This window comes from Akebia trifoliata, chromosome 10 (assembly GCF_017979445.1).
Source record: "Akebia trifoliata isolate Shusen 1 chromosome 10, ASM1797944v1, whole genome shotgun sequence".
Classification (NCBI taxonomy): Eukaryota; Viridiplantae; Streptophyta; class Magnoliopsida; order Ranunculales; family Lardizabalaceae; genus Akebia; species Akebia trifoliata.
In genome coordinates this window covers 21878067-21950155 of record NC_141384.1, presented here as the reverse complement: position 1 = coordinate 21950155, position 72089 = coordinate 21878067, and the positions used below count along the sequence as shown (strand labels likewise).

At 36.6% G+C, this 72089-nt stretch overlaps 2 protein-coding genes across 4 annotated transcripts; one reads left to right on the top strand and one right to left on the bottom strand.

Annotated features, from left to right (window-relative positions):
• Positions 1–28037: 28037 nt before the first annotated feature.
• Positions 28038–38931, bottom strand: LOC147393269 (uncharacterized protein At1g51745-like). 3 transcript variants are annotated; one of them, XR_015181988.1, is made up of 4 exons: positions 38430–38931; positions 32071–33089; positions 28421–29842; positions 28038–28318 (listed from the first exon to the last, which is right to left on the bottom strand). XR_015181988.1 is itself a non-coding variant. In XM_086455439.1 (3 exons), exons 1-3 carry the CDS (start codon positions 38624–38626, stop codon positions 28632–28634), a joined length of 2427 nt encoding a protein of 808 aa, XP_086311565.1. In that variant the 5' UTR covers positions 38627–38931; the 3' UTR covers positions 28038–28631. The 3 variants fall into 3 exon arrangements, 1 of the variants encoding a protein (XP_086311565.1); XR_015181989.1 differs by having other exon boundaries at positions 28421–29815; positions 38430–38930; XM_086455439.1 differs by having other exon boundaries at positions 28038–29842.
• Positions 38932–50333: 11402 nt separating this feature from the next.
• On the top strand, positions 50334–57637 carry LOC147393268 (uncharacterized). Its single transcript, XM_086455098.1, has 13 exons — positions 50334–50594; positions 51081–51110; positions 51259–51278; positions 53427–53540; positions 53651–53686; positions 53858–53898; positions 54403–54524; positions 54620–54679; positions 55893–55999; positions 56615–56678; positions 56768–56859; positions 56975–57078; positions 57251–57637. Coding segments are annotated over exons 1-12 (948 nt in total). The 3' UTR covers positions 56976–57078; positions 57251–57637.
• The last annotated feature ends 14452 nt before the right edge of the window (positions 57638–72089 follow it).

Sequence of the window (72089 nt, the reverse complement as noted above, 5' to 3'; positions counted from 1 at the left end):
ACCCGTCCAATCTACTATCTTGCCTAGTAACCAAGTTAACCCTAATCAACCTCGACCGCGAAGAAAATTCACCAATCTTGGGATGCCTTTGAGCATTGTCCTTCAAAAACTATTAAGTAAAGGGCTCATTGCACCTCTCCAACCTCGACCTTTACCAAATCCACTCCCTACTTCTCACAATCCTAACCTATTTTGTGAGTTTCACCAAAATCCCGGTCATCTTACTGATCGTTGTGTTGCTCTTCGTCATACAGTTCAAGACCTCATCGACGCCAAAAGAATTACTGTCCCTGCCCCTGAGCAACCGAATGTTACTACCAACCCTCTACCCAGTTACCAACCTCCTCAGACTTTGAACATGGTATCCAATACTCAACTCTTGTTTGACCCAATCCTTCTCATCTAATCAATCAATCATAAACCTCCTAGCCCTCCTTTTACCAAAGTGACAGTCCCTAATGAGGTTTTCACCACCAAATGCAGTCTTGGCCAAGAGAGAAGAAGTAAGTCTGAAGAATGCAAAGAATCTGAAGAAGAAAACTCAGTCTAACTGCTTGGAAATAGTTTCTCGAATTCTCAGTCTGTAATCCAGCCCGTTGTGGGTAATTGTCTTTAGTTGTTTATGAGTCTTGAGTCCGGTTCTTTTTATCAAGTTAGTAATCAAATCTGTCTTTTTATTTCTTATTTGGTTCTAGTCAAGTTAGTTTGTTGAGTCTGCAATGGTGTCAGTCGCCCCATCTAAATTTAATTGAATAAAGAAAATTTTTGAATACCTTGAGCGCATTAACGAGTTAACTAATAACTGGCTTCAAAGAGAAATTCCTCAAATAAGGAACCCCCTCTTGAATGAGAAGATAAATGTCTTGCTCGAGGAACTAAAGGGGGTCGACCTCGGAACAAAAATAATTCCCAAGAAATTCATATTGGAACTAACTTATCCCCAGAGGATCACAAAGAGATGATGAATTTATTCAGAAAATTCAAAAGACTTGGTCCTATGAGGATATGTCAGTTAAATTTGGAGTGTTGTTCAACATGAAATATATACCCATCCTATGAGAACACCACATATACAAATCAGAATTGACTAACATAGTCAGAGGAGGGATTATAAAATGTATTAGTGCTGGAATTTTAAAATCGATGGAATAGTTGAAGCAGTTAGTAAAAATCTCAAGAGAATCATTTGTGAAAATGTGTCAATCACACATCACACCGGGACTGGCCCGAGAAGTTACCATTCGCATTATGGACATATTACATTTCAATACAGTCTTCTACTAGAGTCACTCTAGTATGATATGGAAGCAATCTTACCGGTTAAAAGGAAAAATCCTGTATCTCAAGGTCTTGATGGAAGTTAATTTTTAGAAACAGATTGGATCTGTCAATGGAGAGGAGTCACTTGCGTGTTTGATAAGAAAGTCAAAGTTCATCACTTATGAGTCAAGGATCTAAAGCATCAAACTACCCAAGAAAAAAATTTGAATACTCTTCCTCGATTCTAGAAAGTTTGAACCCAATTGGAGAGATTCAATCATTAAAGAAATATTACCAGGAAAAGCTGTCAGACTTCAAGATCATGATGGAATATAATTACCAGAACCAACCAACCTTGACCAAATCAAAAGGTACTGCATTTAAGGAGGCCATCTTTGGCCGAATCAATTCTCCTGTTACTCAATTCAATATATCCTTTCTCAACCCCTTTGCAACCTTTTTCAAAAAGAAAAATTATGCCTTTTTCTTTCTTAGCCCGATCACCTAACCTAGGGGAGGGAAGTTTCGAACTACGTTTTGGTCTGATCCCAAAATTCTGGGGTACGTAGGCAACCTGAGAAGTTACTTCAGGCCCGACCACATCAAAAAATAAAAATAGATTTCCCGACAAAGAAAAAATCTAAAAAAAATTCAAAAGAAAAAAATTGTCAAAGTGGGAAAGAAAATTCAAGGAAAAAGAAAATAATTTAAAAGGAAATGTCACACAAGGGGCATTTGGGTTTTTGAGCCTCAAAATCCCTTTCTTTTTATACCTAGTCCTAAGCTTACCCATGAAAGTCCTCCTAAGTACCGTGCGAGAAGTCAAGGAAGATAGCAAAGCATGATCAGACAGCAACTCCAGAAGTTCAGAAGGGAAGAAGAAAAAAATTTGCTAAGTTGAAAACCCAAAAAGGGCGGCTTAGGCAAAAATTAAGGTAAGCTCGCAAGGTTGAAAATCTGAAAGGACGACCTTGGCAACAATTAGAGCAAAGAAAAAAGAAAAAATTGTAAGCTCGCTAGATCGAAAACCTAAAAAGGCGATCTAGGCAAAAGCTAGAGCATGCTCGCTAGATTGAAAACCTGAATAGGCAATCTAGGCAAAACTTAGAGCTATCAAAAAATTAAAGAAAATCTCCGTTGAGTTGAGAAGCTGAAAAGGTAGCCCGAGCCGAAATATCAGAAGTCCGAATGATCAAGTTTCAATACCCAGTTTGAACCAAATATAGACTCAATGGATACAAGTATCTCGTCTATGATTGATTTGAAGAGTTTCATGTCCCTAAGTGAACCGACGGGGAGAAAGAACAAATTCTATGATGAATTTAAGAAAGAAATATTTTGTTCCAATGTCTTTGAGCCTGACTCAAAATCTTCAATATAAAAAGTCAAAATTAAAAGTTAAACCTTTATTGCGCTTGCGGTAATTAAGGATTTCAAACTTTCATAACAAGGGCACTTCCTTTTTTCTAAAGAGTACAGTTTCCCCCCTTACACTAGGGGCATTTATTTTCAAATTATACTCAATTATCCCTAGTGCAATGTTCCTTGTCAAACTAGGGGCATTTTTGTTCTGATGCCTGGTCAATTTCAACCCCAAAGGATAAGGTTAACTTTGCATTAAAGGTTACCCTCTTGATAGTAATTTTGAAAACTCCTCAGATTCAAAGAGAGTTAAAATATTTACCAGACCTTCATAAAATCCAACTTTTTATTAAAAAAAAAAAAGTCAAATGCGAGGTTAATCCCCCGTTTGTTCCTTCAAAGCTTAGTTCATTATTCTTGCACCCTGGGTAGGTAGAATAGAACTTCCTAAAAAAGAAAAAAATTAGTTCATTACTCTTTCACTCCGAGTAGGTAAAGTAGAACTTCCCGAAAAAATTAGTTCATACTCTTTCACTTTGAGTAGGTAGAGTAGAACTTCCAAAAAAAAAAAAAAAAAATTGGTTCATTACTCTTTCACTCCGAGTAGGTAGAGTAGAACTTCCCAAAATAATTAGTTCATTACTCTTTCACCCTGAGCAGGTAGAGTAGGACTCTCAAAAAGCTTAGTTCATTACTCTTTCACTCCGAGTAGGTAGAGTAGAACTTCCCAAAATAATTACTTCATTACTTTTTCACCCTGGGCAGGTAGAGTAGGACTCTCAAAAAGCTTAGTTCATTACTCTTTCACTCCGAGTAGGTAGAGTAGAACTTCCAAAATAATTAGTTCATTACTCTTTCACCCTGGCAGGTAGAATAGGACTCTCAAAAAGCTTAGTTCATTACTCTTTCACTCCGAGTAGGTAGAGTAGAACTTCCCAAAATAATTAGTTCATTACTCTTTCACCCTGGGTAGGTAGAGTAGGACTCTCAAAAAGCTTAGTTCATTACTCTTTCACTCCGAGTAGGTAGAGTAGAACTTCCAAAAAAAAAAATTAGTTCATTACTCTTTCACCCTGGGCAGGGCAGGTAGAGTAGTACTGCTAAAAAATTAGTTCATTACTCTTTCACTCCGAGTAGGTAGAGTAGAACTTCCAAAAAAATTAGTTCATTACTCTTTCACCCTGGGCAGGTAGAGTAGGACTTCTAAAAAGCTTAGTTCATTACTCTTTCACTCCGAGTAGGTAGAGTAGAACTTCCAAAAAAAAAAAAAAAAAAATAGTTCATTACTCTTTCACTCCAGGTAGGTAGAGTAGAACTTCCCAAAAAAAAATTAGTGCATTAAGACTCTCAAAAAAAGATAAATTACTCTCTCACCTAGAGTAGGTGGAGTAGGACATTCAACTTTCTCCTAACTTTTGCTTAGATTTGTCTCAAATATCATTCAAATTTTCTCGAGTTTTGTTTTACTCAGATTTTACTCAGTTTCACACAGTGCACACACTTGCACATTTGCACTTTTTAGTCAAGGAGAATTCTCTAAAATTCAAGGATCTGACACCGTCAGTGAGAGTTTGCGCTCAAGGACCTGACAACCTTTTAATTCGGGGAGAGCTTTACCCTCAAGGATCCGAACACCTTGACGAATTGCTAAATCAGGCTGCAAAATGAACTGTCACTAGCTTTGACATTCGGATATCGCACTATCTACCAAAATAGATTTGCTATCTAGTTTGCTTCAACCCTCTGCCAAAGAGGGGCATCTGTAGACACCCCATTTTTGCACTCGCCTGATTAATCAACTCGTCAACCCGATCGCAATGATTCCCAATGATGGATGTGTATTCCATTGCTTTATTTTGTTACCAGATGTGTTTCAGAAATCCAGATGAGGTATCTCAAACTGACACAACCTTAGAAACCACGCTACGCTAGGAAAATACGACCCCAGAAACATAGAAACCATCATCTTGCAACTCAAAAAGAAGCTTAACGATAAAAATCACTAAAAATTGATCAAATTACCAAAATACCCCTAACCTCAAAACAACCCTAGAGCCTACGTTACGCTTAGGAAAATCCATTCGAACACATAAAACAACAAATCGAAACCAAATAAATTATTTCGCCAATTTTAATAGAATTTGACAAAATTACGAAAATACCCCTCATAAAGTTCACAATCATTTCACATAAAAATTTTCATAAATGACACAAACCAACATTCTCATTGAATTCCTTACGAAAAATCGATTCTAAAACATCCTAGAACATTAAAAATCGACTTAAAACGTGAAAAGTCCTCTCTGGGGGCAAAACGGTAATTTCATAATTTTCATAATTAAAAAATTCGAAATTAATAAATAAAATATTAAATAATTAAAGTGAAACATTAATGAAATTAATTTAAAATTTTGAACCTAAAAAATCGATTAATCGGACTCTCAGGCAAAATTGTTAAGGGTTCGTGGGATATTTCTTTAAGGACCCCTCCATTTGGGGGTCCAAAGAATTAAAGAAATAATAGAGGAGGGGTTCTCCAAAAATTTAAAGTAAATCAAGCAAGACTAAGGTCAAGGTATTAAAGTCAATCAAGTAAGATTGAAGTCAAAATTAAAGTCAATTAAGCAAGACTAAAGTCAAGATATTGAAAGTCAATCAATTAAGACTAAAGTCAATCAAATAAGACCAAAAGTCATAATAGAATTATAATTGATTAATAACTCTATCTAATAGAGTTCTAATTAAATATTAACTCTATCTAATAGAGTTCTAACTTAAAAATAATTCTACCTAAAACAATTTGAATTAAAACACAATTCTACCTAAAACAATTCTAATTAAAACACAATTCTCCCTAAAACAATTCTAACTAAAACGCAACTCTAATTAAAAGATCTCTAATTAACAATAACTCTATCCAAATCAACCCTAAAAAACATCTATAAATAGAGGTGCTCACACCCTATTTTCGTATCAAATCATAAACCTTTAGAGAAGTAGGTCTAGAAGCTCTCCTAACCCCCCATAAACCCTGGTTTTGGAGCCCCAACTCCTTACCTAACATCCCCCCTTCAATTTTAGTCTAGAAAACACCTAAAATCTCTCCAAAAACACCCCTAAATCCGCAACAAACTTGAAGAGTTCAGATTCAGAAATAAGGAGATACCTTGATCTAGGAGATCCGAAGTCAAATCCGGAGACAGAACGAAGCAAGGGAGCACGGTACAAGGAGCTCTTTTTGTCAGATCTGAGGGAACAAAGTCCTTGCTATCGGAAAGGTAATTTTTTATTTTTATTTATTTTTATCTAGGTTTTAGCAATGTAATTTAGTTAGGAAGTTAGTAGAGACCGGCTTTGGCCGGGCGGGGTTGGTGCCTAACACCTTCCAACCTCGTAACGTGATCCCCGGACCTTTTTTCTCTTTCGTAGATTAGTTTGCTTTTCTTTTAGAGTCAGTTTGGTTCCTAGACCTTAACAACTAGGTGGCGACTCCCAAACCTCAAGGGTCAAAAGCGGATCCGCGCACCCCGCGGATCGAGGGCGCTTTCAGCCACCACCCCTCATTCTCAATGTAAAACCCGAGCCGCCTCCCATGACCATACACTCCCCTAAACCATTCCCCTATAGCTCCGATATGGCAGTGCCCTGGAGCTATGAAACCACCATCACCACAACCTCAGGGGCTGAAACCATGAAGAAAGCGATGATGGCTGATATCGATCATATGACAAGAGCAGAGAGATGCAAAAAAATATCAGCAAAGGAGGTAAGCATCAAAGAAAAGACTAAAGAAACGACAAAAGGGATGACAGATGAAGAAAAGAGAAAGGTAAAAGGAAAGGGGAAGATGAGTGAGAGTGACAAAAAAAAAGATGAGGTAAAAGCGACAGATAAAGAAGTTGAGGTTAAAATAACGGACAAGGAAGCTGCAGACTTCATTAAGCTTATTCGCAAGAGCGAGCATAATATTGTAGATCAGCTAAACAAACAGCCAGCTCAAATCAGTATCTTGGGACTGATGCAAAACTCGGAAGAGCACCAAGAGGCATTGCTGAGAGTTCTAGGGAAATCACATGTACCTGCAACTACCTCACCGGCACAATTAGAGCAAACGGTTGGTCAGATCATGGCCCCCAATCCTATTATTTTCACAGAGACTGAATTTATGCCGGAAGGAACAGGGCACATCGAACCACTAAACATTATGGTCATATACAAGGGTATGATGGTTGCCAGAGTACTGATTGACAATGGCTCAACACTTAATGTCTGTCCACTTGAAACCTTCAAGAAACTCAATGCTGATTAGTCACACGTCTAACCTAATAACAAGGTCGTTCGAGGTTTTGATAGCTCGAGAAGAGATTCTCTAGGAAAGGTGGATCTACCTATCACGATAGGCCCATGTACATTCGAAATAACGTTTGAAGTCATGGAAATACCGACGACCTTCAACTTACTACTGAGTAGACCATGGACCCATATTGTCGGGGTTGTACCTTCTTCTCTACACCAAAGAGTCAAATTCATTATGGGACAGAAGATGATATCCGTTTTGGCAGAGAACTTAATCCCAGCTGGCAGAGCTCCGGACGTACCATTTATCGATATAGAGATGACGAAGGACAAAGCACTCTATCACTCTTATCAATTCGCCACTGTCAATCATATTGAAAAGGGACAGGAGAAGGTAAAAGTAAAGCTATCAAGAACAAATCTGATGATTGGTCGAGTTATGAAAAGGGCAGGTTATCGACCCAAGCAAGGGTTGGGGCCGGGAGGAAGAGGAAGAGCTACACCGATCGAAGTCAAAAAGCATACTCCTTATTTTGGTCTCGGGTTCAGGCCCACAAAAAGGGATATTGCATAAATGAATGAAAAGAAAAAAAAGCTTCAACTAGCGAGAAGGCAAAACCGTGAACCGAATGTCTGGAACCTGGGCAGAGTTCCGTATATCAGCATTAGCTTCCCGAAATCTCATACTAGACCTGATAGCCTATCAGAGCCACTACCAGCAAAAAGGTCAAAAATGGTAAATTTTAAGCCCATACATATACAAGAAGATCTAGTCATTGAGTCTCAGCCATCCTTCGTAGAAGGCATTGATGTTCTATTCAATGGGGATTCCGACGAAGGTCTATCAATGACTACCCAAGAGCCCACAAAAGAGGAAGCAATTGAGAGTAAGGGAAAAAAATCACCTTTCCCTACTGGTATTGACTGGGCATCAGTCGTCATCCCACCAAGTTTGGGAGGGACTATGCCCCCATCTGACAACAACAACAATCAATCGGAGATCATGGTTATCTCCGAACCACCAATCAAATCACCCAACAAATCACTTTCACATCTCACCCGCCCCCTCAGAGCAGGGGAGATTCTGAACAATTGGGAAGAATTCCCTCTAACCCTTGAGGCTACCATAGCCTAAAAAAAATGCCATTAGGCAACATCAGTTTGCCCAAGGATCATAACGAGCCCTCGTCCTCGGGTAAAGACTGTTTTGAGGGCTCCTTATCTTTACTAATGCATGATTGCTCTTCTTATTTCAGATGTCCGGAAAATAACATTCAAAAATTCTTCAAAAAGCAAAAAAATCAAAAAGTCTTCAAAAATAAAAATAACTTTCAAAATCTCAAAAAAATAGATATATTTCAAAAGTCAAAAAAAGAGTTTTATCAGGATTTAAGGGATTTGTCTCAATCGAATAGACGTTTGGACAAAATAGAATATGAAAAGGATGAGTATGACTTCGATCTCGAACTCGACTTCGATCTCATGGGAATTGAGGAAGAGTCTAAGGACGAAGTGGATACCCTCCTAAAGAGATCAAAGACCTTTTAGAACGACATGAAAAAGGTGTTCAGCCAAACATTGAGAATACAGACTTAGTTAATCTCGGCACTAAAGATGACCCACGTGTTGTAAAAATCAGAGCCTTGTTAACCCCTCAGTAAAAAGAAGAAATGATTGAACTACTGCATAACTATCAAGACGTATTCGCCTGGTCCTACAAAGATATGCCCGGTTTGGACACAGATCTTGTTGTTCATAAGCTACCGATCGCTCTTGGGAGCAAGCCGATCAAGCAAAAGTTAAGAAGACTCAAGTCAGAATGCACACTCAAAGTCAAAGATGAAGTGATGAAACAGTTTCAAACAGGATTTCTCGCAGTCTCCACGTACCTCGAATGGTTAGCCAATGTCGTTCCGATACCAAAGAAGGACGGGAAAATACGAATGTGTGTCGACTATCGGGATTTGAACAAAGCCAGTCCTAAAGATGATTTTTCACTGCCTCACATCGACACTCTAGTCTATAGCACAGCGGGGCATGGTATGTTCTCATTCATGGATGGTTTCTCTGGATACAATCAGATAAAAATGGCATAAGAAGACCAAGAGAAGACCGCATTCATTATACCCTGGGGTACTTTTCATTACAAAGTCATGCCATTCGGGCTTAAAAATGCAGGGGCAACCTATCAATGTGTAATGACGACTTTATTCCACGACATGATCCATAAGAAAATGGAAGTCTACGTAGATGACATGATCACTAAATCAGACATTGAAGAAGATCACCTCGTAAATCTCAAGAAATACAGCTTAAGGCTCAATCCAGCAAAGTTTGTATTCGGGGCAACATCGGGCAAGCTATTGGGCTTTATCGTCAGTAGAAGAGGCATTGAGATAGATTCAGCAAAGACCAAATACATTCTTGAAATGAAAACACCGGTATCAGAAAAGGATGTCCGAGCATTTCTGGGTAGAATACAGTATATCAGCAGATTCATCGCACAACTCACGCCTATTTGCGAACCAGTATTTAAGCTACTAAAAAAGAATGCACCAAAAGCATGGAACCAGGATTGTCAAGAAGCCTTCGATAAGATAAAGAAATATTTGCTCAATCCACCAGTTTTGGTTTGTCCTACGCCAGGACGACCCTTACTAATGTACATCTCGGTGCAAGAAACATCTATGGGTTGTGTACTGGGGCAACACGATGAGTCAGGGAGAAAAGAGCAAGTCATTTACTATCTCAGCAAGAAATTCACTGATTATGAGGCAAAGTATTCGGCACTCGAGAAAACTTGTTGTGCATTGGTCTGGCCATCTCAACTACTACGACACTACCTCCTCAACTACTTGACTATGCTTATCGCTCGAATGGACCCTCTCAAGTACCTCTTAGAGAAGCGAGCGTTAACGGGTCATACTGTAAAATGACAATTACTATTATCTGAATTCGACATCACCTATGTCACTCAAAAGGCTATAAAGGGACAAGCCATTGCCGACCATTTAGCTGAGCATCCATTGCCTGATTATGAACCATTGAAAACAAACTTTCCTGACGAAGCCATATTACTCACGGAGATTGAGGACGATAACGAAGAACCAGGCTGGAAAATGTATTTTGACGGAGCAGCAAATCAAAAGGAAAACGGAATAGGGGCAGTCTTGATCAAATCAGATGGGTCCCACGTACCAATTGCAATCAGATTGAAGTTCCAATGTTCTAACAACGAGGCTGAATACGAAACGTGCATAGCAGGGTTAAAAGCAGCACTGGATCTTGAGGTAAATGAGATCAATGTCTTCGGAGACTCAAGCCTAGTAGTCTATCAGACAACTGGAGAATGGAAGACCCGAGAACAGAGATTGATCCCTTACCATGAGTATCTAGAGGATCTAAGCTCGCATTTTGATAGGATTTCATTCACGTACATGCCGAGAGCTAAGAATCAATTTGTTGATGCATTGACAACACTCGCTTCCATGATCAGTATTTCAGAGGACTTAGTCATTGACCCCTATTGAGATTGGACTTCAAGATGAGCCAGCTTACTGCCTACCCGTCGAAGTTGAAGAATCTGAAGAAAAGCCTTGGTACTCAGACATCAAAGCCTATCTCGAAGATCGAATTCTCCCATCAGACATCACGTCTAATGATCGAAGGACTATTCAGAAGCTCGCAGGCCAATTCTTCTTGAGCAATGGCATTTCATACAAGAAATCACATCATGAAGTCCTACTCCGATGTGTGACAGAAATAAAAACAAAACGATTGATCGAAACCGTACATGGTGGAGTCTGCGGACCTCACATGGTGGAGTCTGCGGACCTCACATGAATGGTCACATGCTTGCTAAGAAGATCATGAGAATGAGATATTACTGGACTACCATGGAAAGTGATTGTTATCAACACGTCCGTAAATGCCATCTCTGCCAGATCTATGCCAATAAGATCAACACGTCACCATCAGAATTGCACAACATGACTACTCATTGGCCCTTCTCACTCTGGGACATGGACGTTATTGGACAGATTTCGCCAAAAACTCCAAATGGGCACCGTTTCATCCTAGTCGCTATCGATTACTTTACAAAATGGGTAGAAGCAGCATCTTATGCTAATGTCACCAAGAGCAGCGTTCTGAAATTCGTCAAGAACAACATTATCTGTAGATATGGGCTTCCTAGCAGATTAGTGACAGAAAACGCGAAGAACTTCAAAAATAAGGATATGATCAAGATGTGCGAAGACTTCCAGATTACTCATCACAACTCTGTACCTTATAGGCCCAAAATGAACGGAGCAATTGAAGCCACCAACAAGAATATCAAAAGAATCATCGAGAAGATGGCAGTCACCTACAAGGATTGGCACGACATGTTGCCTTTCGCCCTTCACGCCTATCGGACTTCCTTTCGAACTTCAACTGGGACAACGCCGTATTCACTGGTATATGGTATGGAAGCAGTCTTACCCGTTAAGGTTGAGATTCCCTCCCTCCGGATCTTAAAAGAAGCAGAGTTGGATGAAACAGAATGGGTTCAAGCTCAATTTGATCAACTAAATCTAATAGAAGAGAAACGTCTCGCAGCTATCTGTCATGGCCAAATTTACCAACGACGAATCGCACGGGCCTACAACAAGAAAGTCAAACCCCAGAATTTCTCACCAGGAGACCTTGTCTTGAAAAAGATTTTACCAATACAAGAAGATGCTAGGGGAAAATTCAAACCAAACTACGAGGGACCATTCATTGTGCAGAAGGTGATGACGGAAGGAGTTTTGATCCTTACAGAGATGAACGGACAAGTCTTTCCTCAACCGATCAATGCTAACACTGTAAAAAAATACTACGCTTGAGATCTGACCCTAAAATGACGAAAGGCCATCTTTGCTAGCTTAAAAACAAACTATCTAACCCTAGTAAACCCTTTTGAGCCATCACGTTTATTTCCTAACCTAAGACTGGGGCAAGTCAACAACTACAAAATGATGTGAAAAAAAAAACAAAAACAAAAAAAACAGACAAAAGAAAATCAGAAAGTCAAAGCATCAAGTTACTCCTAGCCCTCATGAGGATAAACTATGAACGGCTAAAATACAAAAAAATCAAAAAATTTAAAAACTCGGACACTTGATCTGAGCTCGACTCAAATCTCCAGCCTAAACAAGTTCAAGAGACGCTAGGAGGAGACATAGATCACCTTTTCGAAACAAAAATAGACGAACCCCAAGTCTAACCCACTCTAGACGAACCTACCTTAACCTTTTTGTATCTTTCCACTACACACAGCTTTAGCCAACACTTCGTCCTATTAAAAAGTCATTTCGGATCAGGGAATGTTCTGAGGCATCATAATGACGGTGGCAGCACCAATGATCTGACAGCTTGATCCGGACCTCAAGTCTTATTAGTCGTTGGAATACGCGAGAAGGGAGTCCAGGTCAGATATTCGAAGAAAAAAAAAAGTACTCGAAGTGTAAAGTAGTCAATCTCGCGGCTCAACTTGAGTTGTCAAACCACGAATAGTCGTCAATAAACTCGAGAGGGGAATCTAGATTTGTTACTCAAGAAAGAGTGCCACTACAAGAGTAGAGTCGTCGATCTAGCAACTCAACTTGAGTCACCAAACCACAAAGACATAGAGGTTCCAAACAAGATTCGTAATGTAAAAATCTAAAAAAAATACAAGCATAGTCTGAAAGGGAATAGTGAAAACTTGAAAGGGTGCTATGAGTAAAAGAATCAGACTATGGCAAGATCAAAGCCACCAGCACGATGAAAATCCAAAAAGGCATCGATGCGCAAAAATGTGGAAATCGGATCTGGTGAAAATCGTAATTGGCACCATGGACAATAAGGGGACAAAAAAAATAACAAAACAAAATGAAGAACTCCTGGCCCGCATGAGTATAAACTGTGAACAGCAAAAATTGCTCAATCGATATTCACCCAATACTGGGGCACTGGGGATGACTCTAAAAAGAACCTGAGAACTGTTGACATCTATGTCCTCAGTAGTTGGCAAAAACACAAATATCATCGAGATAACAAAGGTTTTTAAAAAATCTTCATATTTTGGATCTACAGTATCTATTCGACAAAGACAAATCACCAAAAATTCAAATGTTTTCAAAACTACTATTTTGGCCGATGATGAAAAATCTAAGACTTATTCAAATATCATGTTCTCAAAGCAATAGATACACCTGAGGCCAAGTAAGTAAAAAAACCTATTTTCCTTTCATTTCAAAGAAGTTTCACATTACATTTTGTAAACGAAAAGAAAATACAAAAAAAAATGGCGCCAATCACACATCCCGACGAGAGATGAAGAAGGAATCGAGTATATCTTCCAAGGCACGAATGCGGGCAGCTTGCCCCATCATTACCACCTCAACATCCGAAGCATCACGGCTCACCAAGTAGGAAGCAAAGGCATCAAAACAGGGACCCTGAGCAAGCCTTTCCCGGAGATCATCAATCTCGGCCCTCAGAATAGAAGACTCTTCATTCCTCAAAGACTCGAGTCGAGCTATTTGGTTCTTCAAATCATTCTCAGAACGCAACCAAATCTTCTCAATCCGCTTATGAGACATCTTCATCTCTGTCAGTCGATCACGGTGGTCAAAGGAATGAGAAACAGAAAACGTCCCTTGAACCGAAGACGTGGCACAAGCTCTTTCAGCGATTTGTTGTTGCATCCAAAGTTGGTAGTTCGGAAAAAAAATAACCGAGAAACACATGGCGATCAAGAGTCACCACGTTCTTCCAAGCTTTCTCTAATCGATCACGCAATCGCCATGAGGGTGAAGAAGGAAAAAAAAGACCCAACCAACTCTCTGAAATCTCCATGAGTCACTATGCCCTGTTCTTTATCAAATTGTCGCAACACACGAAGAGGAATGTAGTGAGTAGCCCCAGTCAATCCAATCAATATGGCAAAGCAACTCTGGGAAAAGGAAAGAACAGGTGAAGTCGACGGCTGGAAGGTGCCTAACCAACGTATCTCTTCATCTGTCATACCTTGCAAACCTTCAAACCAACCCAACTTGCCACCAGAATGGACAAGGAGTTTTCTCTTGTTCATCAAAACCACTAAATCAGCATAGACGTTGAAAGGGCGACTAATGGGTGTAGTCAAAGCCAAATGATCGAAGAACCAAAGCTGCACAAAAAGGGAAGTCAACTCTAATCACAACGCTTCAAAATTTAAAGGCTTCAATCGTGATGTTTACAAACTTAAAAATAAAAATAAAAATAAACATTACCTGCAACAATGGAGCACACCCATGATACACTCGCTCTCTCCTGCTCGAACAAGCCGTGAGAGACAAATAGGTTTCCCCTAGAAGCGTAGGAGCCAATCTAAAACCTTGTCGAACTTGGTCGGGTACGCTTATCAAAGCTAGATTCACATACTCATCGTTCCGAGGGAACAAAAGTTGGTTCATTACCACCAAGGTCAAAATATCAAATCGAGATTGGGAATTCATGTCCCCAAGCCATCGAAGCAAAAATTCTTTAAAAACCTTGAGAAGATTTGAGTTTCCATCAATCCGTTCTAGTTGTTGCTTTGTGACCCCAAAGAATCCCGACACTTCTTTCCTATAACTTTCACGCAAGGGTGGTACGACCACCCGAGACGATTGGCAAAAGCCATGTATGCACTCAAACTCTTCAATCGTAAGAGTCATTTCTTCGTCTCCAAAACTAAATAAATTGAGCTCCGGGACCCAAAATCCCATAAAAGCCTCTATCAAGTCCCACATGATAGTGGCCTTTGACAAAGAGAGAGTGAACCCAAGCTTGTTAGAATCCCACCTAATTCTCTCTTCATCGGCCATAGAACTAAGCCATTGATGTAAGAATGGGTCTACAACGGCGTACCTTTTTAGATTTGGAAGCTTGAAGTTACCTTCAAGAGTGGGAGATGAGTTTCCAACCGCAATATCAAAGTTGGTTGAATCCTCCAAAGCATGAGTGGGCTCCATTGATGCCCTAGTGGGGGTGAAATTTCTAAAATCGAGAAAGAGAATGACCAAATAAGGTTTTGTGAGTTAAAAAGCAAATAGAAGGTTCTGGTCCGTACATAGAGTACGGACTGAGCAATTCTATTTGAGTCCGTGTTTCATGCACGGACCGAAAATGTTTAAAATAGAGTCCGTGTTTGAAGCACAGACCAAATAAAGTTTAAACAGTTCGTGCTTCAAGAACGGACCGTCAAAAAATAAAAAAAAAATCATCAAAAGTAAAAATGGTATTGTTGCAAAAATCAAATTGCTTAAATACTCGTTTGAAAATACCCATGTTAAAGTTTTCACCAAACCATCACAAATCCGAGACCTCACAGGAGCTCCGCGCCACGAGGTCAAGGAAATCAAAAGGCTCACCCTGTCAGACCTCATGCTTGGGTAGTCATCTCTTATCCATCAAATCAAATTGGTATTTTCAAAAATTTTCTGAGAAAAATCCTCAGACCCGCACAAATTAGGGTTTCGTCTACTCTTTGCAGCTCTTTGCACGTAATTCCTGCAAAGAGGGGCAGCTGTAGACACTCGAATTTGAGCGGGCCCTCGAAGCAAAATACCCCAAAATCAAAAAATTGGAATGGGCCCCAAAGCCCAGACCTACAAAAACCCAATGCATTTTCAATTAATAAATGTCCGAGGCCACTCACATGGCCCATGGACCCGCACACCTCACCACCCTCCTATATCCTTAAATTCAACCCAATACTATTCTACCCAAGCCTAATCACTCTTATTAAACCCAAGTCCATTACAATTACTATGCAATTCCCTATCCAAGCCCACACACAAACCCAACCTAAGCTAAGCCCATCACATAAAATCCAAACTACTTTCCTAAACTCAATCCAACATAAACCCAACCCAACCTAAGCCCAATTCACTACCCAAACCCAATCTAACCCATCATCCACATCAAACCAATCACCAAGTCAACACCTAAAGATAACACATGTCATCATCCTCTTCCACCTCCCTCATCTAATCAACCAACTCCATCACTTCCCTCCAAAAATCAACTCAACCCTAACCTAACCTATTCGCTATCCTCTAACATCATCAACCACCAACATCACAACCCATACCTTACATACCCTAATCTATTCCCCATTCCCTAACACCATCAACCACCCACATCACAACCCATATCTCCCACACCTCAATCCATCACTTTCCCTTAAAACACTCCCACAAAATCACCTCAACCCATACCTCCCACCATCACCTCCATACCCTTCTCTCTAATCAACCAACCACCATCACCAATCAACCAATCTCTTCATGTCTCAATTTGCCACATGTCATCATCCCTTCAATTCTCCCAAAATCCAACCAATCAACCTCTTACACCACCCATCCCCCAAATCAAACACCTTACCTCTTCAATCATCTCAACACTCATTCTCCAAACAACTCCCTTACACCCCCCATTCCTCCCATCAACCATCACTCATCTCACCCTATCAAACACTCTACCCAAATGGATTTGGTAAGATCCAAACCATTTGGGTTAAAACATAACCCATTTCCCTCATTACAAAATTACCCTCATTTCCATATCAAATTTAACACTCTTCTTCTCTAAAGCCCATGCCATTATCCACTATTCTCATCTTTCACCCCATTATACCCTTAAAATACCCCACAACCTCTATAAAAATCCTTCCATTCTCCCCTCACAACAACTAATGAGAATTTGACAAAAAAAACCTCTAAAAAAATCACAGCTCACATCAACTCTCTACTCCTACTCTACTCCCTAACCACTATCAACTCTTAACTCATCTCAACCTTCAATCCTCAACTTTTATCTTCTACAACCTCAAGCAAGTCAAGATCAACTCAAAGGGGTACATCCTTGAAGATCAAGATTGGGACAATGTGGGTTTGAACAAAGAATGCCCCTCAACCCCCCTCTTCTACTCTTCCTTTCCCTATACATTTACACACACCACTATGGTCTAAATCACCAAAGGTCCCCTTCTTCATAAGGGTGCCCTCAATGATTTGGACCGATATCGAAAGTCCCTCACACTTGAGGGCACACATCGAATTATTTTTCGATTTCATTTTTTCTTTTTATTTTAAAAGACCGAATCTGAGGTTACCACATCACGTGGATGGAGTAAGTTGCCTAACACCTTCCCTACTCCATAAGTGGACCCCCTTACCTTGAATCAAAGGTTGGACCACGTGCATTATCCTACGAGAGTCATCACATCAAAAAATGACATGATTTTCAAAAATGAGACATCGGGTGACCATTCACACCCTTTTACCAATTTGAATGGTGGCGACTCCAAAACACCCCAAAGTGGAGGGATGTTTCAAAAATACGAAAATCTCGTGTCCACACAAACAATTTCTACCAATAACATCTCCTAACATGATCAAATAAACACACTGAATCATTTAAACATATGTAAAGTTTTACAGAAGAAACTACGTTTAACTGGTACATATAACTAGGAATGAGCAACTAAACATTTTAAAACTCACATTACATCTATCAACAGTATTTACTGTAACATTTTCTTTTCATACAAATCTAATTGACCAAATAGAATCATTAAACATGCATTTCATTTTATATATATTAAAATAGGCAATAAATACATAATACATAATGGTGGAGTAGTGAAATTAGAGAATTGGGATTCATGACTGGATCACTCACGGTCAAGACATGGTTTTACAATTATTTACTGGCATTTAGTTCCTGATTTTGTAGTTAGTCGTTGCACTTACAATGCTTGGTTGACCTTTTATCTGGGTCAGGCTGACCGTTTTACATAACCGTAAGCAATTGGTCTTTTTTCGATGTGTAAGAACGTTCGACTATTATAGATTGTTAGTGATCACTGACTAATCATATTTGTCTATGCCTATCAGGCATGCATGTGATTTCCAAATATACAAACTATTCGTATAAAACAACATTTACATTACAAGTTCACTGGTAAAGATAGAGAGGAATAAACTCGGATTCCAGTTGTAACTCCATTCTTGTATGCATCTCATACCACGTATGAGTTTGGTTGTTCCTACCATATATCTCAGGATAGTATATAACTCCGGATGATATGATAGATTATCCTTTAAAGTATTTGTAAACTCTTTAACAGTTCACAAAATAACTATATAGGGAAATGATATTTTAAAACAAATAATAAATTTTCTTTGAAAACAAATAAGAAATTAATATTACAGAGTTGAAAATGGATATCTAGTTTCCTACCATGCAACTGTGACCACACGACTTAAAATAAATAATAGAATTTAGAGCCTCTACGCTAACAGAATTTAAATAAACATGCAACCAATCATTATCCTTGGATATCCCTTCACCAACCTACACATAGCATTACAATATAAAATGCAGACATCACCCCTCGGATGTAATTCTTGCATTTTATCGTTTCATCCTCCTTTTTTTTTAAGATTATTACACTTTTTTACGTTTTCAAACACATCATTTATTTTTCGATATCAACTTATTTTTCACACTTTGAAATTTATTTTTATCATTTAAATTGAAATTTTACACAACTTATATCAAAACAAGGTCCAAGCAATATACAGAGGAATCTAATTGGCTTAAATAACCCGGTGAAATATCTTACCCACGTATATTTTATTATAAAATACAATTAAAATATCAAATATGCAAGTTCTGGCATGAATTTGAAATAACAAAAAGAATTCTACAATTTTTAAACCCAATACAAATTTTTGATAAAATCCTATATGCAGTTTTCACAATCTACGGTTATCAATAAAAATTTAGAGTCATTACTAATCTCTAGGCGACAGAATTGAAGTACATGCGCGAAAATTGAGACGATTGACACGGAAATTGAGGTAGATCGAACTTCGAGGTAGATGATTTTTTAATCTAATCCGGTGGTTTCGAAGATCTCGATGCCATCGTCCTTTCTCTCTTCTACGATAGAGGATAGTTTGGTCTTAAAACAGATGAAATCTAGAGTCGAAGTTTTGAAACCCTCATATCATATATGATTGATTTTTGACATTACGGGGTGAAAAATGAGAGAAAACGAAAGGAAATTGGGTGAGTTTTGTAAAGGACGAGGTTGCGAATGATTTTTCCTTCTATGTTGGAGGTCAAAGACAGACCATTCGTGACGAATCAGAGTTTGAAGACTGAAACAAAAACTAATTTTTTTAAAAAAATATCTCGGCTGGTTTTGGACGATTTAACATGACAATGAATAGTATTTTTTATTAAAAAAAATATTTATATCAGTGCGGGACGAAATCGGTATTTTACCTATTATTTCGTTCAACGATAATTTGACTGTCTGGACTCCAAAAGTGATAAATGAATACTCTATTTTGTCTAATTTTTCGTTTTGGATCTAATGGTGTGGTTAAATTATACAAATTATGTCTCTAAAAAAATTATATTTTCGACCTAATGGAACTCTAAAATTAACGTTGTTTTCATTTATGACGATAATTCGACTTTTTGGACTCCAAAAATAACAAGTAAATAGTCCATTTTTTATAATTTTTAGTTAAGAATCCAATGATATGATCAAATTTTAAAAATTCTTACTCTATAAAAAAGTCATTTATTTTAATCTAATCCGACTTGAAAATCGAGGATTTTACAACTTTTCTGTTCGAAGTCGCATTTGAGCGTGTTTATACGCTAAAGTATGTTTTTCGACCATTTTGAATCCAATGATGTGGTTAGATTTTATAAAAATGATCAAAACAAAATCCTAAAGTTTTATCCTAAATCCCACTTTCAGGATTTTCTCAAACTTTCACTATTTTTTCTCGAGATACGAATAAAAAACTCGGGGTTTTAGATTTACCACTCAACTAGGAAGCCTTGAACCTAGATCTAAAATTTTAAAATTTCTTTTTGATTTGAATGAAACTGAAAATAAAACTGTAAAAGAAACTACGAAAGACAATAGAAAATTACAGAGAATTATTGGTATGTAAAATCAAGGGAATAAATCATGAGGCTTCGACAAATTATCTTATAGACAACCGATAAAAGTCAACTTTGATCTAACGGTGATGGAGCCTTGTGTTATCTACCTTTGATTTTACAATAAGTATGTTATGTTAACATAAATAAGTGTAATAACAGAAGATATACCTTTGACTATTAAACTTTAACCAGAATAATACAATATATTTCTGGAGTCTTTTGAAAACTTGGCTCTGATACCAGTTTACAGGATCATGTTTAAATCATTTGAAGACGGATTAAACAAAATGATGAAATATCATATGAAAACATAGAACAATCTATAAAAAAAACTAGACTATTCCGAAAGTGCTGAGAAAAAAAAAATTATAAGGACAAATTAAAATTAAAAATTGATTATATTATAAATACAATAGAGCAATCTATGCCTATTTCTACAAAATTAGAAAATACATCTTTACTTCCTTATGGTCTAAAAGAAAATTTTTAAAATAAAAAGTATAATTATATTCATTTTGACCTAATTCAGGTAACAATCATCCCTTTAACCAGAATAGGCCTAAACACATCTACTCTGGCTCATGTCAGAGATAAAAGGCATCTTAAATTTTCTGATCAGTTAATAGGTATGATACAGGCATCACTAAATGATGGTCCTATACTCTTTAACTTATATAAGTGTTTTATTATATAAGTTATATAAAGTATATAATTTAAATGTTTGATTTATATAATTTATTTTATTATTTTTTATATAAATAATATAATCTATATAACTTATATAATTTATAGGCAGTTATATAAGTTGGGGACAAATCATGGAAGATAAGTAAAAATATATGTAAAAATAATAATTTTTTAAAATATGGGTTAGAAATTTTGGATTGAGCTGATTTTTTTAGGGGATGATCGTTATGATGAGAAGATAGTCCTCATTAAAAAGCAGCTGAATCTGAAACTTCTAAATCCATCAAAAGTGATTTATAAAGTATTGATAAAAAATCGACGATCCACATTCTAAATCACTTTTGAAGGGGTTAGAAGTTTATATTGGGCGGATTTTTTTTTTAAGTTGATCTTTTCATCATGTAGATTATCCTCACAAAAAAAAATTAGCTCAATCCGAAACTTTTAACCCATATTTTGAAAAATGGTTATTATTACATTATTTTTTACATAAGTTTTTTTACTTACGGCCCATGATCCGTCCTCATATAAGTTAATATAAGTTTTAAATACTTATTAAACCAAGAAAATTTTGAAATTCAAATTTGAAATTTTCACATTACTCGAATCCAAAATTGAAATTAAACCCAAAATTTCCGATTCGATTAGGTTTTGGGTATTGAGTTTTGATGAAAACCCAACCAAATCTGAAATTCCCAGTTCGGTTTTGATTTTAGAAATACCCAAACCCGAAAATTCGATTCGGCTCTATCCGAAAGTACATTCCTATCTAATTCTAAAACTTCAAATTTCTCTACCATGCCAAGTTCTTAAAGTAAAACCTCAACTCATCTTAGTCAATGATAGAAGATGCCGATAGAAGACTTGCCCACATTGTAGTACTCTTGGTTCCGTTCAGGTACGTCAACAACCACCTAAACCGTGCACACAATGATCGTGTCAGAAAATGAGTATTTCTACTACCTCATTCCCCACGGTAAAAGGTGATTTAGACATGACTACTGTAGATGCAAGAATTCGCTCTACACTTTTCCTCTCTCCAAGCTCGGACGGACCTACAAACCTGGCACATCTGTCAAATCCGTCTTACCGACCTATACTGCCATTGTCCAGACTACTTAATTGGTCAGTAACCCAAGTCTGAGCTGGTCATCCGTGCACCTGAAGAGTCTAATAAATTGGTCTTATATAGCAGTCTATCCGAGCTTAAAATTATTACTTCCGGGCTTTGCTCGAGCCACGTGTATATGTTTAAGAATTTTCCCCACAATACCCCCTCTCGAGGGCTCGAGCAAACTGCTCGGGTGCTCGAGAATATTAATAAGAAATTGGAAAATTGACACGTGACAGCCTCTCATTGGGTCTCAGCTAGGATTAATGATTTTTTTATGGCGAATCGTTACCTAGCCTTTTCGTTTTTCGAGGGCGGCGGTCGGTAGAGCTGTTCTCGTAAGGTGCGTCTTGTCTGTTGGTTTATACGGTGCAATTATGTGCAGAATACACGTGGCGCTCTGTGAATAACTTGATTCGCGCGTGAGGGGTGAACGGTCATATCGGATCTCTCAGCATTTAATGCCTCATCATTATTAGCTGACGAGATCCTAGCCCTAGCCCACATGCCGGTGTCCTAGAAGGAACCACCGAGGCTCGTCGCGAGGCCGCCGAGCAAGAAGAAGAACACCAGCCCCTCCTCAAGAGGTTGAGGATGGTGTCGGGGCCTCGTTCCCCCGCGCCTATGCTTCCTCCCCTACCCCTTCTAGCCCCTAATGGCGGCCAACCAACCGACCTCTCACAAGCGTCCTCGGCTGGTTCAAAACAGATGGGGGATGACAGCGATCTCGTCCTCCGAGTCATACCCCAAAATGGACGGCGGGCGTTTCGATTGCAGAGCCATGTCTGAAGGATGGCTGGAAGAAGGTAGCGAGTCTGAGACGAAACAAAAAATCTCGGGGTTCGAGGTAAGGTGAGCTATCACCACTGAATCCCCGGGGAACTTGTCTTTGGTCGGATCTGCCAAAATAAAGACAAGAGTCAGCAAAACATAAATGACAGAAAGGATAACGAAGGGAATAGGGAATGAGCAGAGTAAAATTCACCGGTAGGGTTGAAGGAAGGATAAGCAAGAGGGGGAAGGCTGTCCCCCGAAGCATGCTCCCACGAACCGGACAACAAGATCGGGAACAGAAACCACTCCTTGTCCGAGTCGGGTAACTCGATCAAGGGCGTCTTCCCCCTCCTCTTGGACAAATAAAAGAAGCCCGACCTGTTCGGACACTTCTTTAAGACGAATTGGGCTCTGATGTCCCAGAAACCGAGCTGGAGACTATCTTTTAGCTTATCGTTCATAAACTCGAAAGCACGGATGAGCCGGAAGAAATTCCCGCTCATCTGACCAGGAGCTCTCCTATAAAAATTTAGTACCTCCCGAGTCAACCTACTTAAAGGACTCTGAGGCCTGCTCGGAATTGCCCCCAGTGTACCACTGTTGTACCTGAGGGGCTTTCCCTGAAAAGCGTGGCCTCGTCCACATAGGATAGGCCCACGCTGGCAGGGACACCAAATGTGTCCCTAACCACCTATAGTGGAGGGCGGACAGGGGAATGAGATTTCCCCTTGGCCATTTGAGTAGAAGAATGGGAGGAGAAACCAGAGGAGAGGGGTAGCCTTGACTCTGTTACCTTTTTTTTTTCTTCGCCTTCTCCCTCGAAAGAACCAGAAACTGGCCGTTGGGTAGCAGATGACCAAAGGGCACTATGAAAGCACAACAAGGGCGCGAGCGGAGCAAAAGGGGCAGAGTAACAGTAGAAGGAAAACAGAAGTGAAAGTTAACATTAAAAATGAATGAGGTATATATAGACATGAGGGACCTCGAGATGCGCGCTCGCAATCAACAACTAGGATCTCGTCAGCTAATAATGATGAGGCATTAAATGCTGAGAGATTCGATATGACCGTTCACCCCTCACGCGCGAATCAAGTTATTCACAAAGCGCCACGTGTATTCTACATATAATTGCGCCATATAAACCAACAGACAAGACGCACCTTACGAGAACAGCTCTACCGACCGTCGTCCTCAAAAAACGAAAAGGCTAGGTAACTATTCACCATAAAGAAATCATTAATCCTAGCTGCGACCCAATGAGAGGCTGCCACGTGTCAATTTTCCAATTTCTTATTAATATTCCCGAGCACCCGAGCAGTCTGCCGAGCCCTCGAGAAGGGGTATTGTGGGGGAAATTCTTAAACATAGACACGTGGCTCGAGCAATGCCCGGAAGTAATAATTTTAAGCTCGGATAGACTGCTATATAAGACCAGTTTATTAGAATCTTTAGGTGCACGGATGACCAGCTCAGACTTGGGTTACCGACCAATTAAGTAGTCCGGACAATGGCAGTATAGGTCGGTAAGATAGATCTGACAGATGTGCCATTGATTGACAGCTCTAACAACCCACATCATGTCAGATCAGCCCTGATCATCCCAGAAGTGGCAGGGCAGTTGCAACAGCTCCTGCAGCTGACATGTCAGGGAGTGAGTTAACTGCCCTTAGCAAACTAACTGCCCTGGGTCATTTCAAAGGGTGGCACAGAAAACGATCAAGTTTAATGCCTATAAAAGGAAGAGGACTATGGGTAAAAGAGGTTCGAATTCTCCTTCTCTCAAAAACTAAATTACATTGATCAACTTGTCTAACTTGATCGTCGAAGTGGGCTGGTTTGCAGGTCCGCCCGAGCTTGGAGAGAGGAAAAGTGTAGAGCGAATTCTTGCATCTACAACTACCCCCCACCCCCCTCTCCAGACAAAATTCTTGACTAATTCACTTAACCAATAGATCGGAACTCTCCCTACGCTATTGGATCAGTCGGTCCCCATAACCAGTTGCTACTCAGTGTTTTTTTCTCAATACCCCCACGGAGGGAAAATCAGTTCAATTATTTGATTTCATCCCGATCTAGGGCTCAGGAGGTGTAGCAATGTAGCGGGGGTAAGGTAAGGTAAGGAGGCTGCCAGAGAGAAAGTAAAACCGACCTACTAAGCCCAATTAAGTTAATGTGTCAGAGAAAGTCAGGTGCTAGAGGTAAGTTTTATTCGGCCCGGAGCATTGTTTCCCCATAATGAATAAAACTTACCTCTCAATTACCTATCCTGTGCTCGAGAAGGTTCCCCAGTGACCAAACAGCACCTCGATATTTTGTTGTCTTATATGAGACTCTATTATTGCTTCTTTGATTTAATAAAAAGCCCAGTTCAAGCCAGCCATCTCATAGTCTAGGTCAATTCAAATGCGAATATAGGCCTTATTTCAGCAGATCTGTGCAAATAGGTGAATATTAGAGATACCCGTACGTCTTTAAAATGATGACATGCCTCCCTTCACCAAAATCTTTTTAATAGACTAATAGAAAAATATTCAAATGCCCATCAGCTTCAATCTCTAACAAATGACCTTTCATTGTTATTTCCAAATCAGTCACTTTCAACACCTCTTTGATAAAATATAACCCCCATCTTTATCCCCTAAGATTCTATCTACTTCAACCATCAAACCCATAAGAACGATGATATATATATATATATATATGGTCCCGTTCAACAACAAACATTTTGGCAAAACATTTTTCAAAACATGGGTTAGAGGTCTTGGAATAGACTGATTTTTGGTGAGGATGATCTCTACGGTGAGGAGATCATCCTCACCAAAAATCAGCCCATTCCAAAACTTCTAGCCCCTGTTTACAAGTTGAAAAATCATGGACCATCCATTTTTTATAAACCATTTTTGATGGGATTAGAAATTTTGGAATGGGCTGATTTTTGGTGATGATGATCTCCTCACCGTAGAGATCATCCTCACCAAAAATCAGCCCATTCTAAAACCTCTAACTCATATTTTGAAAAATGCTTTGTCAAAATATTTGCCAAAATGTTTGTTGCTGAACATTTCCATATATATATATATGGGTCTCGTTCAATGGCTAACCGTAGAAATCATCCTCACCAAAAATCAGTCCAGTCCAAAACTTCTAACTCATATTTTGAAAAATGTTTTGCCAAAAAGTTAGTCATTGAACGCTACCCTATATATATATATATGGATGGCGTTATTACAACTCACCGTTTGTCTTATATGGGAAAAAATGTTTGGAATGGACTGATTTTTTGTGAGAATGATCTCTGTGATAAGGGGATCATCCTGGCAAAAAATCATCCCATTCCAAAACTTCTAACCCCATCAAAATTGATTTACAAAAATTGGACGGTCTAAAATTTTTCAACTTGTAAACATGGGACTAGAAGTTTCATAATGAGCTGATTTTTGGCAAGGATGATCTCCTTACCATAGAGATCATCCTCACAAAAAATCAGCCCATTCCACACATTTTTGCCCATATAAGACAAAATGGTATATCGCAATGTGAGTCGTAATAGGGGTATACGAAACCCGACCCTATATATATATATATATGGGAAATGTTCAACACCCTAAGCTTTACCCTACACTTTAACAAACGTGTTTTGTCCTACATGGGTTAGAAGTTTTGGAATGGGCTGATTTTTGGTGAGGATAATCTCTATGATTAAAAGATCATCCTCACCAAAAATCAGCCCATTCCGAAATTTTTAGCCTCATGTTTACAAGTTGAAAAATCATGGACCGTCCATTTTTTGTAAACCATTTTTGATGGGGTTAGAAGTTTTGGAATGAGCTGATTTTTGGTGAGGATGATCTTCTCACCATAGAGATCATCCTCACCAAAAATCAGCCCATTCCAAAACTTCTAGCCCATGTAAGACAAAACACGTTTGTTAAAGTGTAGGGTAAAGCTTAGGGTGGGGAACGGACCCTCTATATATATATATGAACAGCGTTCCTAAGACTCATATTGGGACTCACATTGCGACACACCGTTTTGTCTTATATGGGCAAAAATGTTTGGAATGAGCTGATTTTTTGTGAGAATGATCTCTATGGTGAGGAGATCATCATTGCCAAAAATCAGCTCATTATGAAACTTCTAGACCGTCCAATTTTGTTGAAAAATTATAGACCGTCCAATTTTTGTAAATCAATTTTGATGGGGTTAGAAGTTTTGGAATGGGATGATTTTTGCCAGGATGATCCCCTCATCACAGAGATCATCCTCACAAAAAATCAGCTCATTCCAAACATTTTACCCATATAAGACAAAATGGTGTGTCGCAATGTGAGTCTCAATAGAGTCTTAGGAACGTGACCCTATATATATATATATATATATAGAGAGAGAGAGAGAGAGAGAGAGAGAGAGAGGGTGGGGTTCCGTAGATACATAAAGCTACAACGTTTTTGTCTTATATTATTAAAAAAGTTCGGAATGAGCTGATTTTTTGTGAGGATGATCTCTGTGATGAGCAGATCATCCTTGCAAAAAATAATTCCATTCGAAAACTTCTAACCCCATCAAAAGTGATTTACAAAAATTGGACGGTCTAAAATTTTTCAACTTGTAAACATGGGGCTAGAAGTTTCATAATGGGCTGATTTTTGGCAATGATGATCTCCTCAACATAGAGATCATCCTCACAAAAAATCAGCCCATTCCAAACATTTTTGCCCATATAAGACAAAACACGTTGTAGCTTTATGTGTATACAGATCCTAATCCTATATATATAATATATATATAATATATATATATATATATATATATTTGGGAAGTATAAATAAAGCAATTTGGGGGCAAAAAATCTAGGGTTTTTGACACTGGGATAAGGCAAGGTAGAAAATGTGGATAGGAGATAAGGTTGAAGAGCTTGAAGATTACTATTTTTAGGCAAGTATGATTTTTGGGAAGAAGAAAACCATGAAATTATAACCCTGGATTAAGTCAAGGTAGAAAATAATGGATGAGAGGATTAGGAGATTAAAATTATTTTAAGAGAAGGATGAAGAACTTGAAGATTTCGGATTTTAGGAAGAAAAATAAAATAGAAATTTTAGGAAGAAAACATTGAAAGTTTTGCTTAAAAACTCAAGGATTTTGACAAAGGGTCAATGAATCCTATGTTGACAAGGATATATTGAAGATAAGATTGAGTAGATTTCGACAATATATCATAGAGATTGAAGAGCTCGAAGATGATGGTTTTAGGAAGGAAAATCATTGTCGTTTTAAGTCTTTTTCTATTAAGTTATTAAGAAAACCAAAGTCAAGGGAGGCATGTCATCAGTTTCAAAATATAGGTGGGTTATCTCTAATACTCATTAAAAAGTGGGATGGGGGCGTGGGGGCATGTCTAAATCACCTCAAAATTAATAAATCCATCCATTCTAACAGTTCCGACTCCAAGATAATTTGATGTTGAATAGTAGACTAGATTGCTCAGATGTGATCTCCAAAACTTTCACATTATTAGTAATATCTATCTTTACCGTGATTAACATAATGGATTGGTAAAGAAAACTCGATTTACAGTCGGATTGTCTAAAACTCACAGTATGTTGGATTGTCTTGTAAAAATAAAAAAAGGAAGGGATCAAAACTATATGTTTCACAAAGCAAAGAAAAATAAGTTACAAAATTATGTGCCTAGCGCAGAATGATTTCCAAGAAACTCTCTATTATGCACTTCAACAAATTGCTGTCCAAAATGGCACGCCGCGGAGTAATCCAGCATTGGTGTCGCATAAAAAGGTTGCTTGGAATTCTACTTCAAGACTGCAAACAAGGGAGAATAAAAACCCAAACCTCAGTATCCAGGAATCCATTTGAGTAGAACAGAAGACGTGCGTAAAATAAAATCGATTGCCAAATTTTCACCTGATTGACACACCCAAGTGGTAAAATTGGTGTACACCAAAATCACCCATACAGAGTGGGAGTTACCTTCTTAGCTCCAATTCTAAGTATATTCACCATAATGTGGGAATTATTGTGGAAATGCTGAGGTTTCATAGTGCACAAGTGGCATACAGACGGAGCTTTCATGGTAAAGGATTTTTTTGATCCCTTGTAACAACTTAAATTAAACCTACAATGGTTTCCTTTCTGTAATTCCATCGACTGGAACACCATGTTTTTCTGCCCCTGATGGAGACTTACCAACTGCTTCCAGTAATCTACTGAACACAAGTTTCACAGGGATGCAACTTACTGCAATCGGGCCAGTCTCATTCGGTTTAATTAAACCATCCAATCTACTCCCATTAGCACGTTTGGGATTGGAACCCTGTCTGAGTTTCTGTTCGGTTCCAATTGAAGATAGCGTTCTTGTTTTCTGGCTAGAAAAGCTTACTTTCTTCATTAGCTTCTTTGGAAACTTCTTTTCTGTCGGAGGCCGAGTAATGCTAGAGGAAATTTTCCCTGTAGACCTTGCCTTCTTGTCTGGGGGCTTCTTTTCAAGATCAGAATATTGAGGATAGGCAACTTCATCGCCATCCAATGCTGATGAGGTATGAGAACGAGGGACTCGATGCATGGCTGTCCTTCTAGCAGTTGTCCAAACTGGTGGAACTGGTTTACTTTCGTCAATATCAGTGGACTCCTCACTGAAATCATCGTTTGTAGAAAGAAGGATATCAGAGAAACCATCTTCTAATGTTTCGATTTGGATTGGATGACCTATTATTGCTTTCCCGTTCAATCTACTCATCAGAGACACCAATGGGACATGTTCTCCTTGATAACTTGATTGGACTTTCAAATCAACATCTACCAATACCGAGCTCAACCCATTACCAAGGCCATGACTAGCATAAATGGGGTCAAAGTACTCACCTGACTCATCCCAGTATCCTCTTAAGGCTACTTGAGATGCTTTTGGCATTGATGGGTATCTTCTATTACCAAATCCCAATTTTTGAGTTTTCACGGGATACTTCTCAAACATATCATCTTCGTCATAACCAAAGCCTAAACTCGCATTTCCGTTTAAGATGTTCCCTTTAAAAAATGACCCGTGAATAGATCCGTTGGAATGCTTGCCATTTATTAACTCTGTAGACTTCTTGGTTAAATTGCGAATATTTCGTTTTCCTTTTAGTTTCCATTTGGACACCCCAACATCAGCAGAACCAGACACAATCTGGTCATAGGGTAATTGAGAAATGTAACCAGTAATTGCCGACTCAACTAGCTCTTTACTTCTCATGCTTCCCAGTTTCCCGTGAAGTTGATAGTTACCAGAGCTAACATGTCTACTAGAATTCTTGGGTCCTGAAATTTTCAATGTCTGATTAGCATCTGAACAACCAAATAAACAGAATTTGATCAACATGAAAGTAATGTCCAGACCATAAAAAATATCCTGCTGATAACTCTCTTTTTTGGTAAGTGTAAATTTTCAATGGAGAAAAGAGGCAAAGCAATAGCATACAACGAGATTGAAAGACCTCCCTAGAAGCAGATAAAAACCAGAAGAATAAATATTTTAAGGTGAGACCTGAATCAAGAAGAATAAATTTCAAAAAGTACAGTGAAGAAAATAAACATTAATTTCAATAAGTTCAAATGTAAGGCAGCGTCAAGGAGTAAAACAAACAAAATTCAATTTCACAAGAACACTGGATAACAAATAATCCTACATCAGTGGAAAAAGGCATAAAAGAGACCATCAGGTTAAATATGTTTAAAAGGTCATAAAACCTTGAAAAGGATTTAGACTCACATGTGAATGAATTAATGGTAATATGGTATTGCATGCACTAATCTCTCGAGCAAGAAAGAGGAGAATCTTCTATTTAAATTGACCAGAACAAGAAAAATCAAGATTTATTGTTTCAAAAAATTTAGAAAATAAGGCCTATAGCCTCACCACTAAAAAAATACAATGCCAACTTTAGCCCCATCATGCCAAACTAGGGGCCCATGACCCAGCTCAAAGTGGAACCCACAACATACCTTAAAGACTAAGTAGTTGTACGTTTATTTCCGAGCAAGACTAGGATTAGCAGCAGCAGTAGTAGGATTACTGAAGTAGCAATTTTTCTATTGTTAATTTTTTAGGTGAAGTATGTTTTAGACGTTCAACTTGCACTAGGGTAACAAAGTAGTTGACATCCCCATCAAACTTGTATCAATCATACTATTCAAGTAGCACAATTTTGGCAATTGTTGCCAAATTTTCTCAATTTATGACAGGGTAAACTAAAGTAAACATATTTTCTGTTCTTTAGAACATACATGAAGTATGTTCAAACAATTCTATCCGATATTCATATTTTCTTGCTTTTGGAAGGTTATTAGGTGGGGGGGAAAAAGTGTGATTCTTGGTTTTCAAGTTAAAAGCAACTTGGGGGGGGAGAGGGGGGTCATAATCATAATCAAACACTCCTAGGGTTTGTGCATTTTAAAAATGTGAGTTGCAAATGTATAAATATGTCAGATCCACAAATCGATTATGCATTCATTTTTTATATATTAAATAAATTTTGAATTTTTCTGATAAAGAACAAAGGGTGGAAAATATCCAAATTCTCTTCTTCCCTTTTTTAAGTACTAAACAGACATATTTAGGATTGTAGGTCCATTTGGCTTCAAAAATTAAAGATTTAATTGAATTTATCTTACTCTACCAATGCGACATTACAACAAAATGACTAGTAAAGCAAATGTAAATGCACTACGGATTCTCTGCACAAACAATGTGAAAGCAAAGAAGTCCAAAAGACTGTTAATACAAATTACTTTACACAAGGAACCCCCAATATCCACAGAAAATGCAAGCTTCTAAGTTCTTAAAGGATACTCTTTTTTTTTTTTTGGATAACAGTTCTTGAGGCATACTTTAGGTACTTCATGCATCATTTTATATTATATCATTTTGGGGAGGTTGAGGAGGTCTCCAATACAGAAGGAAAAAAAATTTATAGCAATTTCCTTACAAACTGAGTCCCATATAAATAAGAAATTCTCAAAAGAAACACCTTTGAACTCCGAATTCAACTTAAAAAAATACACCAAAAGAACAACAAGCACATTATAACCATAGTCATGAAGTGTTCTACAGGGAAGATTGCCCATTTTCAGTACAGCTTAGAATTTCTAAGAATATATTGCCATGCATGTTGTTATACTACCAAATATCTAAAATGCATTACAGATATATTTGAGACGTGTCATCCAATCAAATCACTGGAGATGCACATAATTTATTTATGTACATAACAATCAAAAAGTGTGCCTCGCAACTTCACATATCCCTCTTTAATATATATATATATAGACAGAGAAAAATGGCATAACGTATATACTACGCTTATTAATATGACAAGGCACAAAAACATACAAATGATAACTATAAACTGAGCAAAGCTACAAAATCACAAATGTCAAGCAAACAGTTCCAAATTTCTGATCAGCTGAGAAGCACATAACTAGCCTTACAAACAAAACAATCAGTAAATTAGATAATGCCGTCCATCACTCCATCTGTATCAGAAGGAAAAGCTAAGCAACATTGAATATCTAACCTGAAAGTACAGCCACTTTTCCATCCATTTCCGAATCCAGATAATCCTCTTCAGAAGAATCAGATTCCTCCTCTTCTATTGATCCAGAAGAACTGCTCTCTTCTGTCAAAGAATCTGGGTGGAGACAGTAATCTGTTCCATAACGAGTTGGTGATATCTGCATTTGATCTGAAGGAAATTCTGTAAGACCCAAAGAATCATTTGAAAGATAGACACATTGGCTATCTTTTGCTGGGCGTATAACTCCTGTCTGCTCCCTCTCCCCTTGGATACCAATAGAAACAGCATCATCATCACACTGCAAAGAGTGAGATACCGGTAACTTGGCACTAGTTTGTAATACTTGAACAAGAGTACGACGTCTATCTCGTCTCTTGACAAGGGATTCCTCAACTAGGCCACCTCGTGGCCTATTCCTTTTCATGACCAGTGAATTTTTACTGCTATTAACATGGTTCGTATCTTCCATACTACGGCCACTACTCAACAAAAGAGGTCTTTGAGAACCCTCAGAAGTAACAAAAGCAGAAAACTTTCTTTTTGAGGGTGCAGTCCTAAGCCCAAAGTCCTCTAAACCTCTCATGCGAGGTATGGCTTCAGAAAAATCATCTCCCCTGCTGAGTCGTTTCCCATGTTTGGCAATTTGAGCATATGAAGGATCTCCCATGCTCTCTTCCTCGAGAGACAAATCTAGTCTTTCAGAATGCGGCTGTGATTTGAGATTTACAAATTCGCAATTATCATCGTCAATATTTTCTGGACTAATGAACTCTTTTCTCGAAGCACCGGGCAATCTACTGCTTTTACAGTTCGAAGTCTTACCTTGTTTTTTATCTTTCTTCTCCTGCTGCTCCCTCTCAAGCTCAAGAGCATGAAGAATAGCATCTTCTCGACGTGCATATTTCTCTCTTTTCTTAATAGAAACGCCTTGGGAAGATTCAGCTCTTTCAATACAATCATCAAACTCCCCACATCTAAATGCCTTTACACGCTTTGATTTCTCTAAATTGTACCAATCCCTGAATATCCAATTCCACAGACCAGGTTATCATTAATTAAAGAAATCAAAATAGTTTCTGAAAATTCAAATTTAGTAGCAAATAAGTTGAACGGGGAAACGTGATAGAACATGGGAACCTTGAGGTAAGAATCATGCAGTCGCAAGGAGCAGAAAATATTACATCCACTAATGCATATATTATCTTCATCGTGGATGTCGTATCCCAAATGTGTTCCACAATGTGGCATGTGATTATTGCATTGATGTTGGATTTTCATATGCATATTTACCATGAAGATATATCTTTCTTATTTTAGCAAAATATGTTAAAACTGCCTAAAAAGAGATTTTTTTTTTTTTTTTTTTTGGGGGGGGGGGACCCCACACGTCATTTTTGACATGTCCAATGCCGCCACCCCAAAGGAACAGTGTCCTGGCACATGCCATGAAGTGCTGTGTTGCGCCACACGAGAAAAGTTGAAAATTGGAAGAGCCAGGGTAATATTAAGTTTGAGAGTAAGTTAGCTTCCTACGAAAATGGTACTTTCTCTATGGGAAGAAAATTAGAATGATCTTAAGTACTACATCCATTGTCCTCTATTGTATTCTATCCAAAATATCCAACCACCGACCAAACATGCGGTCTCAAGTTAGCCCAAGCTTTGCGGTTGTTCACTCTGACATACGCAAACACGGCTTGTCTCCAGGGAAGAGATTGAAGGCTCGCAACATGATAATAGTTTCTCAAAGGGTGATTTTGATATCATGCTCAAAGAAGAGTTTCACAGCAATTTTGGGATCAAACATCAATCAAGGAAAAAGCAAGCTGTTGGGTTTGGGGGACAGCATGAAAATACCTGTCCTTAGTCTCTCAGTTGTGTTTCCTTTCCCTCATCCTACTTTGAACTCCATCAAGGACCAAAGTATCTCCCAAAAAATAATTGGGACCCAGTCATACAGAGGTTTGAGAACAAACTGACTCTTAGGAAAACTAGTTCTTTTTATAGGTAAAAGGTTAGTGATTAGCAGGATGAAGTTGGGTTCAGGGGGTTTGAGCTAGGACATGGGAAAACTAATTACCTCCAAATGGATGGTAAAATAGAGTTAATTAAGAAGCACTATCAAACCTTCCGATTTATTTTACGTCACTAATCAACATATTGTAAAAACTCATTTAAGGACTTTCTATGAAATAATGAGGATAATGTTTTCAAATCACACCTAGTAGACTGGAAAACAATGTGTAGTTCAAAGAAAATGGGAGGCATCGGGATCAAGATTCTTAGGAGCACAACCACCATGGCAAGGGAAAACTACAAACAAACAAAAAAAAAAAAGGAGAGAAACGCGAACGAAGGGGGGGAAATGATGAATATTAAAATTTACAATAAATGTAATACATACATAATGCATTAAACACTTATTCTAAATTTCCACTATATTTTTTAGCAAAAAAAATACTCTTCAATATCTATGCATAATAACATGTTTCCACACAAAATTATACATTTTATAATGATGAAAAAATAATAATCAACAATTCAACATGTATCTTTTGAGCAAAATAACTCACTGTTAAAAAAAATAAAAAATAAATCATAATATCAAAAATATTCAATACATTTTCATCAAATCCCACAGTAAACAACATTTATGAACCAAATCACAAACAATGATCACAAAAATTAGGCCTAAAATATGGGTTATTATCAATTTTGTTTATTTTGAAAAAAAAAAACATGTTTATAAAGTAAAAAAATATGTTCAAAAAATCATGTTTTTTATTTTTATTTGCTTAATCGTTAGATGAACAAAATGCATTTTTAACGAGACTTTTTCCAAAAAAGAAAGAAAATGGAGTTTTTTGTGACTATGCTCCTTTTTGGGAGGGTTTCATAGTCAAAATATTGGTTGGGGATTATGGAGGTTTTCCCAATCTTTATGATTGCAATGTTTACAGACATTCTCAAGAATCGTAGTGATTTTCCAACAGAAACCACTTTTCGGTGTGCAAAAGAAACATGGATAGAATTTGGGCTTGGGAGGACAAATGATGCAGTGAAGGGACTCTTTGATAAAGGATTTCCCAATTCTTCAGAAAGTATGACCGGAAAAGCATGATTTGGACTGGAAAATTTTCATCTTGGAGTTCATGAAAAAAAAATTATGGTTCAAACGCGAAGCGGGATTTTAATACCAAGTATGTGGTATTACTACACAAAGTTTGCCACCTTACCATCCTGTTGTAAATATCATGGAAAAAAGATGAAGCATACGAAGGAGTTTAAGATTTAGGAGAAATCTAAATTACATTGGAAAAAAATCATTTTCTAAGATATGGTAGTTCCAATCTTAGTTGAGGTATTGTAAATTTTTCCAATGCTTAATTGCAATATTTATAAACTTATTCTTAAGATTCATAATGTTTTTTCTAAAGGAATTTTCTTTCCAGTATGAAGAGGAAACAAAGTCAAATTTTAGGAGGATAAATGGATTAGTGAGCGCAATCTAAAGAAGGATTTCCAATCCTTGCTCTCCTTATTAGAAAAAAATTTCAACAAAGGACTTCATCATTAGAATGGGGAAAATTGTCTTGGAATTTTGGATCTAGGAAAAACCTAAATGCTGGAAGATATAATTGATCATGTCATTACTTACTTGATTGGAGTTCCTTCTCAAATCATCCTTGAATAAAATAGGACAAAAAGAAGTTCATGGTGAGTTCTTTCTATCTTCATATGCATCAAATCCAATGCCTTACTTTTTGGTCTCTTTAGTTTGGGGCTTCCTATGAAAATCTCCATTTTTGTCTGGATAACTGTCAGATAAATCTTACTAGCCATCTTATATCTCACCAGTTAGACTTTGCTGAATTTTTGTTCTTGATGTAAAGTAAATGGTAAACTTGTAAATGATGGAGACATCAAAGCTTGAAGAGTAGAATCTTTTTTCAGGTTTATTTCCAGCTAAGGTCCTTATAGTTAGAATATTACAACCTAGGATTATTCATAGTTATAAGAATTATTAGAGCATAGGATTAATTCCTATTAGTTGTGGGGTTATAATAATTTAAAAGTTATATTTCTGTATTTTTAGAATCCCACAACCAAACAGAGTTAGTGTTTTGATTTTTATAAATTCTTTTGTTGGTATGTGGAGATCAAACCCTTTTTTTAATTGGTTTCTATTTAGTAGTTTATTCTTGTTAGGACTCTAGGATTAGGTTCTTTAGTTTATTAGGATTCTTAGATAGGTTTTCTTTACATGTAGATTGTATTAGGATTTTTACAGAGAGTCTGATGAATAAATAAATAATTTATTTCAACGGAGTTTTTTTATATGATTTCTCCATCACTCTTGGTGTGATTCCAAGGAACCCATGGTGTGATTCCAAGGTCCTATCATTCTATCCCTTTTCTTTTTCTTCTAATCTTATTTCTCTATTCTTGATTTTATTTTATCTTTTATTTAACTAAGACTTTGACTTTCGTGCTTGAAATCAACGTCTTAGAAGGATCGCAATGATTAGGAGATGGATGATTTGAGTAGGTTTTTGGGAATTTTTTAGAACAATTGTGTCAAAAGGGGGGGATCAGAGGATTGAAGATTGAGCTCTAGTGGCATTTTCTGATAAAATCATGTTCTTTAAAAAGTATCTAAATTGAAGCACAGATCTTTCCCAGACAAAATAACATATAAAACTCATGTTCCATCTGAAATGTCATTTTTCATGTGGACTGGACAACAATTCTAAATAAGATTCTCATGGTAGAGCATATAATTAGTAAAAGAAGGATAATTCCTAATATGTGCTTCTTGCGAATAGCAAGTAGGAGATTGTTGGTCACTTATTTCCACATTGTAGTTTTATCAACACATTTGGGGGGGAGTTTTCATCCTTCGACATGCCATAGATCTTCCCAAGAAATCTACATGAACTATTGTTAGAGTGGGTACAATTGGTCACATATTTCCACATTGTAGTTTTATCAACACATTTGGGGGGGAGTTTTCATCCTTCGACATGCCATAGATCTTCCCAAGAAATCTACATGAACTATTGTTAAGAGTGGAGTACAATTGCATTCAACAAGGAGTGAACTCCTTGAAGGCCTGTTCCTTTTGAAGCTAAAGTGAGTGTATCGAACAAGGAAGAAGTGCTTATAGCAACAAAAGTTCCAGTCTTACATTGGTCATCCATTACAACACAATGTATGGGAATTTATGTTTGGGTGTTTTTTTTTTTCCCCCTCTTTGTGGCTTGGTGTTGTTTTAATTTTTTTCTTTGATTTGGGGGGAGTGATTATATAGTATTAGTAATTGCTTTTTGTGTTTTTTAGGAGCAAGCATTTTGCTCACTTCTAATCTCCTTTTGCACATAATTAAGGTTCACCCTTTCTGTAATCGCAAATTTATTACTTTAAAAAAATTTGAACATTTCATATATAAAACTAAAGGGAAGATTGTATATTTTTCCAAAAATATTAAATTAAAAAAAAAAAAAAAAAGAGAGAGAACAAAATATAACTGACGCAGCCCTGAAGGCTAAAGGGGAGAATAGTTTTAATAAATTGTCTATTTCTTCAAAAAGAGAGAACAAGATATAACCGATGCAACCCCGAAGGGTTGGCAAGATGGCCAGGACCATGCCTCAGGAAGCAAAGGTCTCGAGTTCAAATCCCACCTTAGGAGCCACTCTCAGGGAATTATCGCATAAATTACCTATTGGGTGTGGGGAGAGAGGACTGTGCATGCCCCAAGGACTAGTAGGGTGCTCTAAGAGGCCCAGATACCTTGGTTCCAAGAAAGAAATATAACCGACACCGGGCATAGAAAAATAACAATACAAAGAAAAACTCCCACATTGGTAAAAAGCCTCCTCAATGCTTTTGTTAAATTTTAGATATATCCATCAAGTCAACAGTGAACTAGACAGTCCAGAGCTTTTCAACTCTGTAACCCATTTTCCATAAGGCTATAAATATTGAAACTGGCCGATATTTAGTAAGAATAAACTTCAATAACGAAATCATCCTCAAAAAAAAAAAAAAAAAATTAACCTTCAACTCATCTCCATGTGGATCTCATCATGCCTTGCCATTTAATGTGAAAAGAAAGTGTCTTACTAATCATAATTCCTGACCCATGCATCTAAATAGAAGCATAAATTGGCTTAAGTTTTTCTAAAATCTAAAATCCGAAGAGACCCAGCACCAAAATAAAAACTACATAAATAAGTTATTGAAATCCAACAACAAAAACTAAGCACTGAGTGATCTATCACAGCTATACAGTGTGCAATTAGCATTAAAATGGCGAAAAGATCTGAAAAAAAGAAAAAAAAAAAAAAGGAACTTACACGCTGGCATCTTCGCGTCCCAGAAGCTTGACTGGAGTTCCAGATCTTGGGGACATGAGATGAGAAGCTGAAAGCTCACTCGTCCCAACTACTCTCCCAGGCCACCATGACCCATTTCTACGCCGAACCCAAACGATTGTACCCACACTACAATCAACTTCACCACTCGATCCAGGCAAATTATCCGATATCCCCATCTCTCCCAAAACCTAAATTACAGTTTTCGATAACTTGGATATAAATCGCAAACTCGTATCAAACACGAACTGCTCAATTTCCTTCGAAGGAAAGGGCGAACCCGTAATGTCGGTGGAGGATTGTATAATCTCCTGGTTTGGGATTTGTTCTGATTTTTCTAAGATTAGGATTAGGATTAGGATTAGGGTTTCCATTCAAATCTGAGAGTAGAATTACAATTTTAGGGTTTTGTATTTGTTGTCTCATTGATAATTTTGCGATCTGTTGAAACACATGGATCTGTACGTGATTTAGAATGAACAGTTGTTCTCGCTCTCCTGGTTTGGTAACCATGGTTAGGTTTGAGATAAAACAAAAAACAAAAACAAATATGGGTGATTTAGACAAGCCCCTCTATATTTTGGTTAATATTTGAGATACCCCCCTCTCTTTTCTCAATTTTAAAGAGATGAAATCTTTTTTACCTAAGTTTAATACGAGAAACTGACGTAAAATGTCCGAAATGCCCTTATCTAGAATCTATAATCAAACACTTTTTCTTTTTTTCTTTTTTTTAAATCCAAGAAAGTCACAATGGTCTTCAAAGTTGTTAACCAAAAATCCATCATCTTCAGGTTTTTCAACATCTATGAAAAATCATTTTTAACTTATACATCATCGTCTTCAATCCATTACTCTCAACCTCGTCTTAATCATTTAAAATCATCAATCATCATTTTTTTATTTTTCCAAAAAAAAATCATATCTTATTCTTGAGATTTGTAAGTTGAAGCAAGTAGAATTTTACAAAAAATTATCACCTTTTAATTCAAAAATCCTATCTTGTTATTGAGATTTGAAGATCGCAAGTAAGAAAAAATTATTAAAGAAATCTGAGTGTTTTGGGGAGAAAAAATAAAGTAGTTTTTTAGTAGAGGTTGAAGATGAGGGTATTTAAGTAATTTACTTTATCTTCTTATTACAAACTCAAGTCAAAGAGTGTGACATCAGTTTGAAAATACAGGTTTTATCTCTAATAGTAAGTAATGTACTCCCATCTATTTTGTGGACCGTTTGGAATATTCCTTCCGGCCCACTTGACTTGAAACTTATAGATGAGTATTTAGGGTCCTTAGCTGTTGCTAGATAGCTTGGAAAACGATACCTCAACAATTATTTAAAAAATAAAAAAATAGGGATAAAAATAAAATATGCCTTAACAAGGACACATCATTTAATGAATGAATATGGCTAACGTGCACGATTGTGCCATTACGACAAAGGTCGTCAATAATGGGCCGAGTTTTATCAAAGCCCAGCCCACCTGTATTCGAGCCATTTTATGGGTGAAACCCATTTTTAAAAGATGTAAGATATACTAGGGTACTTGAAGCCACCTTGAAGATTTTGTATCAAATTGTTACTTGCCATAACCAACCTTTAATAGAAATTCACTTAAACTCAATCCTTCAAACATAATAATAATAATAATAATAATAATAATAATAAAGAAACAAAATTAGGTTTCTATGTTTTTTTTCTTTTTTAATAGTGTAGGGTAATGCAATTCGTAACACCCTTTGGGATGGGACAAATCCTTATGGTTGCACGCTTTGATCCTACGAAAGTTTCTCAAAAATTTAGATTTATTATAACAAAGTATAGCGGCAGAGTTGGGATTTTCTTGTAGGGTGGCAAATTATAATATATCTATATAGATAAAACACATCTTTATCCCCTACATAAACTTATTAAATGGCATGAGATGGGGTTGCATAGATCCTAGGGTGGGGATCACTTCCCTCTAAAACTAAAAAACTACTTAAAACTAAACGGTTCCTAATTTTCAAATTCTATAACTATTGTGCAGTAAAAGATGATGTTTTATATATCCAAGGCTAGATATCAATCACCGCTAAAACAAACCCAATGAATTGCACGGACGTTAAATCTGATAATCCAGATTTAAAAACACTTTCTAAAACAAACCCAATGAATTGCACGGACGTTAAATCTGATAATCCAGATTTAAAAACACTTTCCTCATTAACATAGTAGATTTAAAATCTTACTAAGACTCTTTAAAATCTGAAAATCTAGATTTAAAATCTTACCACACTGGAAATCCAGCCCAACAGTCTTCTAGACTTCATGGAAAATCTAAGATAAATAAAAAACTCAAAAAATATTTTCTTTCAGATTGATCTAAGGTGTTGAAAATAGATGGCTACCAATCTCCAAAAACTTGCAACTTAAAATTAAAATTAAAATTCAACGGTGGGAAATGAATGTTTTTATTGATTTTTTTTTCAATGTACTTAGAATTCCGTCCTCTACAAGCCTGTTGCATTGGATCTTGTTTTTGGAAGCCAACATGTGATCTCTCAATCCTTAATAAGATTAGAATCTTAAGAAGTTAGTCACACTAGACTCACTCTTTGGCTTTCCACTTAAAACTAAAAGATAGCCCTTTGTGTGGCAACCAACATGTCTCTTTACTAAAATTTTCAATTTTGAACCACCACCCTACTCTCTCTTACAATTTAGATCAAGGTGTAGATGCCCCAATTTGAACGACCCCACTCGAAAAGGGCTCAAAAAAGATGTATTTTATATTTAAAAAATCATTAACGGGCCTAAGGGCAAAATTTTTAAAAATTCAATTATTTTTATTCAAATCAAAAGCCTTATAACTTCCAATAGCTCAATGGCCCACAGTAAGACTAATTCATCATCTAAACCCTACCACTTTCTTAACCCCATCATCTTCTCAAAATCTCACCTCTCAACCCAATCCAATCATATACTAATCAAATCCAACCCAACCCCTAAATCAAATTGGACCTAAAACAACCCTAAGTCCAACCCAAATCATTACTCTATCCTAAGCCCAAACTTATACTCAAACCCAATGTCATACCTATGATCACCACCAATCATCACAAAGATCAATGATTATCAAAATGGGACATATATCACCACCACAACCCACCTCTTTAATCCATTTATCCAACCCTATCATCATTCTCAAAAGGCTAACCAACTCACACCCATGTCATAACCTAACCCCACTATTCTCTCCAAACCCCTCATCATAAATCATCCCTACACCCATTCTTCATAATCTACTCATCTAACACATACCCCCACTCATTTTTAACACTTATTATCATCATCTCCACCCTCCCAAAATATCAACAACCACCTCTTTACACAATTATTGTTCTAATCAAAACTCACTCTCCTTAATCTCATCTAATACTTAACCCATTAGAGTAAAAAACAACTCACTTATACCACCTTCCACATATACCATCCCCTTAATTTTAAATTTCATACATCTTTCCTATAAGCCTCATGTCATTCTTCACATTTTCACCATATTCTACCCTTAAAAGTAATCTCAAAATCCTACCAAGACTTGAACCCTCTTATCAAGCTTTAATTCTCTCATCACTCAACTCTCATCTTTTCAAACTCCTAAAAGAAACCCCTCAACTCACTATTTCAATCCATTCACCCCCCCCCCCCTCAAAAAAAACAAAAAAAACAAACCCCATCAACCTTCAAGTTCTACACTACAAGCTACCCAAGTCAAAATAATAATAAAAAATACTTAAAAAATACAAAAAAGAATAACTAAAAAACAAGAAGCAAAAATAAGTAGAGTAAGGACAAAAAAGAAAGAAAAATAATACATTATCCCCCTTCTCACCCTTCTACTTACCTTTCTTCTACCTTTCCCCTCTTCTTTTTATTTTTTTATTTTATATTTTCTAGAATACCCTAAGATGTAATGGATACCCTCATTTATTTTTGGTAGATTGGGTTTCGACTCGGTTGAAGGGGTAGGGGTTTAAAATCATTTAAAAAACATTTCTTAAAAATCCCTACACTTTTGCACACACCACAAAATATTTTGAGACTAAGGCCTTGGATTCGTTTCTTATAAAAATGGGTCATTGACTAAAAAGTTTAAATTTTTTTTAAAATGTCCAAAGGTATGGACAATAATAGGGCCCCTTCCTCAATAATGAAGCCCTCTTTGGTTTAAGTCGAAATTGAAACCCCTCTCACTTGAGGGCACAAATCGATTTTTCTTAATTTTTTATTTTCATTTTTTGAAAATGATCTAATCTAAGGTTACCTAGATCTTAGGTAGACTAATACCATTATCCATACGAGAGTCACTAATTAAAAATAAATTTTTAAAACTATTTTCTGGGTACCCATTCCCACCCTTTTATAATAATAATAATAAAAAAGAAATGTGGCAACTCCAAATCTATGTAATAGAGATCTTGGGACTCGAAAATCCCATGTCTACACAAGGAGAACATAACTATGTTGTAATTAGGTTATTTTCATCGAAAAATAAGCATTCCACTTTTTTCACTTGCCAATCAAATTTTTTGAGTGGTGTGTCTATTTCTCCCTCACTTTGAATATGATCTTCTTATTTTTTTTTCCTGTTAGTGTAGATAATATTAATGTTTTAACTAAGTTATATTTATGTTCATTTTTTAAGAAATCTAGAAGGAAAAAAAGTATTCCACTTTCTTCACTTGTCGATCCAAGTTTTTTGAGAGGTGTGTCTCTCTCTTTCCCTCATATGTTCTTATTCCACGTAAAAATACCACAAATCATCTTGATTGGGTACATTGTATTTTTGAAATGAAGCTGGTGGTACTATCGTTGTTCTTCCCATCGGAGTTAATATTAATTTTATTTTTACCTTACTTATGGGACAAGTAGGGAATCAAACCCAAGAGAAAGAGTGAGTTGAGTTAAGCTAAGAGGATAAAACTCGTCTTAACTAAATGGGATTAAAAACTATTTTTTTTCATGGATTTTTGAACATATCAAGAAAATTTAAAGTTGCTGAAAAATGAACCAAAGTAAATGAAATTAAAAGCAAGTAGACTTATGAAATTAAAGCACCATTGGAGGTGGATCTACTTAAAACATGTTAATGAGAAACTCCTAGTCTTTAGCCTTTTTATAACTCAATCGTAAGGGCTTGGTGTTAGCTCCTTAGATTAGAAAATTTTGCAAATGAAACCAAATGAGGGAACATAAACAAAGTAGAATTCCTTAAACTTCCTACTACCAACTATATACTTTTAGCATACCTTATCTTGACCTAATCTAAGCATAAATATCTATATTAAGAATAAAAAATACAAAAAATCTTAAAGAAAACTCATAAGCATTTTAAATAAAAGAAATGCATGAAACTAGAAACAACATAAGAACTTGCTCTAGGCTTTTCCATTCTCCAATAGAAGGGAGCTTAGCCTAATGTCATCGCAAAAGATTGAAGATAAGGGATTGAAGAACTTTTCTTCATTTCATGGAGAAATTTACAAATTATTCTTTTTCTACTTCTTACAAGACTATTTAGCCCAAAAGAAAATAAACTAGAAGATAAAAATACAAAAATATAAGAGAAGAGACTAAAAGTCTTAGATTAAAGGAGTCTTGGATGAAAAAACCAAGAGAAATTTTCTTTAAAAATTGAGACCCTATTTATAGAGAAAAATGTGTGTAGAAGAGTTCAAAAGTAATTTCTACTTTTCTTTACACAAAATGACAAAAGAGGAGAACACGAGTTAAGGATTAGGGCATTCCAAAGTATTAGGACATTCTAAAGTGGGCCCAAATACTTTTGCCTTGAGATTTTGACTCCAAAATACTGATTTTCTGTACAAAACACACACGTAATTAGATTTATCCAGTAAATAAATTTATTTATGTATAATTAAGCCTAATTATCATCTACTAACATGCAACATAATGTTTTGAGACTTATCATGATTACTACCTTAATGCAGAGAAATATGATGAAAAATCAAGATAAATGTCTAGGAAACGTGCATATAATTCAGTATTTCGAGACACTTATCACACCCCCAAACTTATCTTTTTCTAGTCCCTAGAAAATAAAACTGTCATTTTTACAAGTATCTCGACTGCATTTAGCAAATGTAGCAAGCCCGTGAACCCCTAATGGACAAGTTTGGCTCGTGAAGATTTGCAGAAAATATACCTACAAAATTGAAAATAGCTTTGAAGTAAAAATAGTCAAAATCAAAACTTATATTGAAAAGCACAAGTCTTTTTGGTTTTGTCAGTCAATTGGAAGTAATGTTTGGTATAGAGTCCTAACTCTTATTTCTCTATGATAAAATTTAAACTTAAATTGACCTTTGAGCGATAGTGGTTCTAACTCAAAATTTAAAAGATTCAATTTCCTATAATGAGTTTCAATTTTCTAACTACTCAAGAATTGCTGGAATAACTTAGGATTTAATTCTAAACTTAGCATCCTGTCTGGGGTAATGAGAAGTGTGGACATTCACTTTAATACATCTAAGGGGTTTTATCTGTGATATTCTAGTATACTTATATTTTTACGCTTGATGACTTTCACCCTACTGAAACTTTATATAAACTTTTGGATCTTTGATTCTTTTTTTAGGGGTTTTTTTTCTTGCTCTACTACTTCACTGTTTTTCTAAGAAAAGTAGGTAGTCTTTTTCAAGGTACCTAGTCTAATTCAATGGTTACTGTATAAGGTGTACACAACCCAATTCTGTTTTTCTTCTAATCAACCAACTAATTGAAAAAGGAAGTCAAAGTTCATCAAACCCAGTTTTTCCTTAAACTCTAGGTAGAAAGAAGGTAACAAGCTCTCTCATACAATCTAGACTCTTGGTAACCTTATTAGAAGTGATTATAAATCAAACTATAATTTTGCTCTAACTTTTGCGTAAGAAAAACACAAATGGAGACTCTAGATCATAGCTTCCAATAAAAGACTGATTAAATATTTTTAACTAATTGCTTAAAGATATAAGTTACGATATTGAGCAAAATACAATAAAGTCACCAAAAATTTTATTTTATTCTTTTTAGAATTTTCAAAATTTTATGCTTTTTTGGAATAAAAGAAGAAAATAATAAGTGAAAATCCGACCCATACACCCCCAAACTTAAACATTATATTGTCCTCAATATTTCAACATATACATGCAAAAGTAAAATTAAAATTGATAAAATGAAATGAAGTAGATTAGATAGCACCCGAGAAAGACCCTACAGTCTTGTTGATATTTAATACAATATCCCCTGAAACGTGTGGGTTGCCTCCCAGAAGCGTTAAGTTTAACGTCTTTAGCTAGACGAAAACTTAGTTAATTTTGATAAACGGGATCATCCAGGAGAAGAACTTCCTCCTACGGAACATACTCGAGAAAAGGTTTGAGACGTTGGTTATTCACTTTGAAAGTGGATCCGTCCTTACAATTAAGGACTTCAACAACACTATGGGGGTAAACTGTTTGGATAATATGTGGGCTACTCCACTGAAACTTGAGTTTTCCTAAAAAAAGGTGGAGTCTGTTATCGTACAACAAAACTCTTTGATTGTGAATAAAATTCCTCCTAAGAATGTGTTTATCGTGAAAGAATTTGGTATGCTCTTTGTACCTTTTGGCACAATCATACGAGTTAGTTCTAATATCTTCTAACTCGTCTAGTTGTAACTTTCACTTCACACTGGCTTTATCAAAATAAAAGTTGAGGCACTTGATCCCCAATATACATGATACTTGAGTTTTACAAGAAGATGATAGGCCTTGCCAAAAACTAACCGGTAAGGAGACATCCCTATGGGTGTCTTGAATGTGGTCCTATAAGCCCAGAGTGAATCACTCAATCTCAAAAACTAATATTTCCTTGAAGGATTAACTATTTTTTCTAAGATAGTCTTTATTTTCCTGTTAGAAATTTTCACTTACCCACTTGTTTGTGGGTGGTAAGGTGTAACAACCTTATGCATTATGAAGTACTTCTTTATCAACGCAGCAAATATTTTGTTGTAAAAATGTGAGCCACCATCACTGATGATAGTTCACGGAGTACCAAATCTTAAAAAGATCGTCTCCTTGATGAATTTTATCACAACCATGTGATCTTTAGTTCTACATGTCACAACTTCAACCTATTTTGACACGTAGTCAACGGTAACTAGGATGTATTGGTAATCCTAGGAGATATGAAAGGGTCCCATGAAGTTTATACTCTATACGTAAAAATTTCGACGATCAAGATAAGATTTTGAGGCATTTCGTTTCTCTTAGAGATTTTTCCTAATCTCTAACATCTATCACAAGATTTTCTAAACTCGTGGGCATCACGAAAAATACTGAGCCAGAAAAAATCACACTGTAAAATTTTCATAACAGTCTTCTTACCACTGAAGTGCCCTTCGCAGGCATGATTATGGAAAAACTCTAGGATATTGGCTTACTCACAAGTTGGAATACAACGTCTAATGATTTGATCGGGACAATATTTAAATAAGTATGGCTCATCCCAGAAATACCATTTTATTTTTGATAGAAGACAGAGTTTCTCTTGGTTAGTCATTTCGACTAGGAATTAACATGTAACTAGGTAGTTGACAATGTCCGTATACTATGGAGCATTGACTTGAGAGATTTGCATAAGTTGCTCATCAGGAAAGGATTCAAAGATGGGTAAGGACTCCTTGGATGTCTTATTAACTATCCTAGACAAGTGATTAACTATGATATTTTGTATTCCCTTTTTGTCTTGAATCTCGATATCAAACTTTTGTAGAAGTAGAATCCAACAGATTAGCCTTGCTTTAGCATCTTTCTTTGATAGAAGATACTTCAATGTTGCGTGGTCTGTGTAGATCACGACTTTAGAACCTATGAGGTAAGGACAAATTTTTTCAATGGCATAGACCACTGCTAGCATTTCCTTTTCTGTTGTAGAGTAATTAAGTTTAGGATCGTTAAGGGTCTTACTAGCATATTGGATAACATAAGGTTGTTTTTCGATTCGCTGACCCAAAATAACTCCTATTACATAATCTGAAGCGTCGTACATAACTTCAATGGAATGCTCCAGTTTAGAAGTTGAATAATGGGTGCTGAGGTTAATTCGAAGTTGAGCTTGTTGAACGCAGAGAGATATGACTCAGAAAAGTCAAAGGGAACATCCTTTCCCAATAGTTCACATAAAAGCTTCAAGATTTTTCCGAAATCTTTAATGAATCTACGATAGAAATCCGTATGACCTAATTTCTTTGACCGTTCTAGGAGGTGATAATTTTTCGGTTAGACCTACTTTCCCATGAGAATACTGAGAAAATGATACTTGCAGTATTGTTCGTCCTACTTTATTTGATCTCGAGAAAGCGGTACTAGCCACTCAAAATAAGGCCCATCCATGATGAGGGGCAAGATTTCACTAAGGGGCATGGAGAAGTACGTCATTTCTCTTCTCTACTCTCTGTCCTGCTCGAACGGCCTTTTCTTACTGTTCTGCTGTGGTTGCTGCTATTTGCTAGGCTTCACCACAATGTGTATGACCTTGCTATTTTCGATTGAATTTTGAGGATCATCTTCCAGTCGGATATATTTCTCTCCTCTTTCGAACAGATTACTTAACGTTTCAGGCCTCCTCTTCACAAGAAACATATACAATCTTGAGCCAATTGGCAAAGAGTTCCTGAACGCCACTACTGTCATAGCAGCTTTCTAGGGCCATTGCCTTTTCGTTAAATCTCTTCGTGAATTCCTTGAGGTTCTCCCCTTGTTACATCCTCATACTAAGCAGAGCGTCCACGTCTCCGCCCATTTTCGTATTGCCAATGTAGGATGCCACAAAGGCTGTGCAAAGTTTCTCAAAAGATGCTATCATCCCACTTGGCAACTTTTAAAACTAATTCAATGTGTTTCCCTGCAAGCTAGAAGGGAAAAACCTGCACATTTGGACTTCGTTCCCCTCCCACAACGTTAGCATCTGTTGAAAGTGAAATAAGTGTTCCACTGTGTCTTTTGTCCTAGAATAAAGGGTAAAATGCGGTGGTGCAAATTTCTTCGGAATCTCTCCAACCAAGATCTTTGTTGTAAAGGGGGGATCTTTGCACACCCCTGACGGCTTGCGTAGCCACTGTGCTTATGTCTGTACTCTTCATAGTTTTCATCTCCTTTCGAATCATCTCCCTAATCTCCTCTCGGATTAAACCTACACTACAACATTTTTTGTGTATAGCAGCGGTTTATAACGGTGGATAATTTTATCCCGCCTCTATAGGTACATTTGTTGAGGCGGAAAACTTTATCCGTCTCTATAGGTGCTTTTTTTGCAGCGGATACTTGTATTCGCTGCTATAGGGACCTACGCATATGCACCAAAATTCACCCTGCTTATTCAGTACATATAGCAGCGGAAAACTATATCCGCCACTACAAAAATCATTTTTTTTAATGAAAAAAATTCGGTTCAGAGAGTTCTCTTTATCAAATTTTTTTTTTCAAATTGAATATAGCAGCGGATTAATGTATCCGCCACTAAAAAAAATCAAAATTTTTTTTTTCGGTTTATTGAGTTTTCTTTATCATTTTTTGTAAAAATTGAATATAGCAGCGGATAAATTTATCCGCCACTAAAAAACATCAATTTTTTTTTTTTTTGTTTATTAAGTTTTCTTTATCAAATTTTTTTTTTAAATTGAATATAGCAGCGGATTATTGTATCCGCCACTAAAAAAAATCAAAATTTTTTATATAAATACTTCGACTTAGTGAATTGTCTTTATCAAATTTTTTTTTTAAATTTAATGTAGTAGCGGATTATTGTGTTCGCCCCTATAGGACCCTTACATAACTCACTTACATTATTTTGCAGCGGATCATTTTATCCGCCATTATAAGACCCGTGCATAACCCAATTTGGTATGTTTTGTTATAGCGGAACATTTTATCCGCCGGTAAAAAATACTATTGAAAAAAAAAATGGTAGCGGAAAATATATTCCGCCGGTAAAAAATACTACTGAAAAAAAAAATTTGAGTCGCCCGAGAAATCATTTCCCTCTTCCCTCTCATTTCCCCCTCATTCTTTCATCTCTTTTAGTCTCTCTTCGGCAAATTTGCGAAGCGCCATGGAAAGAGCAAAGTCGGGGGCGATTTTAAATAAAGCTACTTATAAGAGACAAAAACAACGACGATCTGTGAGAATCGCCTCCAAAGAGAAGGAAGCATTGGCGATTTTTTGATGAAACGCCTCCAAAGAGACGTATTGTAGAGGTGGTTTCGTGAAAACATTGAGAATCTCAATCTATTTTGGTGCCAAGCTTTTGTGGATCGATTTTTGGGCATGATTTTCTTGTTGGGAACCCTAGAGATTCTCGATCTCTCTCTCTTCCTCTGTCTCAGACTCTCTCTCTCTTTGATTTTTGGGGCCATTTTCCTTCTCTTACTCTTTGATTCTCCTTCCTGCAAACCCATCTTTCTCTCCCATACCTTGATTCCACTTTAAATCCTCAAATAACATTAAAGATTACAGGTATGTTTTAGACCCTCAATGATTTTTCAATTTTTCTGATTTCTCTATATTTTTTTGATATAAATGTTATAATTCTATACTTAGATTAATTGATTTTATCGGGTTAATTTGATATGAAGATGCGTGCCTTAAACATTGGATTTGTAGCTCCAGATGGGATTGAATGTTATAAGAAATTTTGAAAAATGATGATGATTATGGTTAACTTGAATGTAGAAAAATTTATTGCTTATTTTAATTGTAGAATTATTTTAATTGCTTAATTCAATTAAATGTTGTGCCGACAGAGTTATTATGAAGTTTTTGTTTCATTCTCCCTGAAATAGGATTGACTGGTGACATGGCGTTCATGTTGTTGCCGCCTATAGTTGGGATAAGGTTTTGTGAAAATAATGATGATTGTGGTTATAACTTGAATGTAATTATACGTATTGCTTCTTTTTGTTGGAATTATTCTTCTTGTATTAACGACGAAAAAAAAATTCAGGCGAAGACGGCAGCTGTTGAGGACTTAACAAGTTCTGTGGATGGCTTGCTATCACTTGCCCGCTACCCAGAGATTTTGTTACCCTCATTGTCCCGTCTCTTAGGAGAAAATAAGGTGTGTTTTAAACTTTTGAAAAAAAAATATTTATTTTTATCATCTTGAGAGGAATCTAATTGACATCATGAAGCATAACATTCTGAATGGAACATGAACAAGTATGTGGAAGAACGCCACAAACTTGTAAAATATAAAACTAATGAGTTAAACTAAGTCACCATAATTGAGCCATATTGGGCAATGAAAACTTGTTCTAATTTGACATTTGGACTTGTATTTTTAGCATAATATTGTTTTTGATACAGCCACACCATGTGATTCTATGAGGTTCATGCCCATCAACAAGAATGGCTCAACTACCATATCACCTCTAGAGCATGCCAAGCTCTCCCCACCCAAACCATAATTTTTGTGGATTGAATGAGCTCCACCATCCAATCTAGTCGTACTTATGGATGGTTCCATGATTAATGGAAGAAAGACCAAAATTTGGGCTGATTGGATCCACTATTGTAGATTAAACTCATTTAATTGACCTTTCAGGAGGTCTCAGAACCTGCAGCTGAAGCTCTTGTAAATCTTTCACAAAATTCAGAACTATGAGCAAAGATGGTCGCCCTTGGAATAATTAAAACAGCTATGGAGATGCTATATAAGAAGGACTTTAGCATTACCCGGTTGTTGGTTATGCTCCTAGTTAATCTAACACAATTGGATGCAGGCATCACTTCCCTACTTCAGGTATTGCCTTTGATTATACTGCTCCTGTTTATGTTTTTCTTTATGTTAGAAGTACATTTAATTAAATTACGTAAGTTTTGTTGTTTAGAAACAACTTTATATAAGAGAAGCTTGGGACTGAGTATGCTTTTGTTCTATCATTAGTAGGGTTGTTCTCATTCTGATTAGGAATAGTTTGGATTGTGATTTTTCATTCTATAGAATGGAGATGAGAACATGCAAGGATTGTATGTTATAAAGCTTGTGAGATCATTTTGGGACTGAGTCATTGATGATATAGATTATAGATTTAATTACAATAGTTTCAATTTCTTTTTCTACCTAATATATAGATTCTCATGATTTATATTCTTAGTTGTTTAAGTGTAAGGCTATAAATAGGCTAATGCATCGCAATCGGGCATTTGTTTGTCTATGTTTAGTGCGCTTGAACAATCTTTTGAGATGCATTCTTGGCATTGCAGAGCTGAGGGACATTTTCTATTTGTCAAAATCTCATATCGATATTGATTGATTAATTGACCATTAGTATGTGTTGGATTGATTCAGTCTCACTTGTCCAATGTGCAATCAAGCCTTAAACAATGTGATGATTTGGACTATTATCTAAATTATATATATATATAAAAGGAAGTTTGTTTTATTGGTAATTATTTTCTACTATAAAATAGATATTTTTTTTCCAAGTGTATTATTATTAAGATAGAAGGGGGTGGGGTAAAATATTCAATTTTTTTGGATTTTTAGCGGTTTGGTTTCGGGTTCAACTTCAGTCTTGTCTAAGTTCGATTCGATTTGTGAGGGGTAGGACCGAACTTGAACCGATTTTTTTTCGTTTGGATTTGGTCCCATTTTCAATTCAGTTTTTGCTCCCGGTATGAGGCATTTTGTACACTCCTAGACTACATTCTTTCCATTTTAGTCTCGAGATTCTCTATTCTTTCATAGTGTCGGTATGGCATATCCCCTAACAATGTGTGTCACGATTCATTTTGATGCAATATGACCTGGATCCAAACCCGAAATATGTGTCAAATACCCAAATTAATTAATTGTTTTTCTATATTTGTTAGACACTCTTTCCATTTTACAAGGTTAACATACTATGTACTACACTACATACAAAATTTCCCTTTGGGAGCTGTGGCTTGATCAACAATGCATCTAGAGTTGTTAGAATTGTATTTACTATAAAAATAAATAAATAAATAAAAATAAAAATAAAAAACTTGAAAACACTATCATTATCGAAATCTAAAAGAGTCTTGCTAGAGTGACTAGGCAGGACATTGCGTTACACATTGTACTTACGTGGAGGTGCTCACATAACCAAAGATTTTTCATCCGTATCTCAAGGAAAAGCCTCTATGGCTATGTGCGCACTTCTACATCAGCATCAGCACAATGTGTAACACAGAGTCCTACACAATCACTTCAACATTTTCCAATCTAAAACTATATCAGCAACATGAGGTCAATCTTGAGGTAATTTCTATTGTGTAAATGTTTTGTATTTTGTTGCACTACACAAAATTGCAGGGAGTGCATGGGGTAGCGTGTAATATTTTCTTAAAGATTTTCTATTTTTTGAAAGATTCTTATTTGTAGATAGTTACATGTTTTTATATGTACCATTTCTCTCCTGCCCGCATGTCTCTGCCCACGAATTTCAATTTTAAGATTTATGTCCATTTATAAGCATTATGTCCATTTATAAGCTCATCAACATTTAGGATATGACGATGACAATAATCTTTATTAGCTTGCTTATCTTGTGCCTACTATTTTCAGCACTTCATATGGCTGCTGGTAATGGGCATCTCGATATTGTGGAGTATCTTGTCAGAAATGGAGTGGTGAGGATTTCTCTTTGCTTCTGTTACTGGGTGCCTCACTCTTCATATCAATGTTACCCGAATACTACATATTTGCTTACCCTTATCCATATCGACTACTTCAATTTTTAAGCGTGCTTGTCTTTTACACCTTGTATTGGTTCCATATCCTTTCTGTTTTTGGGTAAAAAAGTCTGTGGCTTCCATAGTCTTTTGCAATTTTTATTTTTCCTATATGAATTATGTTTTACTTCTTTTTGATGAATTATTATATTGGCTGATGTGAGATTTGTGGGAGCTTTGGTTCTTAAAGACAAACTTTGGATGTGCTACATCAAAGAAGACTAAAATTTAGCAATGAAAACAGGCCATGCTATCCCCTGGCCAATGATTTTTCAGGGGCAGTTGGTTGTCAACAGCGGAATGTGTAAGAATACTCCTTTAAATTCGGGCTTCTTTATAGTTTCTATCTTCATATGCTTAATTATCTTCTTTCTAATTCGATGCTTTTTTTTTACTTTGGATTATTTTCTTTAGAAACTTATTTGGAAGTTCTTCGTTGGGGAACAACTCGTAAGTCACTAATACATCTTTTTATTGTGACATTGCATCATAATAAATTTCTTAGATTATCAAAACTGTTTATGAAAATCATCTTCAGTTCATGTCTTTGTTATATATAAGCATATGCAATCTAATCTCATAATGCTGACAAGCTTTCGACCTTTTATATTGATTAAGAAGTGGAGTGGTTCCATGCTTGAGGAGCTTTTGTTGTCCACGAAGTAAGCCTATGTTTTTTTTTTTTTTTTCTAATTTCTTTTTTGGGGATTCACATTTGTTTGGAGATTAGTTTCTATTTTTCCTTCAGTTATATTATAAATGTCATATGTTTATATTATTAACGTGTAGTGGTTCCTGTATTTTCTCTCCTATCAAAAAAGCAAATTAGCTTCTCTTGATAATAATAAAAATTGACATGCTTTCGAATTAGATGCCAATAACAGATCGCAAACAGAACGTGAGAATCGTGTTAATAGCTTTCCTCTAGATAATTTGTTTATTGTTCACTTAGATGCATTACTTGCTTATACTATTAGACTTGTGGATCTGGTTAACGTGCCTAGAGGTGGTGCATTGGATCTATGTAGGTCAGCACGCTTGACACACCTTGTATGGTTGTGCTACACGTTAAAGTCATGAATGTATTGCTGCATTTCCTTTCAAAAGTAATATATATATATATTTTTCCTTTACCCTTCTAATATTGTGTGCCCAGTGCCTCACAGCTGAGGGTCATTCCATCTATATTGGGAGTTTACCTTTGAATGCGACAGTTGAACAAGTTGAGGAGGTGTTCAAGAAATTTGGGCATATTAAGCCAGGTGGCATTCAAGTCAGAATTAATAAGGTATGTTTTGCATATGCTTTTGTGGTATTCCACTATAGTTTAAATATCATGATTTGTTATTTGTGATTTTTATGTGCTTATTGGTACAACAACAGGGATTCTGTTTTGGCTTTATTGAATTTGAATCGTTGAGTTTGAAGCAAAGTGCAATTCATGTATATATTCTGCACTTGATTCTTTTTTTTTTTTGTTGCTACAACTTAAGTTGAATGCATTTCTTGTTGGTTTTGGGATATTATGATATGATAAAATCTACTTTGGCATTGTTGAGCTTTGCCTTGTGGTAACAAACTTGATGATGTGCCCATCAGCCCACCAAAACTGGGGAGTTGACATTCAGATATCTTGTCCAAATAAATGGACTTCTTCAACTAACCCGAAGAACTGGTCTATTCTTTACCTGGATTATAGCTTTTAGAACACTATATAATCAAAAATAAACTTGAAGGCAATGCATAAGACTAGTAAACAAACATCTAAATTGAATGAGACAAAAATCAAGTATCAAAAAGTACAAAAACTACACTGAAATGGAACAAACCAACCTTCCTGACAAACTTTTGTTGCTACTAGGAGATGATGCTTCAGGTGCTGGAGCAGGTGTTGCTGTCCCAATAGACTGTTGCACCAGGGCAGTAGTAGGTGCCACCTGTACAGTCTTAGTAGGTACATTGTCATCTCTGCATCATGGTTAGTGAGACATGCAACTTAATCTGCCACTATGAGTGCATCCAAAATATCTAAGAGTAGAACAAAACATTTATTGATAAAAATACTAAGAAAAGAATTTGGACAAGGTAGCAATATCAAAGACAAGAGCAAGAGTAGCTAATACAAAGATAAAGTTGTATCCCTCTCCATATACCAAACTTGGAAAATTTTCCAGATTTGACATCTATCTTTGAATTGGAAGGTGAGTATTTGAAGTTTTTCTTACTAGTGTTCTCTGATTTATGGTTTGTAAGATGTTGCGTAGTTGATGGTCTGGTTTGATCGCCTCATAAGGCAACCTTTCGTGTAAGAAACATAAATAATTTTTTTCCTGATCCTGATGCTAGGGTATGCTGCTCGTCTATTCCTTTACTTCATTTTTATTTAACTGTTTTATGTTATTTTAAGAAATCCCCTTAACCCCCCAAACCCCCCTTCTCCCTCTCTTAGAATGTTAATAATTGTGATACAAGTCATTCATTCTTCATTGTTTTACACATCTAGTTTAATTGAAATCTGTTACAGGCCATTATTTGTGCTGGAAATTTTAAGAAAAATGAAATCATTAGTATATTCTATTAATGGTTCTTTCATTTTGTTATTGTGGCTTCCATAGATGGGTTAGTAGATATCATGAGTGATCACTTATGTTTTCAGTTTCTTCGGAGGTCTTCAGTTGGGGAAGTGGTGCAAACTATCAACTCGGTACTGGGAATGTGCACATACAAAAGTTACCAACCTCCACCAAAGATGTTGCCGATCCAGTAATTTCAATATCATTTGGTCTTATTTAGTTTAATTATTGTCAGTTATTTGTAGCTTCAACAGAATTTTCGATCTTAACAAAGAGGTTTACATGTATATTAATTTTGGGTTATTTAATTTAATTTGGAGCTTGTTTTATGATTTTTCTTTTGTTTTTTCTTTTTCTGATTTTTTTAATATATTATTTCGTTCATTGTGATTGGTGAATTAGAGGCCCGTGCTATTGTTTGTTAAACCTCCAAATTTGACGGTCATACTCTATGGATTTTTTTTGTTTTTTTGAAGTCCGCTCTCCAATAATTTGATAGTCCAGGGCCGTCATAAAAAAATTCTACAAGAGAATATTTGACGGGAGGGTCCGTCAAATTTCTCAAAATTTGACGGGCTAAGACCGTCAAATATGGGCCTTTTTCACATAGTGTACTCTGTCTTCAGTTATTGTTAGTTATGTATCTTTGTTCTTATGGTGTTGGTCACATCATGTTTCCATTCTATCGGTCTGCATTGCATAAATCTTTGGATCACCTTGATCATAAATCTAAAGTAAAACTAGTAATTAATTGTGCTCCTATCCATGTTTCGATAAATTCTAAATCTACTAGATTTTTTATTAGAACAATTGGTGAAAAGCTTATTGGACTAGTCACTTCAAGAGATGAGATTCCCGATCTGCTTAAGGTGGGTAATGTCATCAAGGAATTCAGGAATGCGTGCTTGGAATTATTCATAACACATTGATGTTTAACTCAATATATGCTTTGCCCCAGCTTGATGATGTGATAGATCTTGTGATACCAAGAGGCAGTAACAAACTTGTTTCGCAAGGAATCAACAAAAATTCCCATTCTTGGTCATGCTGGTAAGCTAAAATATGTTAGGAATTCTATTTATCATTATGTTGTCCGCACAAGCTTCAATTTTGTTATATGATACATTTTCTATGAGAGTTATAATTTGCAATGTCTACTGTGTAGATGGTATTTGCCATGTTTATGTTGATAAGTCAACTAGCATTGATATGGCCAAACGCATTGTTTTGGATGCAAAGATAGACTATCCTGCCGCCTGCAATGCAATGGTAATTCCTTTATATATTCTTTTTACTGATATGTTAGATGATACTGTGATGAACAAGATTTTACATATTGCAGATCTGGCTTTTTATTTATGACTAATATATGCTATTAGTAATTACTCTCCACTTTTTGTGAGATAATAACACTCGGTGTTGTTCACCTTGGTATTGTTAGGAAACACATCTTGTACACAAAGATTTGGTGAAGATTGGCGGGCTTAATGAGCCATGACTTTATATGTATGATGAATGTTGCAGACCAAGGGCAAAGGCAGACATATATGGGTTTTATTCAGAGGACAGGGATTGTAGAAGTAGAAGGTGGATTGTCTTGCAGGAAATCACCTAGGTTTGTGCACCATCATCATCTCTATGTCTTTCATCCATCATCATAACATGCAAATAACATTGGGTCGTCTCATCATTTGAATATGCATTAAAATTCACACACAGAAACAACATTTGTACTTGTGCAGCACACGTTCATACGTGCCTTGGGTATTGTAGTTTGAAGGAGTTGATTTATATATTAATGATGTAGATAATGATGATAAGATAGGTATTTAAACATATGCAGTTCTTTGGTGATTTACTTATGTATTAGTGCAGGATTAATAAAAGTTAGTATGGCAATAGCAGCTCTCTTATATTATTTATTTTAAAGTTTTCAATCTGTACAGGTTGGAGGACACAGGTTAAATGTATATATATATATGAAAAAAAATTACAATAGTGGATACAAATTCCGTCTTTATATATTGTTTTTAAAGGATATATAATAATTTTTTTTTTTAAAAAAAGGTGTATAGCAGCGGATTTTAATATCCGCCGCTATATGTGTTATATTTTTTTTTAAAAAAATTGACCTATTGCAGCGGATCTTTATATCCGCCGCTATATGTATTATATTCTATTTATTAAAAAAATTAACCTATTGCAGCGGATATTAATATCCGCTGCTATATGTATTATATTCTATTTGTTAAAAATTCGACCTATTGCAGCGGATATTAATATCCGCCGCTAAAGGTACTACCTGCAACAGCGGAATACATTATCCGCTGCTATAGTTAGCGACGGAGGATAAAACGACGGATCTTTGGTTCCGCTGCTCATCGCCGCAAGAGCTTTTACCGGCGGAAAAATCCGCCGCTGTAGATCAAAAATGTTGTAGTGCTACCATGAGCTCACTTCGAGTTGTAGCAGTGGCAACTGGCATTTCTTCTTCCCTAGTTGGGTTATACGGTTGAGAATTGTCTTTTGCATTCGAAACGCGATCATCTCCAACAAGAGGTGGATGATCTCGCGGTAAGAGATCTTGTTTTTGTTTTTTACTAATTTGATAAACGCTGACTCAAATTTCGATTCTCTTGAGCCAAATCATCTATTTCCTTATGCATATCCTCTTGTTGTTTCCTCATGGCTTCTAATATTGTCAGAAAGTTAGCATCCGTGGCTGGTGCCACAGGTGGGGGAGTACTGGCTTTGGTCGTTCTAATGGATCTCATCATTGTTTCAACTAAAATCAAATTGCTAAGGTATTTCCCATGGACAACGCCAGATTAATGGGGTCAGATTTCGGTGAAGGCGTTGATGGACTCTACCCTACTGATCCAAAGTCGCTCCTTCCACATCCCTATAAGCATCAGTATGGTACATGTCAAGAATTCTCCAATGCTCAAGTTAGAGTTGTAGAATAATGATGATGATTATAACTAGTTAGTCTCTAATCTTCCTCAATCAGCCCACCCGAAAAAAGTCCTTTAGTTTCTATCGATTTCGTTACTTATAGATCCTTCCTCCAAATAAGGGTTTCCCCTTCTAGCGGAATGCAATCCCAGAGAATTCCTTGATTATCAGGATCCTAAATAGAATGGGGATCTTTCGGGATTGGGTCCATTATTTTATAGAAATCCCTTCCAAGATCTCTGGACTTGACATGCGTAAATTAGGATTACGAATATACTTAGACTAGGCCTGTCCTGCTTGACAAGCCAAGTCTTATCTAGTATTACTCTGCCCTTCTAGCCACGCTAGAAGCTTTCTATCTTCATTTGTCCTACTGTTAGGCAGTGCTAGGAATGCTGACTTACGCATGGTACCACTTAATCGGCTTGGACACGTGTAGGATCTAGTTAGTCGTGCAATTATTTCCCCTTACAATATCCATCATATTAATTGCATTTAGGGGGGAAATGAAAGAAGGGAGGTGAAGAAAGAGATTGTGATTTTCAGTGTTGGATTCAATTTTCCCATGAAAATACTGAGGAAATGAAATTCAATATTTGATAAATGTTTAGGTGAGAATGAAAATCCATTTTACATAAATAAATAAAAATTCAATCAAACAATAAAAATATGTTTTTTTCATGAAAAGTGTAAATTCCATACATTTTCCATGCATAATCAAACACTCAAGTAAATTATTTTTAACATGTTTTAGTTTCTCTTCAACCGCTTATAGACAAAGCTTGTTTTTTCTCCTTCCCAAAACTTTGATTTGTTATTTGTTTTTGAAAGATTTATTCTTGAGGTCTAAATATTGAATGAGAGAAACTTATGATTTTGAGGAGAAAAAAAATTAACTTCACTAAAGGATGTAGATGACGGGACCTGATTAAAGTCAAGGAGTGTTTGTCATTAAATTGAACTTAAACGTGGGATGTGTATGTAATTTAAAATTAAAAGGTTGGGATCTGTTGACTCCTAAGAATGAATCATGAAAGAAACACATGATCCTGACCCTTTAAACTCAAAATCCAATGGTTGAGATTTATGAGTATCTTGATAACACAAATCTTGTAGATACTTATCCCGATGATAAATCTCAAGCATTGGATTTTGCATTTAAAGGGTTGGGATCAAGTGCTTTTTTTTCCAAAAGTCATTCTTAGGAGTCAAGGGATCCTGACCCTTAACCAAAAGGTCTTTGGAGATTACATAGTAGGTGTTTAATAACGTGACATTGTAGCACTTTTGATAATAATAATAATATAAAAATGAATAAAAATATAAGGCGAACAAGATGCTAAAGTCTATCCATTTTTCAACGGATTGCGTTAATTAATTGAGAGAAAAAAAAATCTTAAACACACCGTTTTCAACTTGAGAAGGGGCAAAACCCATCATCTCCACTCAAGCTCCTTGGCTCCTCCAAAGGTCCAGCCTCTCTCTCTCTCTGGCTTTGGAATGTTTTGAGATAAAGCTAAGCTTCTCACGTTTCATCTCTTGTGAGATTTGAGAGAGCTTCAATCATTCTTCGAGTATTAGTATTTTTAAGAACTTCGATCTGATCCATTTCTTTTTGGACTTTCTTAACGATAGTGTAGACACCCCATTTTTGCACTCGCCTGATTAATCAACTCGTCAACCCGATCGCAAGGATTCCCAATGATGGATGTGTATTCCATTGCTTTACTTTGTTACCAGATCTGTTTCAGAAATCCGGATGAGGTATCTCAATTGACAAAACATTAGAAACCACGCTACGCTAGGAAAATACGACCCAGAAACATAGAAATCATCATCTTGCAGACCAAAAAAAAGAAATTTCACGATAAAAATCACAAAAATTACCAATTACCAAAATACCCCTAACCTCAAAACAACCCTAGAGCCTACGTTACGCTTAGGAAAACCCATTCGAACACATAAAATGACAAATCGGAACCAAATAAATCATTTCACCAATTTTAACAGAATTTGACAAAATTACGAAAATGCCCCTCATACAGTTCATAATCATTTCACATAAAAATTTTCATAAATGACACAAACCAACATTCTCATTGAATTCTTTATGAAAAATCGATTCTAAAACATCCTAGAACATTAAAAACTGACTTGAAACGTGAAAAGTCCTCTCCGGGGGCAAAACGGTAATTTCATAATTTTCATAATTAAAAAATTCGAAATTAATAAATAAAATATTAAATAATTAAATTTAAACATTAATGAAATTAATTTAAAATTTTGAACCTAAAAATCGATTAATCGGACTCTCAGGCAAAATTGTTGAGGGTTCGTGGGATATTTCTTTAAGGACCCCTCCATTTGGGGGTCCAAAGAATTAAAGAAATAATGGAAGGGGTTCTCCAAAAATTAAAAGTAAATCAAGCAAGACTAAGGTCAAGGTATTAAAGTCAATCATGTGAGACTGAAGTCAAAATTAAAGTCAATTAAGCAAGACTAAAGTCAAGATACTAAAAGTCAATCAATTAAGACTAAAGTCAAAACATTAAAAGTCAATCAAATAAGATCAAAAGTCATAATAGAATTCTAATTAAATAATAACTCTATCTAATAGAGTTCTAACTTAAAAATAATTTTACCTAAAACAATTTGAATTAAAACACAATTCTACTTAAAACAATTCTAATTAAAACACAATTCTACCTAAAACAAGTCAAACTAAAACACAACTCTAATTAAAAGATCTCCAATTAAACACTAACTCTATCCAAATCAACCCCTAAAAACACTTCTATAAATAGAGGTGCTCACACCCTATTTTCGTATCAAATCATAAACCCTAAGAGAAGTAGGTCTAGAAGCTCCCCTAGCCCCCCATAAACCCTAGTTTTGGAGCCCCAACTCCTTAGCTAACATCCCTCCTTCAATTTTAGTCTAGAAAATACCCAAAAGCCTTCTAAAAACATCCCCAAATCCATAACGAACTTGAAGAGTTCAGATTCAAAAATAAGGAGATACCTTGCCTTGGAGATCCGAAGTCAAATCCGGAAGCAGAACGAAGCAAGGGAGCACGGTACAAGGAGTTCTTTTTGTCAGATCTGAGGGAACCAAGTCCTTGTCATCGGAAAGGTAAACCTTTTATTTTTATTTATTTTTATCTAGGTTTTAGCAATGTAATTTACTTGGGAATTTAGTAGAGACCGGCTTTGGCCGGGCGGGGTTGGTGCCTAACACCTTCCAATCCCGTAACATGATCCCCGAATTCAATTTTTTTTTTTGGTTTTAGATTAGTTTTTATCCGTTTAGAGTCATTGATCGGTTCCTAGACCGTAATAACTAGGTGGCGACTCCCAAACCTCAAGGGTCAAAAGCGGATCCGCACACCCCGCGGATCGAGGGCGCTTTCAGTGGTGACTCCGCTGGGGACTATTGAGGATCAAACTTGAAAAACCCCAAGTATGGGAGCATTGCCAAGATGACCTATTTTTTATTATTTAGTTGGATTTATTTTTATTTATTTTTTCTGTTTATTTTTATTTTTTTTTTTTGATTGTAGATGATTTTGGGTATTGCATTTTTTTTTTCAATTAAGGATCACTTTTTGATGACCCATAAATAATGAAAGATTCAAATTGATGGAATGATGAAGGTTGGACAGAAATATTAAAACGTTTTTAGAGAATATTCTAGTGAGAATTAAGTCTGAGAGCCTCTTAATAAAACATAGATCTCGTCGAGTAGATTAATTTAGAATCTGAGTTCACTTAATTTCGTTATCGGAAGCCTTAGATATCATCGATGCAAGTTCAATCTGTAAATCTGGAATTATTTCTGAATGAAAGTTGGGACAGCAAAGTTAAAATTTTTTTACAGAACATTCTAGTGAGACTTAAGTCTGGGAATCTCTTAATAAAACGTAGATCTCATCGAGTAGATTAATTTAGAACTTGAGTTCACTCAATTTCGTTATCAGAAGCCTTAGATATCATCGATGCAAGTTCAATCTGTAAATCTGGAATTATTTCTGAATGAAAGTTAGGACAGCAATGTTAAAACTTTTTTACAGAACATTATAGTGAGAATTAAATCTGGGAACCTATTAATAAAACGTAATCTCATCGAGTAGATTAATTTAGAACTTGAGTTCATTCAATTTCGTTATCGGAAGGCTTAGATATCATCGATGCAAGTTCAATCTGTAAATCTGGAATTTTTTCTGAATGAAAGTTGGGACAGCAACGTTAAAACGTTTTTACAGAACATTCTGGTGAGAACTAAGTCTGAACATCTATTAATAAAATGTAGATCTCATCGAGTAGATTAATTTAGAACTTGAGTTCACTCGATTTCGTTATCGAGAGCCTTAGATCATCGATACAAGTTCAGATTGTATTTTCCTAATTCACAGAAAATCTGAATTTATCTAATGTTGGCACAACTAATGTTCTTGAGAGTGAGCTCATCTCAACCATTGTCATTCTATCATCAATGTAACACCTATTGGAATCTCGATTTATTTTGGATCACCTAAAAGTGATCATTGATTGGACCTTAAAAATTATAAAAATTGTGCCTATTGCGATGATTAGATCTAATTAATTATTATAGGCCCTTTTTATTAATTGATTTGCTAATTGATGAATGCTAGAGATGTGCACGTTTAAAGCTTGAATTAAACCATATGAGTATGTTCCTGATCGATGTTTGCTTGCACTTGTATGATTTAATATCCTCTCTTGATTGGCTTGATTGGACCCATGGGCCCATTGTTTGAAAAAGGCCCCGGGCACACCCCACCCTGTTTTGCACACACCACATGCACGTTTACTGCTTTACTCACTTACACGTCCCATTTAACCAACGTGGCACTAGTGCGTGGCCCGGTCTCTTCGGAGATGCGACGTCATTCATGAAACCCACAACTCCAGTCACGTACCTTAGGGTATATCAAACTGGGGGCATTAATACCGTCTGATCAGGTGATTCTGAGAGATATATTGATGCACCCAGGCTGGAGCGACCTGAGCCTTTGACCTATTGTAAGCCACACAGTCTCATGTCCCGATTGCCAACGTAGTACTAGTACGTGGTCGGTCCCCTCGTGGGATGCCAAACCATTTATGAAAGCTACAACTCTTGACTCGTACCCGTAGGTATAAAAGGTAATCTAAGTATATCAATTGCACTTCTTGGTCAAAACCGGTGCCTAAGCAAGATCTTGCCCCGCTGTACCCTACTGTACGAGGGGGATAGACTACGTCTATTCTAGACGAGAGGTATTTAAGTGGGCCCTTGCTCAGCATTGTGCGCCACCTCTCAACTGGAGATCGAACTGGCTATTTTGGCTTCAGAGAAGTGAATTGAGTTTTTTAGATTATCACCTATACGGTATATCAAACCAAGTCACCACGTATCGAAAGGTATATAGGTGTGCTTGGGCAAGGGTGGCCAGTGGCCAGATAAAAATGCATTGCATGTAGTAAGCTTAGAGTCTAGAAACCTTCCCAGTAGGTCACGACTCGAACTTATCGTGGGTGTTCCGGGTTGTTTATTGAATAGAGTCCGTTGATTGATGAATGTATGTAAGTGATGTGAATGATGAGATCCGAGTGCATAATTGATCTCAAGGATAAAAATGTTGCTTTTGAAAAGTAAAATGGGTGCACCGATCCAATAAAAAATCCATTCTTTTACAATAATGACCCAGTCCATCCCGATCCAACAATCATGATGGACCAGGCCATTTAAATCAAAATGGAAATCGAATTTTCAAAGAAGAAAAAGAAAGTATTTTCTAGGAAAAAATGTTTTCCAAAAGAAGTGTTTTCCAGAAAAAGTGTTTTCTCTAGAAAAATGTTTTCTAAGAAAAATGTTTTCTAGAAAATGTTTTTCATAAGAAAAGATTTTCCAAGAAAAAATGTTTTCCAAATAAAAACTATTTTTCAAAGAAAAAATATTTTCCAGAAGAAAATATTTTCAAAAGAAAAGAAAATGAAGGAAAAATGATTTACAAAAGAATATATTTGCATGAAAAATTATTGAAATATGTTTGAAGTTGTTATTCAATGAAAACATTATTTGTCAATATTTTTCAAGAGTGCAGTAAAATTATTTTTCTTCTGAATAATCATTGAATGGATAATTTTTTAATGGATTGGTGCACAAAATTCAATAAAATCTCAGGTTCATTTAAAATGTTATCAAGGGGGTGACACTGAAATTGGTTAAATTCACCTTCAAAGAGGTTTAAGGGTTATCATTGTATCTAAGCTCAATCGTCCATCGTCTAGGTAGGGTTGTAAATCCGATCAGTTAGAGTAAACGTCAATATCAAGTCAACAGTCAGAAATGACCTCAAAATTTCTCAACATCATCCAATTGTTCTTTGAAAATCATAGTGCTTCAATCCTACCGGTTGTAAGTAATGTCTCAGTTCTCATCAAGCCCGTTTTGGGTAGTCTTGAGTTTTCATGGGTCATTTGGGTTAGCTCGAGTCCTTTTTTCTAGCAAGGTCATGTCTTCCTTAGATTGAGCCTACTCTTTCTTATTGAGTCAAGTTAGTTCGTTCGAGTTTATAGAGGTGTCTATCGCCCCTTCTGAATTGATCGTACAAAAGAAATTTTTGAATATCTCGAGCGCATTAACGAATTAACTAATAATCTAGCTTCAAGGATATATTTTTCTTCTGACAAGAAAGATAAGAGTCGGGCTCAAGAAAGCAAAGGTCATTGACCTCAGAACAGAAATAAATTCCTAAAGAGATTCAAATAGAAACCATCTTATCTCTAGAGGAACACAAGGGGATAATGAATTTTCTCAGAAATTTCAAAAGACTTGTTCGTGTGATCATATGAGAGTATGTTAGGTACAAGCTTGGTGTTGTTCAACACGGAATAGATACTCGTCTATATCGATGGAATCAAAGAAGATGTTATAAAATGTATCAGCACTATCCTTACTACATCTTGAGTTTCAAATCACATATTATCAGTCGATATGGGGTACCTTTTGAACTAATCTCTGATAATGGGTCGTACTTCAAAGCATAAATCATTACTCTATGTTAAAGTTGAAGATCCGAAAGCACAAATCATCCCCCTACCGTTCTCAGATCAATGGAACGGTTGAAGCAGTCAGTAAGAGTCTCAAGACTATCATCAGGAAAATGTGTCAATCACATCGAGATTGGTCAGAAAAATTATCATTCACGCTATGGACATATCGAACTTCAATTCGATCCTCCACTGGAGCTACTCCCTACTCCTTAGTGTATGGTATGGAAGCAGTCTTGCCAGTTGAAATGGAGATTCCGTCTCTCAGGATTTTGTTAGAAAGTCAGTTGTCAGAAGCAGATTGGGTTCGCCAACGGTATGAAGAGTTGAAATTTGATCGAGGAAAAACGATGAGAGCGTTGTATCACGTGCAAGCTTATCAAAGAAGAGTCGCCCGTGCATTTGACAAAGAATCAAGGCCCGTCATTACAAGTCGGGGATTTAGTACTCAAGAGAAACAGGGCACCTATTTTTGATCCCAGGGGAAAGTTCAACCAAATTGGGGAGAGTCCGTTCATTGTCAAAAAATATTACCAGGAAAAGCTGTCAGACTTCAAGATCATGATGGAATCGAGTTACCAGAACCAACTAACCTTGACCAAATCAAACGGTACTACATTTAAGGAGGCCATCTTGGCCGAATCAATTCCTTGCTACCCAGTTCATTATCTCATTTCTCAGCCCTTTGCAGCCTTTTCAAAAAAAAATGTGCCTTTTATTTCTCAGCCTGATCACCTAACCTAGGGGAGGGAAAATTCGAACTACGTTTTGGTCTGATCCCAAAATTCTGGGGTACGTAGGCAATCTGAGAATTTACTTCAGGCCCGACCACATCAAAAAAAAAATCTATTTCCCCATACAAAAAATCAAAAAATAAGAAAAATTCAAAGAAAAAAGAAATTCAAAGTGGGAAAGAAAATTTAAAGAAAAAGAAATAACTTAAAAGGAAATCCACACAAGGGGCATTTGGGTTTTTGAGCCTCAAAATCCTTTTCTTTTTATACCCAGTCCTAAGCTTACCCATGAAAGTCCTCCTAAGTACCGTGCGAAAAGTCAAGGAAGATATCAAAGCATGATCAGGCAGCAACTCCAGAAGTTCAGAGACAAATAAAAAGATAAAAAAATGATGAAGCCTGCTAAGTTGAAAATCCGAAAAGGGCGACTTAGGCAAAAATTAAGGCAAGCTCGCAAGGTTGAAAATCTGAAAGGACAACTTTGGCAACAATCAGAGCCAAGAGAAAAAAAAAAAACTCGCTAGATCGAAAACCTGAAAAGGCGATCTAGGCAAAAGCTAGAGCAAGCTCGCTAGATTGAAAACTTGAAAAGGCGATCTAGGCAAAAGTTAAAGCAACAAAGCAAAAAGAAAAAAGAAAGATCCCAAGCTGAGAGCGGTCCGAACTGAAACATTAGAAATCCGAATAACCAAGTTCAATACTTAGCTTAAGCCAGGCATAGACTCAGAAGCCACAAGTATCTTGTCTATGATCGATCTGAAAATGTTTACTTCCCCAAGTGAACCAAGGGAGATAAAGTTGAATTCTATGATGAGTCTCGAAAGGAAATAATTTTGTACTCTTGAGCCTGACTCAAAACCTTTAATAAAATTAATCAAAATTAAAAGTTGAGTCTTTATTGCGCTTGTGGTAATCAATTATTTCAAACCTTCATACAAGGGGCATTTTCTTTCTTTCTTTAATGTAACTTTTCCCCCTTATACTAGGGGCATTTTTTTATGATGTGTTCAATTATTTTCAAGGCCATGGTCATTGTCAAACTAGAGGCATTTTGTCTTCGAGCATGTTAATCCTAAAAAATAATAGGAACCCCAAAGTTAAGGTTACCCTCTTGATAACAGTTCTTTCGAAAAACTTTTGAGGTTCAAAAGAAATAAAAACTCAGGTTTTAAATTCATAAAACTTTTTGATAAATCCTTGAGGTTCAAACAAAAGCATATTGGATCTCACATTCTTTCGTTCTCCAGATTCTTTTCCAGATTCAATCATTCTTGGAATCAATCATTTCTCTTCCAGATTCATTATCTTCCAGATTTATTCGTTCTCCGATTTGTTCTAATCAGGTTTCTCCAAAATTCATTCATTCCTTTGCCAGTTTTGCTCAGCCTCTGCCAAGGGTTATCTTGGATTTTGTTCAGTCTCCGCCAAGGGTTATCTTGGATTTTGCTCAGTTGCCGCCAAGGGTTATCTTGGATTTTGCTCAGTCTCCGCCAAGGGTTATCTTGGATTTTGCTCAGTTGCCGCCAATGGTTATCTTGGATTTTGCTCAGTTGTCGCCAAGGGTTATCTTGGATTTTGCTCAGTCTCCGCCAAGGGTTATCTTGGATTTTGCTCAGTCTCCGCCAAGGGTTATCTTGGATTTTGCTCAGTTGCCGCCAAGGGTTATCTTGGATTTTGCTCAGTTGCCGCCAAGGGTTATCTTGGATTTTGCTCAGTCTCCGCCAAGGGTGATCTTGGATTTTGCTCAGTTGCCGCCAAGGGTTATCTTGGATTTTGCTCAGTTGCCACCAAGGGTTATCTTCGATTTTGCTCAGTTGCCGTCAAAGGTTATCTTGGATTTTGCTCAGTCTTCGCCAAGGGTTATCTTGGATTTTGCTCAGTCTCCGCCAAGGGTTATCTTGAATTTTGCTCAGTTGCCGCCAAGGGTTATCTTGGATTTTGCTCAGTTGCCGCCAAGGGTTATCTTGATTTTGCTCAGTCTCCGCTAAGGGTTATCTTGGATTTTGCTCAGTCTCCGCCAAGGGTTATCTTGGATTTTGCTCAGTTGCCGCCAAGGGTTATCTTGGATTTTGCTCAGTTTCCGCCAAGGGTTATCTTGGATTTTGCTTAGTCTCCGCCAAGGGTTATCTTGGATTTTGCTCAGTTGCCGCCAAGGGTTATCTTGAATTTTGCTCAGTTGCCGCCAAGGGTTATCTTGGATTTTGCTCAGTTGCCGCCAAGGGTTAGCTTGGATTTTGCTCAGTTGCCGCCAAGGGTTATCTTGGATTTTGCTCAGTCTCCGCCAAGGGTTATCTTGAATTTTGCTCAGTGTCCGCCAAGGGTTATCTTGGATTTTGCTCAGTTGCCGCCAAGGGTTATCTTGGATTTTGTTCAGTCTCCGCCAAGGGTTATCTTGGATTTTGCTCAGTTGCCGCCAAGGGTTATCTTGGATTTTGCTCAGTTGCTGCCAAGGAACTTGGATTTTGCTCAGTTTCCGCCAAGGGTTATCTTGGATTTTGCTCAGTTGCCGCCAAGGGTTATCTTGGATTTTGCTCAGTCTCCGCCAAGGGTTATCTTGGATTTTGCTCAGTTGCCGCCAAGGGTTATCTTGGATTTTGCTCAGTTGCCGCCAAGGGTTATCTTGGATTTTGCTCAGTTTCCGCCGAGGGTTATCTTGGATTTTGCTCAGTTGCCGCCGAGGACTTTCTCGGAATTATGCTCAGATGTCGCCGAGGGCTTTCTCGGAATTATGCTCAGATGCCGCCGAGGGCTTTCTCGGAACTATGTTCAGATGCCGTAGAGGGTTTGCTCGAACTATGCTCAGCCAGATGTCATCGAGGGTTTGCTCAGATTATGCTCAGCCAGTTGCCACCGAGGGCTTTCTCGGATTATGCTTAGTCAGATATTGCCGAGGGTTTTCTTAGATTATACTTAGATAGTTCATTACTCTTTCACCCCGAATATGTAGAGTAAAACTCCAGGAAATTAGTCCATTACTCTTTCACCCCGAGTAGGTAGAGTAGGACTCCTAGAAAAAGTAGTTCATTACTCTTTCACCCCGAGTAGGTAGAGTAGAACTCCCAGAAAAAATAGTTCATTACTTTTTCACCCTGAGTAGGTAGAGTAAAACTCCCAGAAAATAAGTCCATTACTCTTTCACCCCGAGTATGTAGAGTAAAACTCCCAAAAAAAATAGTTCATTACTCTTTCACCCCGAGTAGGTAGAGTAGAACTCCCGAAAAAGAATTCATTACTCTTTCACCCCGAGTAGGTAGAGTAGGACTCCTAGAAAAAATAGTTCATTACTCTTTCACCCCGAGTAGGTGGAGTAAACTTTCCAAAAAAAAAATTGTTTATTACTCTTTCACCCAGGGTAGGTAAAGTAAGACATTCAATTTTTTTATGCTCAATTTATGCTCAGTTATGCTTAGTTTATGCTGAGATTTTACTCAGTTTCACACAATGCACACACTTGCACATTTGCACTTTTTAGTCAGGGAGAATTCTCTAAAATTCAAGGATCTGACACTGTCAGTGAGAGTTTGCGCTCAAGGACCTGACAACCTTTTAATTCGGGGAGAGCTTTACCCTCAAGGATCCGAACACCTCGACGAATTGCTAAATCAGGCTGCAAAATGAACTGTCACTAGCTTTGGCATTCAGATATCGCACTATCTACCAAAATAGATTTGCTATCTAGTTTGCTTCAACCCTCTGCCAAAGAGGGGCATCTGTAGACACCCCATTTTTACACTCGCCTGATTAATCAACTCGTCAACCCGATCGCAAGGATTCCCAATGATGGATGTGTATTCCATTGCTTTACTTGTTACCAGATCTGTTTCAGAAATCCATGAGGTATCTCAAATTGACAAAACATTAGAAACCACGCTACGCTAGGAAAATACGACCCCAGAAACATAGAATCATCATCTTGCAGACCAAAAAGAAATTTCACGATAAAAATCACTAAAAATTACAAATTACCAAAATACCCCTAACCTCAAAACAACCCTAGAGCCTACGTTACGCTTAGGAAAACCCATTCGAACACATAAAATGACAAATCGGAACCAAATAAATCATTTCACCAATTTTAACAGAATTTGACAAAATTACGAAAATGCCCCTCATACAGTTCATAATCATTTCACACATAAATTTTCATAAATGACACAAACCAACATTTCATTGAATTCCTTATGAAAAATCGATTCTAAAACATCCTAGAACATTAAAAACTGACTTGAAACGTGAAAAGTCCTCTCCGGGGGCAAAACGGTAATTTCATAATTTTCATAATTAAAAATTTCGAAATTAATAAATAAAATATAAATAATTAAATTTAAACATTAATGAAATTAATTTAAATTTTGAACCTAAAAATCGATTAATCGGACTCTCAGGCAAAATTGTTGAGGGTTCGTGGGATATTTCTTTAAGGACCCCTCCATTTGGGGGTCCAAAGAATTAAAGAATAATGGAAGGGGTTCTCCAAAAATTAAAAGTAAATCAAGCAAGACTAAGTCAAGGTATTAAAGTCAATCAGTGAGACTGAAGTCAAAATTAAAGTCAATTAAGCAAGACTAAGTCAAGATACTAAAAGTCAATCAATTAAGACTAAAGTCAAAACATTAAAAGTCAATCAAATAAGACCAAAAGTCATAATAGAATTCTAATTAAATAATAACTCTATCTAATAGAGTTCTAACTTAAAAACAATTCTACCTAAAACAATTTGAATTAAAACACAATTCTACTTAAAACAATTCTAATTAAAACACAATTCTACCTAAAACAAGTCAAACTAAAACACAACTCTAATTAAAGATCTCCAATTAACAAACTCTATCCAAATCAACCCCTAAAAACATCTATAAATAGAGGTGCTCACACCCTATTTTCGTATCAAATCATAAACCCTAAGAGAAGTAGGTCTAGAAGCTCCCCTAGCCCCCCATAAACCCTAGTTTTGGAGCCCCAACTCCTTAGCTAACATCCCTCCTTCAATTTTAGTCTAGAAAACACCCAAAAGCCTTCTAAAAACATCCCCAAATCTATAACGAACTTGAAGAGTTCAGATTCAAAAACAAGGAGATACCTTGCCTTGGAGATCCGAAGTCAAATCCGGAAGCAGAACGAAGCAAGGGAGCACGGTACAAGGAGTTCTTTTTGTCAGATCTGAGGGAACCAAGTCCTTGCCATCGAAAAGGTAAACCTTTTATTTTATTTATTTTTATCTAGGTTTTAGCAATGTAATTTACTTGGGAATTTAGTAGAGACCGCTTTGGCCGGGCGGGGTTGGTGCCTAACACCTTCCAATCCCGTAACATGATCCCCGATTCAGTTTTTTTTTTGGTTTTAGATTAGTTTTTATCCGTTTAGAGTCATTGATCGGTTCCTAGACCGTAATAACTAGTGGCGACTCCCAAACCTCAAGGGTCAAAAGCGGATCCGCACACCCAGCGGATCGAGGGCGCTTTCAGATAGATTTGAACTTTAGATTGATAGATCTAAGGTTTATTTGGAAGATTGGAGAGCTTCAATCATCCTTCAA

Excerpts from the sequence above, each read along its gene's own strand:
- LOC147393269 (XM_086455439.1), bottom strand. The coding sequence starts at position 38,626 with ATGGGGATATCGGATAATTTGCCTGGATCGAGTGGTGAAGTTGATTGT. Across the intron at positions 33,090-38,429 it reads GGACGCGAAGATGCCAGCGT|GGATTGGTACAATTTAGAGA; the intron begins GTAAGTTCCTTT and ends TTGGATATTCAG. Across the intron at positions 29,843-32,070 it reads AAAAGTGGCTGTACTTTCAG|ATGCTAATCAGACATTGAAA; the intron begins GTTAGATATTCA and ends TTGGTTGTTCAG.
- LOC147393268 (XM_086455098.1), top strand. The coding sequence starts at position 50,334 with ATGGCGTTCATGTTGTTGCCGCCTATAGTTGGGATAAGGTTTTGTGAA. Across the intron at positions 51,279-53,426 it reads GCATCACTTCCCTACTTCAG|ACAAACTTTGGATGTGCTAC; the intron begins GTATTGCCTTTG and ends TGGTTCTTAAAG. Across the intron at positions 56,000-56,614 it reads CCAAAGATGTTGCCGATCCA|AACAATTGGTGAAAAGCTTA; the intron begins GTAATTTCAATA and ends ATTTTTTATTAG.